This window comes from Malania oleifera, chromosome 2 (assembly GCF_029873635.1).
Source record: "Malania oleifera isolate guangnan ecotype guangnan chromosome 2, ASM2987363v1, whole genome shotgun sequence".
Classification (NCBI taxonomy): Eukaryota; Viridiplantae; Streptophyta; class Magnoliopsida; order Santalales; family Ximeniaceae; genus Malania; species Malania oleifera.
Genome location: NC_080418.1, coordinates 13863059 through 13935147, shown reverse-complemented (window position 1 = coordinate 13935147; position 72089 = coordinate 13863059). Strand labels below are relative to the sequence as shown.

General features: G+C 37.9%; 3 protein-coding genes across 11 annotated transcripts in view; all 3 read left to right on the top strand.

The window, feature by feature from the left end:
* Positions 1 to 3281, top strand: part of LOC131149699 (pentatricopeptide repeat-containing protein At4g11690) — a 24365-nt gene extending 21084 nt beyond the window's left edge. For 3 of the 5 annotated variants that reach the window (XR_009135282.1, XM_058100390.1, XM_058100389.1), the window contains one exon: positions 1914 to 2562. The gene's annotated coding sequence lies outside the window, so the exon portion shown is untranslated. Of the gene's footprint in view, positions 1 to 1913; positions 2563 to 2586 lie in introns of those variants that run through there. The other 2 variants (XM_058100391.1, XM_058100388.1) reach the window with 2 other exon arrangements.
* Positions 3282 to 26630: 23349 nt separating this feature from the next.
* LOC131147953 (protein WHAT'S THIS FACTOR 9, mitochondrial) lies at positions 26631 to 48150 on the top strand. Of its 4 annotated transcripts, none has more exons than XM_058097632.1 (4): positions 26631 to 26935; positions 33665 to 35163; positions 35282 to 35363; positions 43870 to 44170. In XM_058097632.1, the coding sequence occupies exon 2, from the start codon at positions 33713 to 33715 to the stop codon at positions 35045 to 35047; it is 1335 nt and encodes a 444-aa protein (XP_057953615.1). In that variant the 5' UTR covers positions 26631 to 26935; positions 33665 to 33712; the 3' UTR covers positions 35048 to 35163; positions 35282 to 35363; positions 43870 to 44170. The 4 variants fall into 4 exon arrangements, with proteins under 4 accessions (XP_057953615.1, XP_057953617.1, XP_057953616.1 ...); XM_058097634.1 differs by lacking the exon at positions 43870 to 44170 and adding an exon at positions 47935 to 48150 and having other exon boundaries at positions 26633 to 26935; XM_058097633.1 differs by having other exon boundaries at positions 26681 to 26935; positions 33759 to 35163.
* Positions 48151 to 58043: 9893 nt separating this feature from the next.
* LOC131147952 (triosephosphate isomerase, cytosolic) lies at positions 58044 to 70931 on the top strand. Of its 2 annotated transcripts, XM_058097630.1 has the most exons (9): positions 58044 to 58250; positions 59316 to 59391; positions 60105 to 60228; positions 67836 to 67920; positions 68043 to 68175; positions 68449 to 68543; positions 69255 to 69333; positions 70425 to 70507; positions 70607 to 70931. In XM_058097630.1, exons 1-9 carry the CDS (start codon positions 58212 to 58214, stop codon positions 70652 to 70654), a joined length of 762 nt encoding a protein of 253 aa, XP_057953613.1. In that variant the 5' UTR covers positions 58044 to 58211; the 3' UTR covers positions 70655 to 70931. The 2 variants fall into 2 exon arrangements, with proteins under 2 accessions (XP_057953613.1, XP_057953612.1); XM_058097629.1 differs by having other exon boundaries at positions 58050 to 58250; positions 70425 to 70897.
* The last annotated feature ends 1158 nt before the right edge of the window (positions 70932 to 72089 follow it).

Sequence of the window (72089 nt, the reverse complement as noted above, 5' to 3'; positions counted from 1 at the left end):
AAAGAAGAGTTGCGTGGCAAAGGTTCTCAGAGGGAAACCATATAACTGCCCATCATGTACCAAACTTAAACTGAGCCAATATTTTGTGAACAGGGATAGGAAGGCTGTTGCTGCTGACATCAGCTAGCAGAATTCATTCAACCTCATTGGGGCCAATGAGATTTTGGTTTTGAATGATTGCTTGGGCCAAATCAAAACTGTTTAAAAGCCATGGAACAACTTATGGACACACTACAGCCAACTGCATGGTGTTCAGACATTAGAGGACTGATTGAAGTTCCCAGAGAAGAAAAAGGCTCCTCTGCAGGTGGACAGAAGACCCTTTTTTTTTTTCACGGTGGGGGGTCAATGTGGCAAGGATCAATCTACAGTGACCAACAAGTCCACATTAACTGGCAGAAAAATGGAGATCGAGCAGCGTAGAAATCCTAGTTTTCAAAAGAAGATTGATCAAATTGTTGTGTGAAAGATTGATATGAAGTTTTAGATCACTATAAAGATCATAGCTTGCCAATCCAAGACATTTTGACCACGAAGAGTGTCTACTAATTAGTGGTTTCATCACATTTCCCTGGCAACCCCCAGGGATCAGTATTTGGACAATTGATCAAATTTAGGCCTAGGGATGGTAAAATAAAGAAAGCTGCGTCATAGACCCCCTTCACCACAATCTAACAAGTTGGCTTCAGTAAGAGGCAAATAGCAAGGGCTCTACAACAACAGCCTTGAGGCACCTCCTATTGGTGGAGATAGAAAAGGATGATGATCCCTGGCTAGAATTTTGGACCCATCAGAGTCTGGTTTTGGGACATATGTCCACGCAGATAAAAGCACTGCAATCACCTTGTAAGCTTCCTTTAGTGCCTTCCCAAGACAATTAGAGGTACTAGATGGGATGTAAGTATGTAATAGAAGTAGAATGCGCCATAACCCAATATGGTGTAGCCCTCTCACAGTCTCACCCATTATTGCAGAGCTAGAAAGGGTGGCAAAAATGGCTGCAGTGGTACTTCGCAAACCTCTTAGTAGGGTTGGGCACCTGTCGTTTGATAGTGAGAGTGCTATTCACATCCTTTAAACTAGGGCAGCCCAAGTGTCACATATTGGCTATGATCTGACTTGCACCTTGTGCCTCCACCATGCAATGTTGCTGCCACATTTTGGCCAACAATCTCCCCCCAGCTATTGCCAGTTCATGCTGGGAGTCCCAACCTGTGGCCTTAGTTCTGATACCAGTTGTATGATCAAGGTCTGGTTGACTCACCAAAAGCTATAGCTGACAGTAAGAGTGCTACTCAAATTCCTTAAACTAGGACAATCCAAGTGCCTTGTTCTGAATCTGACTTGACCTATGCCTAGGTCCTCTGTCACGCGGGTCAATTGCTGCCACATTTTTGGTCAACGCTCTTGAGAGCATGTGCCGACATCTCAGCCTTCGTGGCCCACTGAAAGGAAAGCCCATTCCAAGGCTGTTGTTGGGACTTTTAACTGATTTTATGGGGGATTAGAGAGCAAAGATTTGGCAGATTGAATTGAAGAGTGAAGGTTTGTCTAAGATAATTGCCCTGGTGCTACAACTGTGTGAGGCTGTGCTCGACCAACATGCTTTGAAGCAAGTCTACCATGATCAGCCAAAAATAGGTAGTTGGAAATAAAAAGTACAACTGGAAACAACTGTAAATTAGGACAAATCCTTTGTAAATGTATATCCATTGATCTGAACCTCTATCTTTGCGAAAAGTTTTTCTTAAACCTCAAATGGCTTAGGTGGATTTGAAATTTTTCTTCCTCGCATATCTCTGTTCTCTCTCTCTCTCTCTCTCTCTCTATATATATATATATATATATATATATGTGAGTGTGTGTGCAAAAGCTTATTGATCTAAACAGTAAGTCGTTCATGGATTGTACAGGACTAACTGCCAATGATTGCTGGGTCAAAATCTGGAGGCTGTATGAGGCTATGGGCTGCTTAAAGATTCCAGTTCAACTTGTCAACTCAAAGAAGCAGAGCACAGTGCCCATCCCGATGATTGCAATCTTAGTGCTCATTTCAACCTTCACTTAGAAGAGGGAACATGGAAGCACATGCATCAACGCCAGTTTACTGAATGGTGCAACATGGTGGCAAACCCTGACATGAATGTTGCTAAGGATGACCCAGAACCAAACCTGAGTCTGACCAACCCGAAGTGCTGCCTAGGCAGACCCACAGCAAAGCAGGATGAGTGACCTTCCTGGCTCCTGCAGGATTGGCATTAGTTCAGAAAACTGGCAAGGCTTGTTGAAGTGCAGGACAAGTCAATAAGGTAAGAGGCCAAAAAACCAAAAGAAGGCTAATGTTTTTGGGGTTATTTGGGTTGTTATGAGATGTGATTTTTGAGCACTGGATCAATCAGGGGGTCTACTTTGTTTTAAGTTTCCTGTCTTTTGCAGATTAAACAAAAAAATGATTTTTTTTTTCCTACTGGTAGGATCACAGTTATGTTATCTGCTAATCCACATGCATTTAATTTGACGGATGGGTTGTCTTCCAATAATGAAATTTCATGACTTTATTTACACCTTTTGCTTTGTTTTGCATAGGTTAGATCCTATAGATTTTGTTCAATTTGTTTCCTAGACCTTTTCTGCTGCACCAGCTTAATTAATTACCAAGCAGACAATGGGTTTAGATCAAAAGTTAATGACTTTCTTAAAAGCCCCTCAAGCGCATGTACAAGGCCTTCACGGGAACAGATTTATGACCACATTCAACCACATCAAAGGTCCCTCCAATCACTGCAATATGAAGAAATATATACAAATAGCACAGTAGCCTCAACAAAGACTCCAACGAGAAGCCCATCACCACAAAGAACAAGGGGGAGGTGAATCATGTGGCATAAGCCAGGGTTCCTTGCCACCCACTCTTATGAAGAAGCTTGAACTGAGTATTTGATGGTGTTCTCTGGTACTCTTGAGAGGCCATGGTTAAGATGTTGCATACAATTGATCATGGTTAATTGCTGGTCGAAATTGGATTGTTTATGATCCATGGCTTCCTGATGCGGAAGATTGCCTTGTTGCTTGGAAAATATATGTGAGATGTAACTTGACCCAATAATTTTGGTGACTCTTCACATAGTTTTTATCTGTTGGAAGGATCCTTAGCAATCGAACCTGCTCCCAAAATAGATTATATTAGAAATACTCATCTTATTGAGAAATGATGTTGTAACTTGCTACAAAATTATATTCATGTGTCATTCAATTAATGCTCGATAAATCTTGCTTTTTCATGAATACATTTTGTTCATTTGAAGCCAGACAGTTAATATTGCTCGTGAGGAGAATGTATTTTATTGCCACTTATTTGTAGGAAAGAGTATTTGGTTACCAACCAATACCTACTTTTTTCTTGGTTATCACAATTCCTAATATTGAGATCAAAATGTCGAGTATTGGTAAGGCTTTGTTCCAAGAATTTGTTTCTTTAGGTTTGGAACTCAAAAAATATTACGAAAAGGGTCAGGAAAATGTCAAGGAATTCTTATTTTTCATGTTTGGTTATTAAGGAAAATGAAAAATATATCAAATTTATAAACAAAAAATTGATTTTACACATCACTAATAGTTAGTTATTCATAATTTTTAGTCATATTAAAGTAAACATTCATTTTTGATAATATCTAATAGAGAAAGAAATTATTTTGAAAAATGAGTTTTCTCTTTATTTTTCCTTTCCTTACTTTCCCTCCATATAAGTTCCTTAATCCCAATTGACCCTTAAAGTACATAAATAAAAATAAAAAATTAAAATAATATCAAAACTCAAAGTGTTGGTTTTTTGAGTTCGATCTCTGTTTTGATGCTGACAAACCACTTGTATCTTATGTGTGCATTTAGTGTTTGAACAGATTATCATTTCAGCACGAACATAAGATACCGCAAAATGGAAGTCAGTAGGGACATAAAACTCACACATTCTTAGTGAATTCCATTGAAAATGAAGAGTAAGAGAAGAAAACATTTTGATTTTAATTTGTATTGCATTTATTTTTATTACTTGGTTTGTAATAATACATATATCTTGCATGATATGTTTTGAATGCTTAGATGACCGTAGATTGATCATAGGGAACCAAATGACCTTAGGGAGCCGATCAACGCCAAATTTTTGGCCTTAGATAGACCTTAGGTTCCCACACTTAAGTGCACAAAGCCCTAACATAGTTATCATATTATTAGGAAAATTTTAGTGCAAAGAAAATGACCTTAGGTAAAAATCAGATGACTTTCAGGCGACCGAACCTAGTAGTTCAAATTGCCTCGGGCGATCGAACTGTTGTTCAGTCAAAAGTTTGACTTGATTCGGGCGATCGAATCAAATTGAATTGAGCGTCCTTGGGTGACCGAACTCATGTCAGGTACCTTTTCACCAACCCGGGCGCCCGAATTCCACATTCAAATATGCCTCGGGCGACCGAACTTGCTGGTTCGGTTAACCGAACTCAGCTTCGAGCACCCAAATCACGAACAGAAAGTTTTTGTCTTTGGTTCAGCCAATCGACCCTGTCTTTGGGCACCCAAACCTTTAAAAATTAAATTTCTGACTGAGTCTATTCGAGCACTCGAACCTTAGATCGGGCAATCGAATCTCGCAGGTTACATTATTTTTTACCGGGGTTAAATTTAGTTAAAACCAGGTTAATTTCCTAAACTCATTTAAAATCTTTTTAATAATTTTCGGCGTATCCCCAACGGTCAAAAATTTCCCTAAGTCTATATATACCTCTTCATAAGTCAAGATTAGCAACTTTGATTAGCCCATTTTCTGTCTAATTTTTATCCTAATCAAAGTTACCCCAAAACTTGTTTTTATTGCAAAATCTTTTATGAGGTTATATTTTATGCTCTCCATTTTCTTCCACTCATTATTTTGAAAAACTTTTTGAAGAGAACATTTTAATTTGGGCATTCATTTTGATTTGCACATATAGTTTTAAAATGCTTGTATTTTGTTTTGTTGTGCAAAATTATTTGAAACTAAAACCCTAGGTTTTCTAGTTCGTTCTTGAAAAATATTATTTGGAGAAAATCTTTTGTAGGGATTAAATCTTTGAAACTCTTTATTGTATACATTCTTTTCGAAGATTGTAAAATATTATTTAGATAAACACTCTTACTCTACTGAGCATTATTGCATATCATATTAGAGTGCATTTATTTGAACTTAAATGTGTACATCTTAACTTGTATTTTCAAAAGCATTTTCATGTACAAAAATATTTTCCATGTATTGGTTAGGTTTAACCCATCAATTGAACTGGGAAGTCTCAGCTTCGTAAATGAGATCAGTTCGGTTTAGCTCGGAATTGAACTGGAGAGTCTCAGCCCCGCAAGTGAAACTAGTTCGGCTCAGCCTAGTAATTGAGTTGAGATTTTCCTCGCACCATAAGGAGATGATGTAAAAGACTTCTGCTCCGTTCAATTAAGCAAGCAGGAATAGTGAAATCCTTGGGGGGTATGCCCAAGGCGGAGACGTAGACAATATTAGCTGAACCTCGTTAACAAATATGTGTGTCATTCTCTCTCTATCTCAATTAAATTCCTGTACTTAAATTTTAGTATGTGTATGCTTGTATATGTTTTGTTATAACCATCTTGCATGTACACAAAACTAATTTAAATGAGATATGTAGCACACGTGTGTGTATGCACACACTGATAACTTAATCGTTGTACGTACGCATTTTCAATATTGAATGAGACATGAACTGTGATGAATCGACGTAATTGTTTAAATTAGTGAAAAATATTTTAAAACTCAATTCACCCCCCTCTTGGGATCACACCAATTCTAACAATTGGTATCAGAACCTGATTGCAATAAGTTTAACCGCTATTTACATAAAAATTGCAACTACTCATTTTTCGGTGTATCCTTGTTTTGAGGGTTATTGTTTTGCAAATCCTCCATGATTTTATTGCATAGATTTTACTGTATTAAATTTAAAAATATTTTTGTAAAAGCAAATGATTGGTGGATTTGGAAAGTATTTGTCAAAGTTATCATATCCCATTAAAAAATAATTTTAAAAAAAGCATAATTTCCCAAAAATTGAAAATGAATTTAATTTGCATGACGCGTGTTTTAATGTTTATCATCAGTGTGCCATGCATACTTTTTATATGCTTTAGTCACTAATGCTTTTGCAAGTTTATATCTTTCTATGTGCTAAGGATTTTGGGAATCATAAGGATTTTGAAAAATTGAGAGAGAAAAAGACACCACTCTGAGCATGAACTATTATGGAGTAAATTGTAAAGGTATATCTTGTGTTGTGTTAAATTTTTATGAATCATGATATATTGGATATTGCTAACATGTCATCTTATGAGAAATACTCCAAGAAAATTTCATATACTCATAGGATTTTAAAAATTGTTATACATAGGGTTAGAATACTTTAAATGCCTAAATAGTGTATAATGCTTAAAATTCTAAACCTTAATATACACTATTGTTATACTAAGAACCCTAAGGAAATCTAGCCAACATGTGAGTTTTAATGATCTTATCCAATCTAAGCTTAATATATATACATATAATTATGATTGATTAATATATGATAATTTTGGCTAATGCATGCTTATATCATTATCAGTCTTTAAATTAAACCTCATAAGCATGTTTAAATAAATCTCATTTAAATGGACAAAATGTTTTAATTATTATAAGAATTTTGATACTATATATGCCTAAATGTAAAAATCTTGAATATGACATGATTTGTCCATCACACAAATTTAGGGGTATAGGAAATTTATATTTTATACATTTTATAATCCTAAACTCTTTTTGAAAATTAACAGTTTAATCATCTTCAATTGGCTGCATAATTGAGGGGGAGCATCCTTGTTTTTCAAAATTCATCCAATATGCATTTTATTGTATTGTGCTTATATTTTTTGGATGATTTGTTGTTGAGCTGAATGCAAATATCCATTTATACTAAATGAATATATTATCTGATGGATGAATATTTTTTTAAATTTGATCTACTTTAAGCTGAATGCCACTATCCATCACTTGCCTAATGATTAGATCTTCATATGGATAGTTTATATTTTATTTGATATATTGATTGAACTATCTGATTGCATGCGTAGTCTGGAATGCCTCCTGCATGACGGATGCAGTTGATGAAAATTGCATGCTGGTAGTGGATATAAGTTCTCGCATGTTTAAATTGAATTATTATGAATTGTCTGCGTGAATCTATCAGGTTTCTGGTACATAAAAATTGGAAAAATATTAAATTTACAGACGAAATGCTGCTAAAATTTCGATAAATTTTATCCCATAAATGAAACCATGTATTAGGATAGATAGTTCAATACATGCTAAAATATTTTTGAAAGGATAAGTGAATCATAAAAGAATGCTATTTTTCATCCTTATTCATAGGTGCATGCTGAACTGTCTATTGGTGCATGTTGAATGTTTCAAATGTTATATGCTAAACTAAAGAACATGCACAGTCTTAGTGTTTATTTCCTAGGATGCTAGAAGACTAAATAGGTCAGTACATGTAAAATCCTAAATGCTATATATAAATTGAAAAACATGTACACATATTTTTTCGTGTCTTAGGATGAACTAGTTCATGGACACCATTTGGTCCTAACCTTGGGGTATGAATGTCATGAAGGACCCAAATGGTCAATCATCACGTTATAATATTCAAAGTCCATGTGACTAGGAATTTTGCATGACTCGGGGAAGAGCATTCACTCTACACACTCATTGAGCATTTTGAGTTGTGTCATTCCTTTTTAATCCCCTATTGCATTACCTTTGGAGTATAGCCTTGATTGGCTATTGTGTATTAAAACGAAATGCAATATGTCATGCTAGTATGTGCTAAATGCTATATTTGCTGCATGCTGAAAATATTTTGAAAGGATGAATTTTTTAGGAATGCTTTTAAATGACTATCATCCTAAACTTAATGCAAGTATGTATGCATGCAAATATACAGGGGGAGTTTAAGCCTCACGTTTAAGAAAAATAAACTTAATGCTTATAATTTTTTGCATGCTAAGTAATATTTAGAAGGATGAACATGTGTTGAGTATGCTTAAATGAAATCCATTCTTGAACGTTAATGCACTTTTGTATGCATGAGACTATATCGGGGAGGTTAAGCCCCATCCTTGAAAAAGGATTAGACTCACTTGACCCATGAACTCATATTATTTCTATTGTTTCTACTTTTTGAGTTTGAAGCCTTTCTAAATACCTTGAACATCATATCCTGTCTTGACCGAATATCTTTGATATGAATTGTTCCGGGTACATATGAACACCATGCTTGACTTACTGTTTGACTTTTAGCGCATGTGTGTTTACTGTTTAGGGACATTCTACTGGTGAAATTTATTCGTCTAACACATATCCAATAATTTGAAATTAATACTTATACTGTTTGGACTTTAATGAATTTTCACAAATTATATCAATATAAATAGTTGAAATGAATCTAAGCACGAATTCAAATTGATAGGGGGAGCATCTAAAATTAAATTTCTATCTTATTATGCTCACCAAATTTTTGGTTTAGATATGTTGTTGAATTCATTGTGGCTTGTGCCTAAATGAAATGATTTTATTGAAAATTTTGATTTAAAATATACTTCTTAGCCATATGTGTCTTTGGATTTTCCATATGATCCTTCCTTTAAATTTATTTAATTTCTCTGGATCTATATGGTTGTATTTATTTTTTATGGTCATACTTTGTGTCATGCTTAAATGCTTAACCAAGAAAATGATGCTTACTTAAGTTTGAATTAAAGTTTTTTTTTTTCAACAAGCATAAGCCCTTAGTATTTATTAAAAATTTGAAGGGGGATATATTTATATACATACATATATTTATATATATACATTTACAAATGCAAGAATTGAACTTATATAGAATATTTCTCTATCTTGCTTGTGTGCTTTATGCTTCATGACTTGTGCTATCTTGTTTTAAAATTATTTGTCATGAAATTTCTTTTAAGGGTGTTGCATAACTGGTTCTTGGATTATTCATGAATTATATGTGAACTAGTTTGACCATCTTCATGCTCAAACTTGTACCTGTTATCATATGTCATTTGCTTTAAACTTAAATCTTTTACAGGTCTTATGATACGATTTAAATTGCTATGGTTTAAGGATATTTCTGGTCTAATCCTGCTAATGTAACGACCTAAAGAATAATGGTATTTAAATAATAAAAGAAAGGGGAATGGAAACAGGAAACAGAAGGAGGCAACGCGATGCGTTTGTCGACGACGTTGCATTTCGGAAAGGATAATCCTAAGGAATTTTTTTTTAGCTCCTTGTCGACGAATATAGAGGACTCGTCGACGAGGGTATAACAGAAGCTCGTCGACGAGGATAGGATTCGTCGACAAGAAGATATCGATAGAGGATTTTTGGAAGCCTGAAATTTGTCGACGAACTTTCTACAGGACTCGTCGACGGGGTGACGTGGCTCCTCGATGAATCCCGCAGTATAAATAGGGTTAAACGTGATTTTCACTTCATTTTCCTGCGCCGAATCTCTCTTTCTCTCTCCTCACACAGTTTCTCCTCCTTCTCACTAAGATTTTGGGGCGGATTTCCGCCGATTCGACGATCTGAAGCCACCACGACGCTCCTGGAAAAGTTCTATGCAAGTTTGATAGAGCGGATCGTCGGTGGGGTTGAGTTGGAAACCATCTCAAATCCAGGGTAAGACTTTCTACTCAGTATTTGGTTAATTGAAAGTTGTAGGAAGTGATATACGCGTAGAAATATTGAACTTTAGTTCTAAGGAATGTTATTTTCAGGGTGTTGAGCGGGGAACCCTGTGAGTGCAGGAGTGTTTGATTTAGGGGCTTTTCAGGACACAGGTAAGGGGATAAACTAAGCTAGTATTTTATGAAAAATATGTATATTGTTATAGCATTTGATTTCAGGAAATAAATATATTTATATATGATTTGTATTTTAGAAAACACTGTTGAAAATGATGGTATATTGAATATGCGAAAAACCTGTTAGTGTGACATGAGTAGAAATTGTTATGAAATACTGTTTTTTGAGAATGTGTTAATGATACATATTTTTATAATGGAAAACCGGCATACGGGCCGAGATTTTTATATGATTTGCCGGTGTACGGGCTGAGTTATGGATATATTTTACCGGCGTACGGGCCGTGCTATGTGTATGATTCGCCAGCGTACGGGCTGAGCTATGGATATGTTTGCCAGTGTACGGGCCAAGCTATGGAAATGATTTGCTAGCGTACAGGTTGTGCTATGACTTGTCGGCGTACGGGCCGAGTTATGGTAAAATGTGAAATACCGACGTACGGGTCGATGATTTTTCATGATATACGTATATATGCAAAATGGTATGATTGATCTGATAATTAATGATATGAAATATCCATGTATCACAGTTTCAATATATATTATATGATATCAGAACCTGGTTGGCTTGGTCTAAGTTAGCACTTGCACGGTACCGTTGCTATGTGTCCATGGTCTTCATGATCATGATATCTGTGTTAACACTGCTGTACGGAGTGGTGTGAGATTGGATGGTCGATGTGGTTTTTAAGAAGTGTGTGAGCGCACTTGGTGTACGGACCAGGTCTGGCAGACCCATCAGACTTACAGACAGTACTTTTGACTTGGTAGTGGTCGGTCAACCATTGTCAGGTCCCGCCTTCGGGCCACACAACCCCATCACATGACAATAGCCAGCTAACCGACCAGGAATATTTTTGTATTATTATTATATGAGATGAAATATGTTTATGAAAATGCAGTATGTTTTGTTATGTTTTGATGATATATATGTTTTCCCAGATTTGACAAGACAGTTACTAAATATGTTCTGTATGATATATGTATAACATGGAATATTCATGTTGCCACACACTGGTATTAGTTTATTTTCCTTACTGAGAAGTGTCTCACCCCAAAATTCTATAAACTTTTCAGGAGCTTTAGATAGGAGGGCGGGAAAAGCCCTGTTGATCTAGTGTTGTTTGTCTATCCTCTTTGAAGGGTAAGTTTTAGTAAGAACAATTGGATTTTATGGGAAATGTCCCTAGATCTTGTTTTTGGGATGTATATACTAAAATACAGTGGATATAATGACTTTGGTATTTATGGTAATGTGATGGATATTTTCGCATCTATAATATTGTGATTGTATGTTTCCTGCTGCTTAGGCTTCCGTTATGTGTTCAGATGTATCCCTAGTATTCACAGGTCCAGGTGGATTATGATCTGCTGAGTTGAGGGTTGTGATTTTGTAATATGAAAAAAAAAATGTGGAAATTAAGTAGGTCGTTACGGCTAACATGTCATTTTAATATTTTAAATGACCAGTTATAATCTTTTAGTGTGCTTCATTGCTATAATATTAAAAATAGTTGTCAAATTTTTATGCCCAACTACAATATCATTTGAGGAGAGTTTTTCAAAAAAGGAGGAGTTCTCTTTACTAAGTTTGCTTTTAAATGATCAAACTTTTCTACTTAGTTTAGTCCTTTTTGCTAATTCCAAAAAGGGGAGAATTTTATGAGCAAAATTATTCTGACCAAAAAAGGGAAATGGAAAATGGAAATTTGTTAGGGATAAAAATCTGAGCATATGCTTTAACATTAAAACTAAATGCATAATCTTTTGTAATGTCTTCTTTTATGAATATGCTTGAGCTATTGTTGTTATTTTTACATTATGCATATTCCTAGGGGGGACTTTTCAGGCTATACTTATTTTGCTCTTGATTATTTGTCATCATAAAAAAAGGGGAGATTATTGGCTTTTTGAGTCTAATCTTTGTTTTGATGCTGACAAACCACTAGTATCTTATGTGTGCATCTAGTATTTGAGTCCGATCTCTGTTTTTGAGTCCGATCTCTGTTTTGATGCTGACAAACCACTATTATCTTATGTGTGCATTTAGTGTTTGAACATATTATCATTTTAGCACGAATATAAGATACCACAAAATGGAAGCCAGTAGGGACATAAAGCTCACACACTCCTGGTGAATTCCATTGAAAATGAAGAGTAAGAGAAGAAGACATTTTGATTTTAATTTGTATTGCATTTATTTTTATTACTTGGTCTGTAAGAATGCATACATCTTGCATGATATGTTTTGAATGCTCAAATGACCGTATAGTGATCATAGGGAACCAAATGACCTTAGGGACCCTTGGTCGACTGACGCCAGGCTTTTGGCCTTAGATAGACCTTATGTTCCCACACTTAAGTACACAAAGACCTAATATAGTTCTCATATTATTAGGAAAATTTTAGTGCAAAAAAAAAATGACCTTAGGTAAAAATCAGATGGCTTTCAGGCAATCGAACCTGGCAGCTCAAACTGCCTCGGGCGACTAAACTGTTGTCCCGTCAAAAGTTTGACTTGGTTCAAGCGACCGAACCAAATTGAACTGAGCGTCCCCGGGCAACCAAACTCATGTTAGGTACCTTTTCACCAACCCAGTTGCCCGGACTCCACGTTCAAATATGCCTCGGGTGACCGAATTTGCTGGTTAGTTAACCGAACTCAGCTTCGGGCACGCGAACCGTGGACATAAAGTTTCTGTCTTTGGTTCAGCCAATCGACCCTGCCTTCGGGCACTTGAACCTTTAACAATTAAATTTCTGGCTAAGTCTATTCGGGCACCTGAACCTCAGATTGGGCACCCAAATCTCGCAAGTTAAATTATTTTTTAACGGGGGTTAAATTTAGTTAACATCGGGTTTGTCATGCCCCGAACCTGGAAATGGGGTCCAAGGGTGAAAATGTAATCTACCAGCACCTGTATCAGACAAAACATCCAGAGATACAGTACAAAGGATGAGAGTCCGACCCCGTGGGGTTCCTAGGCACCCTATACACATCCAAACATAACAGAATATACGCAGCGGAAAAAGGTCATACTATATACATATGCAGTACCATACCAGATTCTATACAAGGATAGAATCAAGGTTTAATCAAACTACGTACAACAGGGTGCCCGACATAGCCCAAAATGGCAACCCACAAAATACAAGTCCTATCACTTACCCAAATGCTACCCGCAGTACACTGGCCACTATGATCCCTACACTAGGATGCTAGTTCCAGTTACTCGAAGGACCTGTAAAAATGTACGTACAGCAGAGGTGAGTCACCTCTCAGTAAGGAAGAACACATGTTATATTGGTGTGTGACATTTGAGTGTTCTCATGATACAACATACACGTAGTTAAATGCAGTCTAGTACTAATTTCACAACAGTGCCTACAAGCACACACACACACACACACACACACACACACATAATTAGCAATCTCGGTGTCATCACACCCATCGGCCCGAAGCTGGCCCGAGACATACGGCGTTGGCCCGTAGCCAACCAGCGAATACGGTGCCACCAGCACATGGCTAGTCCCCGACTCCCATGGCATCATACTGGCGCTCAACTGGTGGATCCACACCCTTCGGTCTAATCTACTGGAATAGGCTCACGCCATCGGATATAGAGTCAGATCTCTGCCAATTTATGGCCAACGATTTCATACACCCTTGGATATAGAGCCGGACACTCTCAGTACCTGGAACAATTTCGGAACCACGTTCCTACTAGCATTTCAACATATCACGCACATATGCATGCTCATATAACCAAACAAACTACACTCATTTGGTAATTTAAAATCATGGTTTTTCATACACATACAGTTTAAAACAAGTCAAGGCACGACCATACCTATAACATAGTATAAATCAACATATACACACGGTTTTTAACAAAACCAGGGATGCAGCTCGTCGCCCCCTTTTTTCCAAAACTGTAATCATGAAAAACCCATAGTTTTCCCTGTTAGATCCCCCCAAATGAGTAGCCAAAACACACACAGGACCGTGAACCACAGTTCCATCGAGTCCGATTTCAAAAATAACCGATATAAACTCAGTTCCCCTTACCTTTTCCCTGAATAGCAAATCCCGAACTCCAAGGCCCCTAAACAGCGAACCGAGTTCCAAAACCTACAAATCACAGTACAGAATATACTCATAAGACTGTTTCCTACAAAACTACTGGATCAGAATTGAAAATCGAGCCTTACCTTGATTTTACGTCGAAACCCAAAAATCTCCGAAATGGGATTTTGATCCGTAGAACTTGTAAAGAATCCTTCCACGATCCTCGTGGTAACTTCAGATTTACAATTCTCGCGACGAATGACGAAGAAATCTAGAGAGATAGAGAGTAGGGAGAGTTCTAGAGAGATAGAGAGAAAATATTTGAGTTTTTTAATGGTTAAGCAATGAAAAATGATATTTATAGCTCTTTGACTAGGGCAAACTCGTCGACGAGATGGTGTCCTCATCGACGAGGCTCTATAGTCCTCTCGTTGACGAGACGGAGGATTCGTCGACGAGTCTTGATATCACCGATTTCCCAAAACTCCTCGGCTTCTCCTTGTCGACGAGCCTCTGAACTTCATCGACAAGAGATGCATGGCCTTCATCGACGAACTCTGACTTCGTCGACGAAGCCTGTTCAAATTCAAATTTTACCCCTCTTTGATTTGTTTAAACCTATTTATCACGGTTCGGGTTCTTACAACCTCCCCTCCTTACAAAAATTTCGTCCTTGAAATTTTCTATCTCTCATTCACAAACTCATACACTGAATATATATACACGCATCTCTAAGAAGAACACTAGCGACTATTATAGCGCAGCCCCATTAAACACATACACATTTATACCCTCACTTATGTTGAAGGAATACCGTGGTTACATATATAACCGTCTCAGAAGTTCACAATACACACACTCCCGACGACTAACCACCTATCCCAACCCAAAGTAGGATAATATACAAGTGCTCAAAACAATTGTGGATACTTCCGGCGTATTTTCGTTTCCAATTCCCAAGAAGCTTCCTCAACCTCGTGGTTCCACCACAATACTTTCACTAATGATATTTCTTTAGTATGAAACTTCTGAACTTTACGGTCCAGAACCTAAATAGGTATCTCTTCATACGCTAAAGTATCCCCAATTTCCAACTCATTGTAGCTGATAATATGTGAAGGATCCAACATGTACCTTCTCAACATGGATACGTAAAACACATCGTGGACCCTTGAAAGTGTTAGAGGTAATGCAATCCTGTAGGCTATCGGATCCACTTGCTCAAGAATCTCGAATGGTTCGATATACCTCGGGCTCAACTTACCCTTCCTCCCAAATCTCATCACAATTTTCATCGGAGCGATATGTAGAAATACCTTACCTCCCACCTCGAACTCTAAATCACGGCGGTGAACATCTGCATAACTCTTCTGCCGACTCTGAGCTGATCTAATCCTCTCCCGGATCAAACCCACCTTCTCAGACGCCTGCTGCACAAGTTCAAGTCCTAACACCTGATGTTCACCAACCTCATCCCAACACAAGGGAGATCGACACCTCCGACCATATAAAGCCTCGAATGGTGCCATCCCGATACTAGACTAGAAGCTGTTATTATAAGCAAACTCTGCAAGTGGCATAAACTATATCCAGCTACCACCAAAGTCTAACACACAAGCTCGCAACATATCTTCCAATATCTGTATCGCCCTCTCTGACTATCCATCAGTTTGGGGGTGGAACGCTGTATTGAAAGTAAGCTTCGTCCCCAATACCTCCTGCAACCTTGTCCAGAATCGAGAAGTAAACCTCGGATCTCAATCTAATACAGTAGACACTGGTACTCCGTGCATTCTCACAATCTCATGCACGTACATATATGCTAACCTACTCAAACGATAGCCAACCTTCATTGGTATGAAATGAGCAGATTTCGTCAATCTATCTACAATTACCCAAATAGCATTTTGCCTGTGAAGTGCCGGTGGCAATCCGGTCACAAAATCCACGAAAATATGCTCCCATTTCCACAACGGAATAGGCAAAGGCTGCAACGGCCCTGCCGGTCTCTGATGTTCAGCTTTTACCTGCTGACACGTCAGACATTGCTCCATGAACTGAGCAATCTGCCTCTTCGTACTAGACCACCAAAAGGACTCGCGCAAATCCCGATACATCTTTGTACTACCTGGATGTACCATATACAAAGAACAATGCGCTTCTTCCAGAATCGTCCTTCTGATCTCATCATCATTCAGAACATATAGCCTGGTCCCAAATCTCAACACACCTCTGTCATAGATGTTAAACTCTGTAGCCAGTCCCTGCTGTACCTTTTCCATAACCTCTGCCAACTTTGCATCACTAGCTTGTGCAGCCTTAATACGCTCAAACAAAGTCGGTTGGACCACCAAACTAGCAAGATAAGCCTGATGATCACCTACCACCAACTCCACACCAAAGCTTCCCAGATCCCGTCTAATGTGACATTGAGTTACAACTGTAGATGTAGCCGTAGGTCCCAACTTTCGACTCAATGCATCGGCTACCACATTAGCCTTCCCCGGGTGATAACTGATCGTGCAATCGTAGTCTTTAATCAACTCAAGCCACAATCTCTGTCTCATATTCAACTCCTTCTGTGTGAAGAAATACCTGAGACTTTTATGGTCAGTGAAGATCTCACATTGCACACCATACAAATAGTGTCTCCAGATCTTCAGTGCATATACAACAGCAGCCAACTCTAGATCATGCGTAGGGTAATTCTTCTCGTACACTTTCAATTGCTGAGAAGCATAAGCTACTACCTTACCCTGCTACATAAGTACACATCCCAAACCCTTCAGAGACGCGTCGCTATAGATCACAAACCCACCATCCCTCGAAGGAATGGTCAACACGGGAGCAGTAACCAGCTGGTGCTTCAACTCCTAAAAACACTGCTCGCAATCACTGGTCCACTCAAACTGTACTCCTTTCCTAGTCAATCGAGTTAGAGGTCCAGAAAGTTTAGAGAATCCCTCCACGAATCGACGATAATAACCCGCTAGTCCTAGAAAACTCCAAATCTCCTGTACATTCTTTGGCCTCACCCAGTCAACCACAACTTCAATCTTGCTAGGATCAACTGATATACCATCCCCAGTAACCACATGGCCTAAGAATGCAATCTAACTCAACCATAATTCACACTTCTTCAGTTTAGCATACAACTTCTTTTTCCGCAGAATCTGCAATACTGACCTCAAATGGTTCTCGTGCTATTCCATACTCCTCGAGTATACCAGAATATCGTCAATGAACACTACCACGAACCGATCCAGGTACTCATGGAAAATCCTGTTCATCAAATCTATGAACACCACCGAAGCATTCGTCAACCCAAAAGGCATGACCAAGAATTCGTAGTGGCCATATCTAGTTCAGAAAGTCATCTTTGCTACATCCTATGATTTGTCCCTCACCTAATGATATTCTGACCGCATGTCGATCTTCAAAAAGACCCGCATCCCCTGCAACTGGTCAAAGAGATTATCTATACAAGGTAAAGGATAGCTATTCTTCACAGTTACCTTGTTAATATCATGGTAATCAATGCACATCCGCATTGACCCGTCCTTCTTCTTCACAAACAATACTAGAGCTCCTCAGGACGAAACACTAGGTCGAATGAAACCCCTGTCTAGTAATTCCTGTAACTACTCCTTCAACTCTCGAAGCTCCACTGGAGCCATCCGGTACGAAACTTTAGAGATCGGTGCCTTTCCAGGAAGCAACTCTATCGCAAACTCCACCTCACGATCCGGAGGTAAACCAGGTAAATCATCTGGAAACACATCTGGGAACTCGCTGACTGCCCCAATATCATCGAGCCTCCACTCATCCCGCGGCGGTTCCTTCATACAAGCTAGGTACCCCTGACATCCGTCCAAGAGTAGCCTCCTTGCCTGTAATGCCGATAGAATCTGTGGCGTCGAACGCACACACGATCCCACGAATTCATATTCCTGCTCCCCAAGAGGTCTAAACACTACTATCTTCCTACGACAGTCGATCACAGCGTAACTGGAGAACAACCAACCCATCCCTAGAATGATATCGAACCCCGACATGTCGTATACCACAAAATTCGAACAGCTTCCCTTGAATTATCACTGGGCAGTCTTCCAACATCTTCCTACAGAAAGATACACTCCCAGATGGTGTAGTAACAGATAACACCTCGTTCATGACTTGGGTCTCAACCCCACACCGTTCCACAAAACTAACAGATACAAAAGAATGAGTTGCACCCGAATTAAATAAAACAGAAGCCTTATTCAAAAGCAATAATAAGGTACCTGTCACCACGTTCCTTGCATACTCAGCGTCCGCTGAAGTAAGAGAATATACTCTGGCGCAGAGCTGTATTCATCTGAACAGTTCCCCGAGGTATCGGGTTGCCCCCTCGGTTCACACTAGATGCAGGCACATCTCGCTTTGGTGCACGACAATCACGAAACATGTGGCCTAGTTGGCCACAGTTGTAGCAGTTACCCCCAAATGACCGACACTCACCCTCATGCCACCTGTGGCATCTGGTACAATGACCACTAGTCTGGATCATCTGAGAATCTTGGCGCTCGGTTCCTGATCCACTTCATCCTCTTGGATACCGATCTCAATCACCGTGACCTTATCTACCAATACCGAGAACTCGCGAATCTGAAGCATACCCACTAGTCTGCGAATATCCTTCCTCAAACCCTTCTTGAACCTCTGAGTCTTCTCATACTCGCTTGATATCAAACACGGTGCAAACCGGGATAACTCTATATACCGAGCCGTATACCCCTGCACCGTCAACCTCCCCTGAGTCAGAGCAGAAAACTCATCTTCCTTCGTATCACGTACTGAAGCCGAGAAGTATCTATCGAAGAACACCTCCTTGAAACGGCTCCATGTCATCTCCTCAGGACCGCCCCTCTGCTTCTCCAGCAGGTTCACCACAGTCCACCATCGACCCGCCTCCCCAGATAGATGGAAGGTAGCATAGAGGACTCGTTGCCTATCCGTGCAATGCAGGACCTCCAAGATCCTCTCAATCTTATCCACCCAATCCTCTGCTATCATTGGGTCAGGCCCTCTAGAGAACGCCGAAGGATGCATGCGTGCGCAGCAGTAGGAGAGCACTCGCGTCTTCTCACACTCTGCCCGATCTCCCTTAACATCTGCCTCGTCAAACCTCGAGGCACAGACGGGGACTCATCACTCGCAGTCTCCTCGGAACCACTTCCCAGGTCATTATCCTTGGGTTCCCTTCTGTAGCACAATAGGAATCTATCAGTATCCCTACAACACATACAGTTAACATAATGATCAACACTAATCGTGTTAACTACTTCCTGCCAGGTCGAGGTCTATCCTATCACACCAACACGAAAGTCATCAACGATCGGCCCTGCTTTTACTAGAATCGTCATCTCAAGAAAAACACGGAATACCATCGACAAATCCCAGTCTAGCAACCAAACAACCCTCAACCAACTCAACCCATATCCAACATCCTATACTCTGATATGTACTCGTAGTTACGCCTAACCAAGTCTACGAGATCTAACAACCCGGTTAGCTCTGATGCCAAGCTGTCACGCCCCAAACCCAGAAATGGGGCCCAAGGGTGAAAATGTAATCTACCAGTACCTGTATTATACAAAACATCCAGAGATATAGTACAAAAGGATGAGGGTCCGACCCCGTGGGATTCCTAGGCACCCTATACACATCCAAACATAACAGAATATACGCAGCGGAAAAAGGTCATACTATATACATATGTAGTACCATACTAAAGTCTATACAAGGACAGAATCAAGGTTCCATCAAATTACGTACAATAGGGTGCCCGACATAGCCCAAAATGGCAACCCACAAAATATAAGTCCTAACACTTACCTAAGCGCTACCTGCAGTACACCGGCCACTACGCTCCTTACACTAGGACGCTAGTTTCGGTTACTTGAAGAACCTATAAAAATGTATGTACAGCAGGGGTGAGACCCCTCTTAGTAAGGAAGAGCACAAGTGATATCGGTGCGTGGCATTTGAGTGTTATCATGATACAACATATATGCAGTTAAATGCAGTCTAGTACTAATTTCACAACAGTGCCTACAAGCACGCGCACACACACACACACACATGATCAGCAATCTTGGTGTCGTCAAGCCCATCGGCCCGAAGCCGGCCCGTGACATACAGCGTTGGCTCGTAGCCAACCCGCGAACACGGCGCCACCGGCACATGGCTAGTCCCTGACTCCCATGGTATCGTACCGGCGCTCAACTAGTGGATCCACACCTTTCGACCTGATCTGGCGGAATAGGCTCACGCCCTCGGATATAGAGCCAGATCTCTGCCAATCTATGGCCAGAGATTTCATACGCCCTTGGATATAGAGCCGGACACTCTCAGTACCTGGAACAATTTTGAAACCACGTTCCTACTAACATTTCAACATATCACACACACATGCATGCTCATATAACCAAACAAACCACACCCATTTGGTAATCTAAAATCATGGCTTTTCAAACACATAGAGTTTAAAACAAGTCAAGGCACGACCATCCTTATAATATAGTATAAATCAACATATACGCGCGGTTTTCAACAAAACCAAGGATGCAACCTGTCGCCCCCTTTTTCCCAAAACTGTAATCATGAAAAACCCATAGTTTTCCCCGTTAGATCCCCTCAAATGAGTAGCCAAAACACACACAGGACTGTGAATCACAGTTCCACTGAGTCTGATTTCAAAAATAACTAATATAAACTCAGTTCCCTTTACCTTTTTCCCGAATAGCAAATCCCGAACTCCAAGGCCCCTAAACAATGATCCGAGTTCCAAAACCTACAAATCACAGTACAGAATATACTCACATGAATGATTCCTACAAAACTATTGGATCAAAATTGAAAACCGAGCCTTACCTCGATTTTACGCCAAAACCCGAAAAATCTCCGAAACGGGATTCCAATCCGTAGAACTTGTAGAGAATTCTTCCACGATCCTCGTGGTAACTTCAGGTTTACGATTCTCGCGACGAACGTCAAAGAAATATAGAGATATAGAGAGTAGGGAGAGTTTTAGAGAGATAGAGAGAAGATATTTGAGTTTCTTAATGGTTAAGCAATGAAAAATGATATTTATAACTCTTTGACTCGGGCACACTCGTTGACGAGATGGTGTCCTCGTCGACGAGGCTCTATAGTCCTCTCGTCGACGAGACGGAGGATTCGTCAACGAATCCTGATATCACTGGTTTCCTGAAACTCCTCGACTTCTCCTCGTCGACAAGCCTCTGAATTTCATCGAAGAGAGATGCATGGCCTTCGTCGACGAACTCTGGCTTTGTCGAGGAAGCCTGTTCAAATTCCAATTTGACCCCTCTCTGATTTATTTAAACCTATTTATCACGGTTCGGGTTCTTACAGGGTTAATTTCCTAAACTCATTTAAAATCTTTTTAATAATTTCCAGCGTGTCCCTAACGGTCAAAAATTTTCCTAAGTCTATATATACCCCTTCATAAGCCAAAATTAACAACTTTGATTAGCCCATTTTTTTTTCTAATTTTTATCCTAATCAAAGTGCCCCAAAAACTTGTTTTTATTGCAAAATCTTTTATGGGGTTATATTTTATGCTTTTCATTCTCTTCCACTTATTATTTTGAAAAACTTTTTGAAGAGAATTTGGGCATTCATTTTGATTTGCACATATAGTTTTAAAATGCTTGTATTTTGTTTTGTTGTGCAAAATTATTTGAAACTAAAACCCTAGGTTCTCCGGTTCGTTCTTGAAAAATATTATTTGGAGAAAATCTTTTGTAGGTTTTAAATCTTTGAAACTCTTTATTGTATACATTCTTTTCAAAGATTGCAAAATATTATTTAGATAAGTACCCTTACTCTACTGAACTTTATTGCATATCATATTAGAATGCATTTATTTGAGCTTAAAGTGTACATTTTAGCTTGTATTTTCAAAATTATTTTCATGTACAAAAATATTTTCCATGTACTGGTTGGGTTTAGCCTGCCAATTGGACTGGGGAGTCTCAGCCCTGTAAATGAGACCGGTTCGGTTCAGCTCGGAATTGAATTGGGAAGTCTCAGCTCCGTAAGTGAGACTAGTTCGGCTCAACCTAGTAATTGAGCTGTGGTTTTCATCGCCCCATAAAGAGATGATGTAAAAGGCTTCTGCTCCGACCGGTTAAGTGAGCAGAAATAGTGGAATCCTTGGGGCGTATGCCCAAGGCAGGGACGTAGACAGTATTGGCCGAACCTCATTAACAAATCTATGTGTCATTCTCTCTATCTTATTTAAATTCCTGCACTTAAATCTCAGTATGTGTATACTTATACATGTTTTGTTATAATTATCTTGCACACACACAAAACTAATTTAAATGAGATATGCAACACACGTGTATGTATGCACACACTAATAACTTAATCGTTGTATATACATGTTTTCAATATTGAATGGGATATAAACTGTGGTTAATCGGCATAATTGTTTAAATTAGCGAAAAAAATTTTAAAACCCAATTCACTCCCCTCTTGGGATTACACCAATTCCAACACAAGAGATGTTCAAAAAATTTTAAAACCTTAAGAGATGCTTGTTTGTATTTTTCTACAAACCTAAAGGTAAGTTAGTGTCTTTTGTACTAAAAATTTAGAAAGCCTATTAAAAAATATTCATTTTCTCCTTGAATTAAATAAAAAATTGAAAGTATGATTAAAAATAATGAAAATACAAAAGAATACAATTTCAAAATATACTATAATAAAAATAAAAATTAATAATTGGCGTTTTAATTAAGCATTATGTTTCAAAACTCACTTTTTAATCTTCTAAGAATAATCTAATTACAACAACAACAACAACAAAACCAAGCTTTAGTCCCACTAAGTGGGGTCGGTAAGAATAATCTAATTGTATATAACAATTAAAAAATCATAATTTTTTTTAAAATTTCTATTATCATGTTTAAATACTCAGGAAAATTTTGAATAATTTCAATTTAATTATATTTTAAATTTATGTGATCATTTTATCTTAATTTTCATTAAAAATAATATATAAAATAAATTATTTAATAAAAAAATTTACATATTAAATAGCAATAATAATATATTGTGAAAATAATAAAAAATTACAATTAAATTTAATTATATTTTAAATTTATGTGATCATTTTATCTTGATTTTCATTAAAAATAATATATTAAATTTATTATTTAATAAAAAAATTTACATATTAAAAGCAATAATAATATATTGTCAAAATAATAAAAAATTACAATTAGTTTTTTTTGTAAAAATAACTAAAATTTAATAGATATAATTAAAAAATAACAATATAAATAAATGTATCATCATAATGTATTTTCTTCATTACATAATAAGAACAAAAAGTGTATAGATACACATACACACACATATAAACATGTCACATAAGTTGCACATGATTACATATGAATACTATTGTATAAGATATTTTTTATAATTCTTCATAAATTTTATATATTTTAAATAAATTATAAAATATTACAATAATTTATAAATTTTGATTTTACCTTATATTCTATCACTATTTGTTTACTAAATTATCAATTAATGAGTTTTTGAAAGTTTAATAGAATTTTAAATTTATTTATAAATTATTTTCTATTTTTAATAAAATTATATGATTATTTAATTATCTAATCCGCATTAGACATTTTACAATAAATTTAGAAGGTATGAGAGAGATTTGCCTATTTTTTTTCAAGATGCACCCTTTATTTAATATTCATAATACCATTATATTGATTTTATTTTATTGTTAAAATGATTTTTTAAGGTTCAAATTTTAACCTATTTAAAATATAAATTTATCTAATTGTTCTCAAATTTTTTTTTAGAAATTCTTTGGTTGACTTTAAAAGATAGTAATATTTTCGTTAGAAATTAATTTACAATATTCATATTATTCTATAATATATGTATATATACAACTAGTTTTTTTTTAGCCAAATCAAGTTTCTTTTTAGGTTAAATTTTAACTTATCCAAATTAAATTTTTTGAGTGTAATTTTAGTTAGTTTTGGTTGAGTTTACTTTCTTCTAGTAATAATTTTTCTTTCTTTTAAAACATAAAGATATTTTTCTTCAAAAAACGATTTATCTTATTTGTACTTTCATTAATTTAATATATATATATATATATATATATATATATATATATATGCCCCTTGTTTGAAAGTATAAAATTTGAACCTTGGATTTTAATTTATATAAATTTGGACTAATTATAATATAAAATTATATTAACTTTTTGTGAATCTATGCAAATTTTAAAATTAAAATTCATATTAAAAAACATTATTGTCTTAATTTATTTTAATTTTTAACCAAATGAATTTTTTTTTATTTTATGTTCTAAAAATAACATAATAGGCATGAAAAATGTAATTTATTCAATTTTGGTTGAATTACATTATATAGCAGCTTATTTTTCTTAAGAGTTTTTTATCTTAATTTTAAAAGACAAATAATATTATTGTGCACAAAATGAATTATACTATTTACACTTCTATACATACACACACACACACACACACACACACACACACACACACACATATATATATATATATATATATTATAAAAAAATACTTACTTATAATTTTTGAAGAATATATTTTAGTTTATAAATTAATTTTTTATTATCTATATTTTTTCTATAGAGTAAGAAATTATTCTTTTAGAAATTTTTTTATCTTAATTTAAGGAAAATAAATTTTTGCACACAAAATGGTTTACCCCTCATTTGGAAGCACTTAAAAAAAAGTACTTATAACATTTATCACTTAAAATAAACATTTTTACAAAAAAAAAAAATAACGAGGCTTGTACTACAAAAAATACTTATTACAAAAAGTGCTTTTCCAAAATTGCTTTTTTGAGGATTTTTTAAGTTAGTTTTGAGAAGCAATTTAAGATTGTTTTTTGGTTACTTATAATTGGCACCGTTCATAGGCATGGTCAAATTTGTAAATATAAAAAAAATTTAGTGACTATTCTATAATTTGAAAAATACATTAGAAGAAAATCGTATAGTATTTTATCAAGTATTATAATATATTAATTATTAGTGAAACCTAATTCAATTATGCAATGAAGAAGAAAATCATCTATTAATTTGTAATAATATTAAAAATTAAAAATACTAATTTAATTAATACTTTTATTTTAATATAAATTAATATGATAATCATATGTTATAAATATAAATGATGAACGAGATTAGTGTTAATAAAAAAATAGCATTATATTATTTTCAATTAATAAAAATATTTTAATATTAATTAAAATTAATAGTTAACATAATTATTAATTAAATTGTTATTTAAAAATTTACCATATATTATTTTACTATGCATTATAGCCTTTTAATTATTAATAAGATATAATTAAATTGTGAAATGAATAAAAAAAATATTTATAAATTTAAATTAACATTAAATAAATTAAAATTTTAAATTTAGTTATTAATACTATTTTTAACATAACTTAATGTGATAATTATATGTTATAAATAGACATTAATAATAAGACTATTGTTAATTGATAATTAAAAATATTATATTATTTCAGTTAATAAAAAATATTTAATTTTTAAATAAAAAATTAATATTATTTTCCTTTAAATTTAGTTATAAAAAATATTATTATTTTAATTTGAAATATATTTAAAAAGAAATAAATATTATTTTACCTTGTATTATGGTATATTAGTTTTATAATTCTTGATTAAATAAGATCTATTTATTAATTTAAATTAATATTAAATAAATTAAAATTTTGAATTTAGTTAGTAATATTAATTTTTATCATAATTTAATATGATAGTAATATCTTATAAATAAACATTAATAACAAGATTATTGTTAATTAAAACTAACAATCCTATATTATTTTTTAATAAAAAATATTTAAATTTTAATCATACAAATTAAAATAATTATTAATTTAAAAATTTTAATATTTGTAATCTAAAATATGTTTAAAAATAATTATATAGATGCTATAATAAGTATCCAAATATCACTTATTTTAAATAAAATCAAACACTACTTATAATTTAAGTACTTTTACAGTTCAATACTTATTATCAGTACTTTTTGTGAAAAAACGCTAAAGCATAAGTAGTTCCAAATGAATCATATATATATATATATATGTTATAAAAAGTATAAAAATTAATGGTTGTCACCCCTTTATTTTCTATCATCATAAATTATGTATTATCCTTATTACCCTATAAAAGCATCCTCTCATTTTGAGACACAAAAAAAAGAAAAAAAAAAACTTGAAGTGTGCAAATCAATCCAAAGGATGAGAGAAGAGGAAAAAAAAAAAAAAAAAAAATTTTATACAAAGTCAGGTCCAAATCATTTTCTAATTTTTTCCAAAATAATAAAATTTTTTATCTTGTCCACCTATAAAGTAGGCATAACCGAATCAACTAAAATTTTTGTCTCATTTTTTTATTATTTTCTACATCTTTTACTTCATATATATATATATATATATATATATATACACACACACACGTACGCGTGTTGTATTTTTGTGTATTTTTTTTTTAAACCTCGAATGCACCACTCGGCACTCACCCTCGCCTCCCTAACCTTGCTCTCGTTCGCTTTTTTCTTTCTCCTCTGTTTGAAGTGGTTCTTTTCCTTTTTTCTTTTCTGATTTTTAGTGTTTGTTTTTGCCCAAACGGCACTGACCTGCGCCGTCTTCTCAGCCGAGGATCTGCACAGGGCACAGGGCACAGGGCACAGGGCGCAGGTCGTCTTCTCAGGCGATGATCTTCCAGATTTTTGTCTCCACGCCCGTCCATATGATCGACTTAATCGGCTACAGGTTAGTCCCCGTCCACACTGACTTCTGTTTTCTAAGATGAAATCTACATCAACACACCGACAAAGAGGAGCAAGTTGGGTGACACTAACTTACTTCCCATGCTATATAATGTCTTATAATAGAGTGGCTAATAAATTGCCCACTGCATTAATATGAATTCTGGAATTTGAATTCTGCCATGGTCTTTCTCAATGGTATGCTCTGTGTGGTAATCCAGTGTTGTGCATTTTGTTCGGACCCTGTGAACAACCCGAAAATTATGAACACCAGAAATTTACGTGGTTCGGTCAATATCGACCAACGTCCACGGAGTACAACACAAATTCACTAAAATCGCTGGAAAAATACAACTCTCTTCTTCCTCTCACTCTCTTCCTCCTCTCTTTCTTTTCTCTGCTCTCTGTGCCTCTCTTGTGTACATCTTACAACCCTCCACAGCTCTCTATTTATAGGGCTGATAATTAATCACAATTTAATACAAAAAATCAGAAATTGAGAGGTTACAATCATGGAGATAAATGGAGATAAATGACAGCTTGCACAGCTTGCAGAAAATAAGTTTCTAGCTCAACAATTGTTGTAGCTAGAGCCAGGAGACGTAGCTGGAGCTAGGAGCTGGAGATGCTGAGCAAGAACTGCGTTTTTTGCAAGCTGTGCAAGATGCCATTTATCTCCATGATTGTAATTTCTCAATTTCTGATTTATTGTATTAAATTGTGATTAATTATCAGCCCTATAAATAGAGAGCTGTGGAGGGTTGTAAGATGTACACAAGAGAGGCACAGAGAGCAGAGAAAAGAAAGAGAGGAGGAAGAGAGTGAGAGGAAGAAGAGAGTTGTATTTTTCCGGTGATTTTAGTGAATTTGTGGTGTGCTCCGTGGACGTAGGTCGATATTGACCGAACCACGTAAATTTTTGGTGTTCATAATTTTCTGGTTGCTCACAAGGTCCTAACACATTTGGATATGTTATGGAAGTTGCATCCGGGTGGATAGTGTATTGGCAACCAAGTGTAGTGTGTTTGGAGTTTTTGTGCATTGTTGTGTCTTGTGCATTATTTGGAATGAGCCGATTCTCTATTCTGATGACGTACTAAATGCTTCTATTTGAAGAAATAATGTCATTTCAAGTTCTTAACATCATTGGCAGCCTGTCTCAATATACTTCATTGGAGAAATACTTGCAAGGAATTGTTCCACTAAGATTTGAAATCCACCAATTATAAAATGCCATGTTTGCATTCGGACCACACACACCTGTCTCCTGTACCATTAAATCTAAACATTAACAGCTATGATTGATGGGTCCAAATTCTATGTGGAGGAGCTATCCCTTGCAAATCTTCTTTGTTTAATTGATTCAATCCAACATTTGGGTACTGCAGAACAGGTGCTACTAAAAGTGAAAAGGAATGATATTCTGGATGTTAGCCTTAGTTATAGGAGTAATTGTGGGGATTTGATTAGCCTTGATTATAGGAATGATTTGTGGGAATTTGACTAGATTGCATAGTGATTCTTTCTTTCTTTCTTTGTATAGCCTCCTTATGTATAATTACCCCTTCAACAGTGATAATATATCATCTAATTTTCTCTCATTCTTCTTGATCTAACATGGTATCAGAGCCCTAGTAATTTTTTTTTAGCCTCTTCCCTTCACGGCTTCCACTACCGCTGCCAGCTCAATCCAATCCAGGCTGTTTAAGACCTTCTGGCAACCTGACCAATCCACCAGCATCCCTGCCAACTTCGGCCTCACTATTGGCTCCGACAACTATAGCATCACTGTTGGCCTCAGAACCCCCAAGAAAAACCTCTCCCTCATATTCGACACCGGAAGTGGTCTCACCTGGACCCAACGCCAATCTTCGAATCCACCCAATCTTCGAACCCGCCCAATCCACTTCATATTCCAATGTTGCCTGTGACTCGGACCTGTGCTCCCAGTTTGCCAACTCCACCGTTATCTCATTGGCTTGCTCCGACTCCATCTACTCCTACGACATCCTATACTACGACCTCTCCGTTGAGTTCTCTAGATGTACAAAGATCTTTTTGAAGTTTAGGGGTTTACGGGCGTTGGATGTAAATTTGGCTTATTGTTGAAAAAATCGAAGGTCTACTCTTGATGTTGTTTTGGCCATTGCTCCTTAACCTCAGTACGGTGGTCAGTCTTCTATATCAGCATTTTTGTAGAAACTGCTCTAAAAAGGGCCATGTGCTTTCTAAATGTCCTACGGTCGAATGTCGATATTGCCATCGTATTGGTCATATTATCGACAATTGTCCTACTTGACCTCCTAAAAGAGATCAACCTCGACCACGGAATAACTCCAGGTCTTAAGTTTCATTTGTTGTTGCTGTTGCTGAATCTTCAAAATCCTCAAACTCCTAGTCCTTTTTTTCTTTAAAAGATTTAGAAAGTGTTCTCAAACAAGTTATGCTATCTAATAATTTTTCTGCTTTGGCTACCATCTCAGGTACTTCTTCATTCTTTGATTCTGCTTGCTGTGATCACATGACTTTTGATTCCTCTTTAGTTTCATCTTCGATCTCTCCCACTTCTGCACCTATCATTCACACAACAAATGGTTCTTCTATGAAAATTGATCGTATCTGTCATGTTTCCTCTTCCACACTTTCATTGCCTAATACATATTATGTGCCTAACCTAACCTTGAATCTTAATTCTATTGGTGAAATTTGTGAACTTGGTCTCGAAATAATATTTTCTATTGGTGGTTGCCTTGTGTAGGATCCACAGATAGGATAGATTCTTGGGACCGGCCATAAAGTTGGAAGGTTGTTTGAGCTCAATTATCTTCATGTTTCAGCTTCCCTATCTCTTCCATTTGCTTCATCTACAATTTCTTCTGAGTCTCTTTTTCATCTTTGGCATCTTCGGTTTGGTCATGTGTCAGCTAATGAACTTTGTTTTCATGTTTCTTCTAGGTTATTAGGCTCACTGAAAAACTGAATCTTTACATTGTTCCCATTGTAACCTTGCTAAAAAATTAGCTTTGTCATTTAATAAAAGTGATTCTATTTCTACTAATCCTTTTGATTTGATGTATTCTAATATTTGGGGACTGTCACCTACTCCTACTATGGGAGGTTCTTGCTACTATGTTTTGTTTGTTGATGACTATTCTTGGTTTACCTGGATATATCTTTTGAAAAATAGATCTGAGTTGCCCCAAGGTTATATTACTTTTGCCACTATGATTCAAAGTCAATTTTCCCAACCCATTAAAGTCTTGCAAATGGATAATGCCATGGAGTATAAGGATTCTTTTTTTCTCAATTTTCTTCAAAAACAAGGTACATTGTCCAACATTCTTGCCTGGGCACATTTCAACAAAATGGATGTGCCGAACATAAACACATGCATATTATTGATTCTGTTAGGGCAATGCTTTTATCTTTATCTTGTCTTGAACGTTTCTGGGGTGAAGCAGCTCTTACCACTGTTTTTACCATAAACTGTGTTCCTTCCTCTGTTCTTCACAATGAGTCACCATTTGAAAAATTGTATGGTTATCCACAAGATTATAAAGCCTTGAAAGTGTTTGGTTGTGTTTGCTTTTTTCTATTGCAACCTCATGAGTATACCAAACTTGAACCTTGAGCACGTCTTTGTTGCTTCTAAGGTTATGGTATTGAACATAAGGGATATCATTGTTGGGATCCAATTTCGAATCGACTTCGAATATCTCAACATGTTACTTTTTGGGAGCATAAAATGTTTTCTTCTCTCTCAAAATTTCAGGGTTGTGCCTCATAATCTTCTCTATTCTTTACTAATCCATCCATCGACTTGTTTCCTGTTAGTTCTCCTACAAACTCTACTGCCGAGCTCAGCACCTTTGTCCTGTCTTCTAGGACCTCGTCCTCCGAATCTGCACCATCTGCTGAACTTGTAACCACTCAATCTGATTCTTCTTCATCTGTTCCTCCTCTTCTTCATCGTTCTGGCAGAGTAAGTCATTTGCCTACTAAATTTCGTGACTATCATTGTTATTTTGCCATTGCATCTCTAAATGAACCTTGTTCTTACAAGAAAGCCAGCTCTAATCCTATGTGGCAGCTAGCAATGACTAATGAAATTCAGGCCTTGGAAAAGACACATACTTGGGACTTGGTTGATCTTCCTTATGGTAAAACTTTAGTGGGTTATAAGTGGGTTTACAAAATTAAGACTCACTCATATGGTTCTGCTGAGCGTTACAAGGCTCGATTAGTCGCCAAAGGTTTCACCCAAGAGTAGAATTGATTACGAAGAAACCTTTGCACCTGTGGCTCGAATTACATTTGTTAGAATTCTCTTAGCTATCGCCGCTGTTAAAAAATGGAAATTATATAAGATGGATATAAAAAATGCCTTCCTTAATGGTGATCTTTAGGAAGAGGTTTATATGAGGCCACCACCAAGCTATGCTCATGCTTCTTCAAAAGTTTGTCGTCTTCATCAAGCCCTTTATGGTATGAAACAAGCCCTTTGTGCTTGGTTTTCAAAGTTTAGTTCGACCATTGATTAGGTTGGGTTCTCCTCTAGTCCTCATGACTTTGCTCTCTTCATTCGTAAAGCTAACAATGGCATGGTTCTTCTTTAATATATATTGATGACATGATTATTACAGGTGATGATACTGAAGGCATATCTAGCCTTAAAAGTTATTTGCACCCACATTTTGAAATGAAGGATTTGGGAGCTTTGACGTACTTTCTTTGGCTAGAAGTATCTTCGTCATCTAATGGCCTTTACCTTATCTTTCTTAGTCTAAATATGCTTCTAACCTTATTTCCTGTTCTGGTTTGACTGATAACAAGACAATGTCTACTCCTCTTGAGCAAAATATTTGGTTCACTCCAATGGATGGAACGCCACTTGAAGATCCTACTCTATGTCGACAATTGGTTGGTATTCTGGTATACCTTATTGTCACACGCCCTAATATTTCATATGCTGTTCATTTGGTAAGCCAGTTTATGGTTGCTCCTTGTACTACCCATTATGCTGCTGTTCTTCGGATTATTTGCTATGTTAAGAGTACCATGCTCCATGAACTTCACTTTTTTTCTACTTCATCACTGGATTTTATGGGAAGGTATTCTGATGCTGATTGGGCTGGAGATCCTACTAATCGTTGGTCTACTACTGGTTACTATTTCTTCCTTGGAACCTCTCTAATTTCTTGGGGAAGTGAGAAACAAATGGTTGTAGTTCGGTCTCGTGCAGAAGCTGAGTATTGGGCTCTTGCAGATGCTGCTTCCGAGCTTTTATGGCTTCAATGGTTGTTCGAAGATATGGGTCTTGTTCACAATTCTGCCTCCCCTCTTTATTGTGATAATAGGAATGACATTGAGATTGCTCACAATGATGTTTTCCATGAGCGAAATAAGCATATTGAGATTGACTACCATTTTGTTCGTCAGCATCTTGTTCACGGTCTGTTGAAGCTTATCTCTGTTCATTCTATTGATCAGACTGCTGACATTTTTACCAAGTCTCACCTTCCTGGACGTTTTCATGACATGCTATCCAAACTCAAGTTGGTTTCCTCGTCACCATCTTGAGTTTGAGGGGGGATGTTAGCCTTAATTGTAGGAGTAATTATGGGGATTTGATTAGCTTTGATTATATGAATGATTGTGGGGATTTGATTAGATTGGGATTTGATTAGCCTTGATTATAGGAATGTTTGTGGGGATTTGATTAGATTGTACAGTGATTCTTTCTTTCTTTGTATAACCTCCTTATGTATAAATTCCCCTTCAACAATTTTCTCTTATTCTTCTTGATCTAACACTGGACTTGCAGCAAACTTGCTTAAGAAGGCCCAACTTAGACTTTCTTCCTGTTTATGTTTTTAGTGTTTTAGATTCCTTATTATCACATCTTTTATGAACTTCTCCAAACTTATATTGGTGTCTTATATATTTCATTTTGGGATTATATGTTTGTTGGTCTTTGTCTTTTGAATATTTTTTCTAGAGTTTGATTCAAATGAATATGCATCTTTTTCCATAGATGGGATTTTGGGCCATTTGGTGAATTATTGAATATGGGAGGGGACTTTTGATTCACTAGTTAATTAATCTTATCCTCGTTCATCTTAAACTTGCCATTGCACACACACACATAGAGGCGTGCGCACATTCACATGCACACACATACACACATACTCACATATTAGGAGTGGTTTGTTAGGTGATAGAATAAAGAAGTATGTTTATTATGTTAATTTTAGTAAGAGAACAATGTTGAGATTCAAAATAGTTTTTCTTGTATTTTGTTTAGTTGCAGAGATTTTGAAGTTCTGCAATATACTTTTATTGTATATTGTTTGAGTTGTGTGGGTGGACAGTTGTGCATTGATTATGGTGCTTCATGTTAGTTCGTCTAAATTAGATAGGGAATCAGGGATCTTGGGGTGCTGTTGTAGCATCCAGCTCTTACAATAAATTAGGTCGAAAGACTTGAACCGTTTGTCTCCCATTCTGGATCATTAATGCAAGAACCAAGCATAGAGATGATCCTCATATACCTGCTTGATGGCAATTACGTTTCCTGCTGAAATGTGCTTTACTTCTTTGGTATATAGTGTTATTGCCCTTGAATATAAAATGTAACTACCTAACTAATAACGGCCTCTTACAAAGGCTAACAGATAATTGGTTGTGCTTCCCGTGCTTTTTCTAATGGAACTGCTGCGTTGGCTCTGTGCAGTTCTTTTGGTAGGGTGTTGACACTGGGTTGCTAGCACACTCCTGTGTTATGTATGGGGTATGTTCATTGATTCATCATCATCGTTATTATGCAGAGAAGATGTTTCAGCGGTTGTTAGGTGGGTCGGAAGGATTTCTCTACGGACGTCAGGTGGGATTCAATTACCAGCAGAAATGTAGTCTTGTTAATGTAAAGTTGAAATGGGTGAAAGACAGAGCACTTGATGCCACTGTGGTTGGTGGGAGGGATCTCAGAGCAGCCTGCATCCTTGTATCAATCATATCCTCTGATCTCCATGGCTGCCTCCCCATTTATCGCCTTGCCCGCCACCGAAGACTACTCAGTCTTCCACATGATCTCAAGCTCTCCACTTTTATCAGGAGATATCCCACTCTTTTTCATGAATTTCATGTTCATGACAGTGGGGGAACTCGTGTTCCCTGGTTCCACTTGACAGACGAAGCCGCTAATCTCCACCAGAAAGAACTTAGTTTCATCCTACAGAATCATATGGATATCCTTACTAGGCTTCGCAAACTGCTCATGCTCACTAGAGAGGGGACTCTTCCTTTACAAACCATTGATCAACTAAAATGGGACCTAGGCTTGCCATACGAATACCATCAGTCATTGATTTCATGTCACCCTGAATTATTCTCTTTAGTCCGCCTTCCTGATGATCGTGTTGGTCTGAAACTTACCTGCTGGGATGATGGCCTAGCCATTTCCCAATTGCAAACGAATGCTAGTTTACAACAAACAGAAGAAGATTTGAAAAGTGGTACCTTAGCCTTTCCAATTCGATTCACGAGGGGCTTTGGACTGAAGAGAAAATGCATGGAGTGGTTAAAAGAGTGGCAGAAGCTCCCTTATACCTCTCCTTACTCGGATGCAGCCCATTTGGATCCACGCACAGATGTTTCTGAGAAAAGAATTGTTGGGGTCTTTCATGAACTTCTCCACCTCACCATACAAAAGAGAACTGAGCGTAAGAATGTTAGCAACCTTCGTAAACCACTGGCCCTGCCCCAGAAGTTTACTAAGGTGTTTGAGCGCCATCCTGGCATTTTCTACATTTCCAAGAAGTCTGACACCCAAACAGTTGTCCTTAGGGAAGCCTATGATGGTCCGCAACTCCGACAGAAACATCCTCTTGTAGAAATTAGGGAAAGATTTATGACCTTAATGAGAAATGGGCTACTCGATCGGAGCAGGGGCTTATACAAGAAAACAACAGACATTGCTCTAGAGGAGTATCCATCAGAGGATAAATGTTGGGGTGAACTCAATAATGATAGCTCTAAATCCGGAGGAGAATCAGAATCAGAGTGTATATATTTTTCTGAATATGATTCAGATGAACCAATGCACGATCATTGTTAAATGCAGTGATGCTGATAACGAGAATGAAATATTTTAACAAAAGGGAATCTTAATGCACTGTCACCATAAAGGGTGGTCATTCTGAAAGATGGCTTCTATTAAATGAATCAAATGAGGTAAGATATATTTCAGTGGTAAAAACATACCTTCTCATATATGCATATGCCACTGTGTTCTTTTCTCCAGTATTTTTCCATCTGTTTCTAGAACTCTGATCTCTATGCGTAAATGCAGTTTGTTGGGGGATAAAGTTGCATTACTTGCATATACACTTTCTCAAGGCCCAAAAATGATGGCTTGTGTTGAGCAATTGCAGGTGTGTATCGCCTTCCACTTACAAGAAAATCCTGTATTTCAAAAAATGCTTGTCTGTGTATTTGGGTTGAGGAGCATATTTCTATGGATGGTCTTTCTTCTCTTAGTTCATTCACTTCATTGATTATAAGTTTCCACGAACTTCTTGGATTATTGATTTCCCATGCACTGTGAAAAATGTTGAAAATTATTATCCTATCATCAGTTTTAAAACACTAGAAAAACTGAATACCCAAGCTAAAGTAGGTTGGCACTATCATATTTAGGTTGCCAATATGCACTAATTGTAAACAAATATGATTTCTAAATTTATTAATTATTTAAACACTTTTTAGAATTTAATGACACCATAATTAAAGACCTGTCTTAGTTGACCTAAATTCTAATAAAGATTTTGGTAGTGCAAGAGTATTCATAATTAAGGAATTTAATGTCAATATTCAATAAGAGGTCAAAAACAAATAAATATCAAACTAAAATGGTGCTGTGGCTGCTGCCCACATCATTGCCTATGTGGACAAGGCCATTGTGTTGTTTGTCTCTGTGTGCATGTGTGTGGGCGCGCGTGTGAGAGAGGGGCAATTTACATAGACGCTTCTGACTTTTGGCACTTCTACAACTCCTGGCCTCCACCTATGCTCTTGCTCCCGTGATGGGTACATTGACTGATGTACTGCCATGCTGCTTTGATCTCTGATATCTTTTAATTGTGATGCACATGTGTACACACCTATCGCACTCCTTAACTTTTTAAAACTATGTCTAGCCATATCTATGACTTGATGAACACTCATCTCCTGTCAACAATGAACACTTAATGATATGGCCTACTGTGTGTTGATGTTTAACATGCTGTTATATTTTTTTTATTATTGCAACATTATTTTTCACTTGACCATGGAATGATATTCATCGCAACTCGCTTCAGCCTTTCCTTCCCCACAGACATGCGAAAACTAAACACAAATAAATGCATTTGCTTGTTGGATACTTTGTAGTTGCTATATTTTCATGCTTGACCATGCTATGGACACTGTGTCTAATATATTTGTTTGCTTACTTTTGGAAGTTGCATGATTATTGTTTAATTAAACAATATATCTTAAAATTTTTACCAATTATAGTGAATTTCATGGGACCTTGTGGTCACTTTTGGGGATGCATATGCTTTTCATTATTTTTGGTATTTCAAGATTGATTGCAGACATCATACATACTTCACCTTACTATCTTAATTTAATCATAAGGATTTAAGAAACTAAGTTGGACCAGCATTGTAATAGTCAAGTGCTGCGTAGTGAGACTGTGACTGCTTGAACATTTTCTTATATTTTAAATGGATGGGGAAGTTCAATTTTAATCCTGTGATAGTATTCTAGGCGCATTTTTAAGTTCAGCTTCTATGAATCTATAAATGTGTGGTCGATATGTTAATTGTTGTTATACTAGTTATGAACATTATGTTTTGTGCTTATCTTAGGTTTGTGAACTTCGGTTTCTTACGGACTTCTAAGGGAGTGATTGACCTGGTATAGTCTTGGTGCATACACAGTGTAAGTCAGAATCATGATTAGGGACCTAAGACAAGCAAGTGCATTAGGCCAGAATTTTGACAATTTGTTGTTAGATTGCTCCCAAGTTTAGTCTTTTGGCCCTTCACTAAGCAGCTATGGCCCAAGTAAGTGTACATGGCGTCAGTATTGAGTGCTAACTAATCCAGCAAATATTAAACTTGAGTTTCCAACATTAATACCCTTCCCCCCTCTCTTGTTGCTCTCAATCCTTAGTGCTTAGCAATTCTGTCATTTCATCTCATTTGTTTTTACTCTGTTCATTTGCATGGAGCTTTTGGTACATTTTTTGGACTACTTGAAGTGTGGTTTTGTCCAAAGTTGGTGGAGGAGCTCTTGACTATTTCCTTTACATGTCAAGATATTAAGGAGGGGTGCTCTTCCAGCTGTGCTATGGGAGCTTGGCAGGAAAGGGATTCAAGATTTTTATTTTTATTTATTTATTTTTTTCTGTGGAAAGAAGTAGCAATGGGGCTTCTTTGGGACTGGGTGCAGTATTTGCTATCTTCCATGAAGCTTCTTTTACTATCCAAAAAACTCTTGTCAAGGCTTTTTCCATTCATTGTCTTCTCATGGAAGTGAATATTTATGCCAGGTCCATTTTGAATTAAGGAAATGGTTTAAAGACAATGCAGGCACTGAAGCTGCTGCATCAACCAGAATTATCCATGGAGTTATATTTCTATTGTTGCCCATTTTTTCACAATCACATACTCAGCTGAAGTTTGCAGTCCTTTTTAGCTTTTCTATAATAGTAGTAATAACAATAATAATAATAATACTAAAAATAAATCCTAGAATGACAAGGTAAATATTGTGCCTACGTGTCACGGTCCGACTATTTTCACACCGTTGTGAAGGGCCGTGCGGCGCTAGCTAAAGCACTCTTGCTTAACTAGCCAGCCTATCGTTTATCAATATTCATTCACGAAGCACTTTCATTAACATTCATTCGTATAGCAGCGGAAACAATAATCAATTCATGAAAGTCGTGACAAGCAAGCACTAAACATTGAAGTAAACGTAATTCATTAACAAATCCTCCGTTGACATGTTGTACTTAGCGAGGGAGGCAAGTAGGTTAAGCACGTTGACAATTGCTAGTGAGTTTTACAATGACTGATGAACACTCACCCTCCCCTAAAGAGGTTTTTATGTAATTATCATCCTGACACTAGGAAACATCAAAGTGACCGAGGAGTCATACTGCCTTATTTGGCTTACAAAGACTCTACTAGCAGAAAGTAACCCTACACTAGTATTTACATGATGGAAATCCATCCCAAGCACATGAGATAAGCGGTCACAGGCAAGCATAATGCCCTGAACAAGCTTAGCTCGTGACATTCTCCCCCACTTATGCGGTCGACGTCCTCGTAGACTTTTGGCGGTAGGTACACTTCAAATTTGTCCATAAACGGTTGAATATCTTCCGCAGAAATCCAGCTGATTTCTTAGTCATCAAGGCACTTCCACTTCACTAGGAACTTCTGCTGCTTCTTCCTTGAGGATATGAACTTTCTATCTGTAAGGATCTCTTCAACTTCATGTCTGTCAAGTTGCATTGTCTTCAACTCTGCGCTGTTTGACTGACTTCTGCTCAGGTCGTTGGTGTTGGCGTTGAATGGCTTGAGGCATCTGACATGAAACTGCGGTCTTCTCCCCTTATCTGCCCACTTCTTCATCTGCTTAGAAGCTTTCTCCAGATAGGCTTGGGCAAACTCTGCATTCAGTCTCCATTCTCTGGTGAAGATGCACACCTTGGGACTCTTTCGTCTGTACGGCTCGCCCACTGTGTGAGGTAACAGCGGTAGCTGATCTGTAACAAGCTCGATGGGGCTCTTGTTGGTAGTTGAGCAACGACCTTTGGGCGTTGCCACAGAACAGAGCCACATCAAGTAGTTGCACGCCATTCTTCTGGTTGTCGTTGACACAATGGCACAAGTACTCATCTAGTAGCTCTTTGAATCTCTTCATCTGTCCGTCTGTTTGTCGATGATAACTTGAAGAGATGTCAAGGTGTGACCAGAATATCCTGAAAAACTCTGTCAAGAAGTTGTCAGTGAACATTAAATCTTGGTCACAAATAATAACTTGGGGAACACCCCAATGTTTCACAATAATCACGAGGAACAATTGTGTTGTCCCCTCTGCCGAACAGTACTTTGGTGCGGCCATGAAAGTACCATACTTCTTCCACTCCCCCTTGTCTTGTTGGCAAGTGAGACAAGTTTTGGTATAATCAACCACATCATCCCGCGTGTGCGGCCAATAATACCTCCCCAGTAGTTCTGTCATTGGAGCCATTCTTCGCGAATACCCCTCAACGAACTTCCGGTAGTATCCAGTAAGGCCAAGAAAGGAACGCAACTCCTTCACTATCGTGGGGATCTTCCGTTCTTGAATCATCCTTACCTTCTCCATACCCCTCCGGATACGACCTTGTTCAACGACTTGACCAAGGAATTTGTTGCTCCGCCGAGCGAAAGAGAAATTCTCCTTCTTCAAATCCAGACTGTTTCCCCTCAGCCTGTCGAACACCTTCCGTAGATGCTCTTCATGTTTCCTCTGAAACGACACCGATGCTCCCAACGGTGTTTTGGAAGGGCGAATACATCCCGCTTCCACTTCATCAAGCTGTTTCCCCAACTCTACTATCTCAAGAGGCGCAATCCGACATGGGCCTTTAGCAGGTGGTTTCACTTCTGATAACAACTCGATCTCTTGCTGCACAGTCCGTCGTGAAGGCAAATTTTGAGGCAGCTTATCCGCCAACACCTCCTTATCCTCATCCAACACCGCTTGGATGGTCGTAGGCTCTAGCTCTTGGCCTACTTCTTTGTCTACCACCACCGTGGCTAGACGTGTCTGCTTACCCTGACCCAATCCTTCATTGAGTTGTATGCCTGAAAGGGACTTCCTGTCGTCTCCTTTCGTTGCAACAACTTGCACCATGCACGAGTGATCTCCCATTAGACACAGGGAACTAGCCGAAGGCATCAGCATTGCCTTGTCCCCATTAGGAACTCCATTCCTAGAATGACTGGATAGTCATCCAATGGCACCGTTGTGAAATTCGCATGACCTTTTCACTGTCTAAGCTTTATAGCCACTTGGTTGGCTACTCCCAAAGTAGGTTGGGCTACAGAGTTAACTGCTTTCATGCGTCCTGTATCCTTCTCTAAGGATAAGTTGAGTCTCCCTGCTTCCAACTGCGAAACAAAATTATGAGTAGCCCCTGTATCCACCATAGCGCGAGTACTCGTCCCATTTATCCTCAAGTCCACAAACATTAACCCTTTTGCTCGTGTAACTTTTGGTGTTTTTGCCTGCTTTTCCAATGCGTTTACCAACCGCACTGAACCCACTCTTGGGGCATCATCTTCTTCCCCATCGTCTTCCACTGCCTGCTCTACAATGGAAGCCTGTAAAACATTAAGTGATGCTTTGTGAGGGCACTCAAAAACTCTATGAGGACCTTGACACAAGAAACACTCAAGTTTACTTTTCCCCTTTTCATTGGGTGTGTTGAACCCTTGAGACGACGAAGCTTCCTATGAGGTTTATGATTTAGAGTCGGCTCCCCCACTCTTGGGTTTGCCATTCCTGAAAGACTTTCTACTGTTTCCCTCTCCGCCAAATCGTTTGGATGAAGCGGTCTCATCACCAGCGTAGTTTGTCAAGCGTTCTACAGTCGCTTGTGCAGTTGACAAGTCTTGAACCCTTTGTCTATGGAGTTCAGTTCTTGCCCATGGTTTCATCCCCTCAAGAAAATAGAACAACTTGTCCTTCTTCGACATATCCCGAATATCCAACATTAAAGCAGAAAATTGTTTCACATATTCACTGATCGACCCCGTATGCTTGAGATCTCTTAGTTTTCTCCTTGCATTATACTCAACATTTTCATGAAAGAATTGGGCCTTGAGCTCTCTCCTCAAGTTTGCCCAACTATCAATTATACAACTTCCATTTTCAATTTCTCTGTACTTGGTACGCCACTACAGTTTGACATCACCAACCAAGTACATGGTTGCAGTATCTACCTTTGCCTGTTCTGAGGCCATCCTCACAACGCGAAAGTACTGCTCCACATCAAACAAGAAGTTCTCTAACTCCTTGGCATCTTGGGCACCCCCATACGTCCTGGGTTCTGGCACCTTGGTCTTGCTAACTCCCGGAGTGTTGGAGTTCCCCATAGCAAGAACCATCACATTCATCTTTGCATCCAGATCTGCCATCCGGGCCTGCAAAGTTTCAATTGTGTGGCGAAAGTCCTTTGACATGTCGCCTATCAAACCTGCTTAACGTTTTTGTGATCCCATCACTTCATCAACAAGTTCTTTCATTTGGGCCACCTCCGCAGCCATAGTGTTGGTTGTTTCCTCAACCTGTGCTTCCAGCACGCTGATCCTCTCAGTAGTGTTTGGTGCCATGGTCACTTACCAAAGCTTCCCAAATCCAACAACGAAGGCAATCGAATTCACGTAGCAAGTCAACCTTGGGCTCTCACCAAGTGTCATCAACTTGGCTTTGATACCAAATGTCACGGTCCGACTATTTTCACACCATTGCGAAGGGCTGTGCGGCGCTAGCTAAAGCACTTTTGCTTAACTAGCCAGCCTATCGTTTACCAACATTCATTCACGAAGCACTTTCATTAACATTCATTCGTATAGCAGCGAAAACAATAATCAATTCATGAAAGTCGTGACAAGTAAGCAGTAAACATTGAAGCAAACGTAATTCATTAACAAATCCTCCGTTGACATGTTGTGCTTAGCGAGGGAGGCAAGTAGGCTAAGCACGTTGACAATTGCTAGTGAGTTTTACAATGACTGATGAACACTCACCCTCCCCTAAAGAGGTTTTTATGTAATTATCATCCTGGCACTAGGAAACATCAAAGTGACCGAGGAGTCATACTACCTTATTTGGCTTACAAAGACTCTACTAGCAGAAAATAACCCTACACTAGTATTTACATGATGGAAATCCATCCCAAGCACACGAGATAAGCGGTCACAGGCAAGCATAATGCCCTGAACAAGCTTAGCTCGTGACACTACGCAAGGGTCTACACGTCAAAAATGGCTATTTTGGGCATTGAACAGAATTCCTTAATGAGGAGCTTAAGTGCAACGGTAAGGTTGTCACCGTGTGACTTGGTAGTCACGGGTTCGAGGCGTGGAAACAGCCTCTTGCAAAAATGTAAGGTAAGACTATGTACTATAGACCCATTGTGGTCTGCCCCTTCCCCGGACCCTGCATATGCGGGAGCTTTGTGCACCGGGCTGCCCTTTTTTTTTTTTTTTTTTAACAGAATTCCTTCACGAGGAATGCAGAATCAGGGTTATGATTATGTGTGTAGTAATTTTGACTAGATACAATTTGGTGATTTTTTGAGACTTTTGGATTGATCTTGGGTTCATCAGAATATGAAAATCCATCTCTTTCAGTTCAGTGGTGAAATAGTGCACATTCAAAATGCTCATCGAATGATTGCACACCCCAAATACATGTACTTTTGTAGACAATATTTCTAAAGGAAAAATTAGCCATTTATGATGAAATAATAAAGCCATTTTTATGCTACTACAATAGTGTAAGAATGGTAGTCATAATATACTATATCATTGTGATTTAACAGTTGAATTTAATAACAATCACAACAACAACCACAATTATAATTAGTTGTGAAAATTTTATAGCTTTATAGATGCATCCTTATAGTTTTCTAATGTCCTTCAGTAGTGCTCGACCGAACCAGCCAAACTGAGTGCTGTTCCACAATATGTGCGCGTTTGTGTGCATGAGAGAGTGAGAGAGGAGGGGGGTGGGGTGGGGTGGGGTGGGGAGGAAGAGAGAGCATAGGAAATAACCAACAAAATGGATTTTAGGTAATAGAAATATATAGCACACCATGTTGAGCATAGATTTGCCCAGTACAAGAAATAGATAATCTGAATTTGAGGGGGCTGGAATCCTGAGTTGGAGGATAATCAGGAGCAGTAGCCTTTCTATTACCTGCCATATCTTATCATTATCTATTATGTTTCTGAATTTGAGATACCTTAGACATCTCTTGATAGGAATTCATTTAAAATCTGCTTACTATTTGTAGGGGGGTATTTTTGGCATGAAAAATATGAATTACCTTGGCCAATTCACTTTATACTTGGAGCTGTTTTCTCCTGCTACAAATAAATGAATTGACACTCAGTTGAGAGGTTATATGAGCCACTAACCAGGAGTTTTGGAAACATTTACTACACTTCTAGTACGTAGGAATGGAATGGAATTTGAGGGGAATGGAATCAAATTTATCGCTTGATTTCATTATGCTTCCTATTAAATTTCCATTACATTCCTTTCTTATTCCCATTTTACCTGCAAGTCAAACATGACATTAATCTAAAGATCAGATCATTCTTCCCTCAGAGTTGACCTCGTCAAGGTTGGACCAGAACCATTTTGCCTTGAGTTGGACTATTTTGGTGTCAGAACTTCTTTTGTCCCTTCTATTTTGGAAGTTGTACAATAACACAATAAAGATGCATTGGGTTTTCCCCAGTGTTGTGCACATAATATTAAAGAGCAGCTCGTTTCAATGCTCATCTCGAGTCACATACTAAATCCTGTGTAATTTACGAGAGCCTAATTCCCATAATTTGGGATTAGACAAGGTGATGTGATTTATCTATAGAATAGAACAATTATATTATAGAAGAATTTGATTACTTACAAAAGAAGATATATTTTAATCACAAAGTGAACTTCCCACACCCGTCTTCTTCCATACAAGTGGAGAACCACCTGGCCTAAGCCTTGTTTCCTAAATTATTTATCTCTTTACACTCTTTGTTACAATGTCATCTCCTAAGTTTAAAAGTTTCATGACCTAACTGGTAATTATTGATGTTTGTGGTTATGCAGATCTAGCATACACAACAACTCATTGGAAAAAGGAAATAGCAATGGCAAAGCAGAAATTTACCTCCTTCCTCCCCTTCTTCTTTTGCTTGTGAATTTGTAGTGTATAAAGCCTGTTAGCTTCTGTGGTGATGTGTCCTTCTGTCTCTATGTGGTATATTCCTTGTTTGAATTAGCCTTGGGCCAGTTTAATTGCTGATCTGCCTAAATGGAACTGTGGGATGCAAAAATGGAAGTGTGCTCATGCCTATTTCATGTTTTAACGCTCAAGCAACCAATTATGGAATGTCCTCCTCTCGTTCTTTCACCTATTTGTGTTTGTCATGTATGTGTTTGCATGCATCTCAAATTTAGAACTCGAAGATAAATATACGAGGCCACATTTTATGTACAAGGATCACATCACAAGAATATTGTGAGTTTGGTGTCTAAGAAGTTATATATTGGGATCATCTTTAATAGATTTCACAACTAAATTGGTATTTTTATTCAGAGTCTTGAGTAAAAAAGTCTTTTATGCTTTAAATAGGAATATATATATATATCCTATAAAGGCTCATGCCTCTTTAGCCTTTAGGGTGTTCAAAAGGTACCCAAAAGTTTAGGAAACGTTTGTTTGATTCAAATGACCTCTGAATAGAGGTCGTGTTTGAATTAATCTATTGAAATTAAGTGAATCAATTAGATGTCATAGTGTATGCTGATAATTTTAAATTTTCTTAAATTTTCTTTGTTGGAACTAGATATGGAAATATGTCCGATTCAGATTCAAAAGTTTCTTTTTCAATTTTATCCCTTGTATAAAATGGAAATGACAAAAAACTTATACCCAAGTGATTAAAATTAAAATGACAAATTTTATATTTATACAATAATCAATTATATTATTTTTACTTGTAGTCATTAGTTAAATATATATACTTATTGTTAAAATCAAAACTTTAACTTATGTAATTGCTTATTAATTTTTCAAATATTTATTCTCCTAAGTATTGAGAAGGTTAATTTGAAAAATAATGCGTATTTGGATATTATATACCAAATAATTAAAATAATTTAAATTTTAGATAGAGTGACCGGTTTAAGTTCAATTCAAAATTAGTTCATAATCACATATTTGAATTTAGTGTTGAGAACTTAAAAGTTAATTTTACCAAGCACCCTCTTAGCATGGTTGCTTTGCACCAAAATACTAGGGTAGAAGCTAATATATAGTGTGGTATAAATAAATACTAAGGTAATAGATATTAATCTTTCACAAATTTAGTAAGAAAAAAAATAGACCTATCCTAAGATTTTAAAAAAATTCTTAAAGCGCCTCTTAAGTTTTTTTTTTATTAATGCAAATATTTTAAAGATTCAAAAGTGTTACAAACATTGTGTAAGAACCCGAACCGTGATATATGGTTTTATTATGTAAAAGAAGGGTAAAAAGGGTAATTGTTCAGAATTCGTCGGCGAGGCCAAGGTTTGTCGACGAAGGTGGAAGGTTTCTCGTTGACGAAATTCAGAGGCTCGTCGACGAGGGAATGCCGAGAGGTTCAGAGCAAAATTGAAATATCTGGCTCGTTGACGAAGCCACCAACTCATCGACGAAGCTAGTGGCGGATTCGTCGACGAGGACGCCAATTTGTTGACGAAGCCACTTGGGTCAAAGGTGTTATAAATGATATTTTCGGGTTGCTTTGGGACTAAGTTTCCCTAAACTCTCTAGAACTCTCCCTACACACTCTCTCTCTAGTTTTCTTTGCCGTTTGTTGCCGGATTCGTAAATCCAACGTCATTGCGAGGATTAGGAAAGGATTCTCTATGTTTCTAGCGAATCGGAATCTCGTTTTGAGGGATTTTGGGTTTCAGGCAAAAATTGAGGTAAGACTCGGTTTTCATTTCTCATTCAGTATATGTGTAGTAGTACGAGTTGTAAGCATGTATTGTACTGTGGTATGTAGGTTTTGGAGTCTCGGTTCGTAGTTTTGGGGACCGTAGAGTTCGTAGTTGGAATTTGGGTTATGGTAAGGGGATTCTGTTTATATCAGTTTATTTTGGAAATCGGGATCGATAAGCTTGTAGGCTATAGTTGTAGTAATCGGGAAAAAATTTTTTTTTTTTAAAATATAAAATAATAAAATAATAAAATAAAATTAATTAATTAAATTAACAAGTAAAATGAATAGTATGATAAGGAATATATATATATATATATATGTGTGTGTGTGTGTGTGTGTATATATATAAGTAAGTTATTATGATATACATTTAATATATAGGTTAAAGGTATATATATATATAAGTGTGAAAACTTCTTCAAGAAGTTTTACTTTAATTAATGATTATTATGATATTAATATATATATATATATATATACAAAATGGTGTCTAAGCTTCTTCAAGAAGCTTGCTTAGATCTTTTTTTTTGGAAGTGCTCTCTCTCTCTCCTCTCTCTCTCTCTCTCTCTCTCTCTCTCTCTCCTACGACTCTCTCTCTCTTCGATTCAGGGTTAGTTTTACGCCGGATCGACAAACCAAAGCCACCACGACGCTCCTGGCAAAGTTCTCTACAAGTCTGCTGGAGCGGATCGTCAGGAAAACGAAGTTAGATTTCATCCTAAATCCAAGGTAAGGCTTTATATTTAATATTTGAATTTTTGATAGTTGAAGAAAGTGATATACGCGTAAAAATATTGAACTTTAATACTGGGAATTTTTAGTTCCAAGGTGTTGATTGGGAACGTTGGGAATCATCCCTAAGTTGAGGTAAGACTTTTTAAGTCGAATTTGACTTAGTGGTAGTTATAAAAAATGTTGTACGTACGAAAATACTAAACTTTAATTCTGTGAGTTTTCATTTTCAGGGTGTTGAGTTGAGAACCTTGTGGGTACGGGGAAGATTTTCTTAGGGGCTTTTCAGGAATCAGGTAAGAGGATAAACTAAGCTAGTTTTATTTTGAGAAAATGCATGTATATACATGTAACATATGGTTTCAGGAAAAAAATAAATATATTTATATATATGATTTATATTTGAAAAATACTGTTTAAATGATGATATGTTGAATACGTAGAAAATTTATTTAGTGTGGCATGAGTATAAAAATGTTGTGAAATACTGTTTTCTGGGAATGGGGATAATATGGATTTCTATGATGGAAAACCGGCGTACGGGCCGAGATATTTTTATATGTATATGTGATTTGTCGGCGTATGGGCCGTGCTATGTGATTTGCCAGCGTACGGGCTATGCTATGTGATTTACCGGTGTACGGGCCGTACTATGTGATTTGCCAGTGTACAGGCTGTGCTATGTGATTTGCCGGTGTACGGGCCGTGCTATGTGGTTTGCCAACGTACGAGCTGTACTATGTGATTTGCCGGCGTACAGGCCAATCTATGATAAAATGTGTAATACCGGCGTACAGGCCGATGATTTTCATAATACACGTATATATGTGAAATGATATGATTGATGTGAAAATAAATGATACGAGATATTTATGTATCACGATTTTAGTATATGTATATGATATCAGAACCTGGTTGGCTTGGTCTAGGCTAGCACTTGCACGATACCGTTGCTATGTGTCCATGGTCCTCGTGATCATGATATCTGTGTTAACGCCGCTGTATGGAGTGGTGTGAGATTGGATGGTCGATGTGGTTATTTTCAAAAAGTGTGCTGTTATTGCCCCTGGTGTACGGACCATTTTGGGTAGACCCATCGGACCTACAGACTACTGTTTGACTTGGCAGTGGTCGGCCAACCATTGTCAGGTCCCGCCTTCGGGCCACACAACCCAGTCATGTGGGGGTAATACATGACAACAGCCAGCTAACCTATCAGGATTGTTTTTATATTATTATTATTATTATATGAGATGAGAAATGTTTATGAAAATGCAGTATGTTCTGCCATGTTTTGATATGCATATGTTTTCCCAGATTTGATAAACAATATTGAATATATTATGTATGGTATATGTAGAACACAGAATACTCATGTTGCCACACACTGGTATTAGTTTATTTCCCTTACTGAGAGGTGTCTCACCCCTAAATCTTATACATTTTTCAGGAGCCCCTAATAGGAGAGCGGGAAAAGCCCCGCTAATCTAGATCAGTTGTTGCCCTCTTTGGAAGGGTAAGTTTTTGGTAGGGACAGTTAGGTTTTGTGGGGATTGTCCCTAGATTTCATTTTTGAGATGTATATACTGTGAGATAGTAATTGTAGTGATTCTGGTATGTGTTATGCACATTATGATGAGATAAATATGATTTTATACTTTCTGCTGCGTAGGCTTCTGCTGTATGTTTTGTTATATCCCTGGTGCCCACGAGTCCAGGTGGATTGTGACCTGCTGAGTTGGAATGTATGATGTGATGATAATTTATTTATATATATATATATATATATAAATATATGTGAAAAAGGAGCAGGTCGTTACAATAGTCGTATGTATGATTTGACTACTTGTTTGGGGAAATCTATAGGGTAAAAATGCGGGATTTTCGGTTTACAATTTTTGGAAAAAATTAGGGATTTCGGGTATCATCTTTACTTTATTTGGAAAACTGTTGATTATGTTAAAATTGTATTATTGAGGTGACCGTAATCCATATTTGCATAAACTGTATACTTGAATTTGTAAACGATATGATTTGCCATAAACCAAATAAGTGTGGTATGTATGTTTGTATGTAATTGTTCCAGGTACGTTGTAAAATAGCTATGTGGCGGCTTATTACCGTACGCTGATATGTATAGGAGTATGAGCTCCAAAATGATTCCAGGTTTTTGTGAAATCGGCTAGGGGCGGCTAATTACCATACGCCGAAACAGCTATGTGGCGGCTAATTACCGTACACTGCGCCATGTATCGGTTAACTACCATGAGCGAGAGTGGCCGGCTCTATGTCCAGGGTGTGAAATATCACCAGTATATTCCGGCTGGTCACCGAAGGGTTTGTTCTACACCGTATGGAGCAACGTAATCACTGTGGGCCTCGGTCGTCACATTGTAGTTGCATATGTAGCAATGTAATCGTTGTGAGACTTGGGTGACCTTGTGTAGTTGCGTATGGAGCAATGTAATCATTGTGGGCCTCGATCGTCACAACATAGTTGCGTATGTAGCAATGTAATCGCTATGAGACTAGGTGACCTTGTGTAGTTGCGTACTAGTGTGACGACACTGACCGTATGTTTTGGGTATCGTATGCATTGGAATGGTTTTGTGAAAACGCCGGAACTGTATATAATTGTATGAAACTGTATGGAAATGTTTCAAACTGTATTGTATTTTATATTGTTATGAAGTATGTAAATTAACACTGATATGTCACACACTGATATAACCTGTTTTCTTCCTTACTGAGAGGTGTCTCACCCCGAATGTACGTACAATGTTTTTTAGGTCCTTCAGGTAGTCATAATTAGCATCCTAGCATCTGAAAGCGGGGGTGTCGTTAGCTACTTCTAGTACCTGTTAGGTACGAGTTTTGGTATCTAGGTTGTCGGGATGGTTTTTGTAGACACCTGGGGTATGCTTGGTATTATGGGAATGTATATCCTAGCTTGTATAGACTCTGATATGATACTGTATACGTGTAAAAGACCGTACTCCGCTGCGCATTTTGGATGTTTATGTGTATATATATAAGCATCCGTTCACCCCATGGGGTCGGACCCTCTTTTTGTATTGGATCATGTATGTTTTAAATTGATACAGAGACAGGTTAGGTTACTAAATTCACACTTAGGACCCACCTGCGGGTTCGGGGCGTGACGGCTTGGTATCAGAGCTAACCAGGTTGTTAGGTCTTGTAGACTTGGTTAGGAGTGTTGATATGTACATACCAGAGTATAGGATGTAGGGAATGGGTAGTGTTGGTTGAGGGCTGTTCTATTGCTAGACCAAGATTTGTCGGCGGTATTCCGTGTTTTTCCTGGAATGACGATTCCAGTAAAGGCAGGGCAGACCATTGATGACTTTCGTGTCGATGTGATAGGACTGACCTAGACCTATAGGAGTAGTAGTTGACATGATTAGGTTCATGATTGTGTTAACTGTGTACGATATAGGAATTCTAATCGATTCCTCTTCTGTTTTCAGAATGGAGCCCAAGGATGATAACTTGGAAAGTGGCTCCGAGGAGACGGCAAGCGATGAGTCTCCTTTTGTATCTCGTGGTTTAGCGAGACATGTGATCCGAGAGATTGGGCGGAGTGTTAGGAGACGCGAGAGCTTTCCTATTGATGCGGGGTGTACCATCGAGAGGTTCACACGCATACACCCTCCGACATTTATGGGAGGACCTGATCAGGTAGTGGCGGAGGATTGGGTCAAGAAAATCGAGAGGATTTTGGAAGTCCTCTACTGCACTGAGAAGCATAACGTTTTGTATGCTACCTTCCAGCTGACTGGGGAGGCAGGGCGATGGTGGACGGTAGTGAGCTTGTTGGTGAGGCAAAGAGCTGATCCATCTGGTATGACATGGGGCCGTTTCAAGGAGGTATTTTTCGAAAGATACTTTCCGGTCTCCACTCGGGATGTGAAGGCCGATGAGTTTTCGGGCCTGATACAGGAAACTTTGACAGTGCAGAAGTATGCTGCTAGATTTATTGAGTTGTCTCGATTCGCGCCGTACTTGGTTCCGAATGAGCAGGATAAGTCTCGGAGGTTCGAGAGGGGTCTGAGGAAAGACATCCGCTGTCTTGTGGGGATACTGCAGATTTGTGAATTCTCTGTCTTGGTGGATAAAGCCACCATAGTTGAGATTGACCTTCGGGGAGATGAGGTGGTACATGATCAGGGGAAGAGGCCAGTATCTTCTGGTTCTCAGAGTGGTCCTCAGCAGGGTCAGTGGAAGAAGAAGAAGAACTACAGCTCGGGTTATCAGCAGGACACCGAGCGGCCAAATGCTCAAGAGGATCCATCCTCCGCACCATGCACCAAGTGCTCTAAATGGCACGATGGCAAATGTCAGCCATTCTGGGGTGTCTGCTACAACTGTGGCAAGTCGGGCCACATGGCAAAGAGCTGTTAGGAACAGAGGAGGGTTATGCCTACACAGAGCCAAAACCGTGGAAGTAATCAGGTGTCTCGGGAAAATTACCAGGCAACCATGACTCCAACGAGAGTATATTCACTTACTCCAGCAGATGCAGAACACGCTGGGAATGTGGTGACAGGTACTATGTTACTACTTTCGAATAAAGCTACTATGTTATTTGATTCGGGGGCAACCTATTCGTTCATATCAGCTAGTTTTGTGAAATTGTGTGGGGTTGAAACCGGTGTGATGAATGAGATGCTGTCTGTAACTACACCGACTGGGAGTGTAACGATTTGTAGTAAGATGTTAGGAAACTGCCCAGTTGCGATTCAGCAGAGACTGCTGCCGGTGAATCTTGTAGTATACGACATGTCGGGTTTCGATGTCATACTGGGAATGGATTGGTTGTTCTCCAGTTATGCGGTGATTGACTGTCGGAAGAAGGTAGTAGTGTTTAGACCTCCTGGGAAGCAGGAGTATGAGTTCGTGGGATCGTGTGTGCGTTTGATGCCACATATTCTATCGGCTTTGCAGGCGAGGAGGTTACTTTTGGATGGTTGTTAGGGGTGCCTAGCTTGCGTGAAGGAATCGCCGCGGGATGAGTTGAGACTCGAGGATATTTGGGTGGTTAACGAGTTTTCGGATGTGTTTCCTGAAGAATTACCCGGTTTACCTTTGGATCGTGAGGTGGAGTTTGCGATAGAGTTGCTGCCTGGCAAGACACCGATCTCTAAAGCTCCGTACCGGATGGCTCCAACAGAACTTTGAGAGTTGAAGGAGCAGTTGCAAGAACTACTGGACCAAGGTTTTATTCGACTGAGTGTTTCACCCTAGGGAGCTCCAATATTATTTGTGAAGAAGAAGGATGGGTCGATGCGTATGTGCATTGACTACCATAAGATCAACAAAGTGACGGTGAAGAACCGTTACCCTTTGCCTCGTATAGATGATCTTTTTGACCAGTTGGAGGGAACGCATGTCTTTTCAAAGATCGACCTACGGTCAAGGTATCATCAGGTGAGAGTTAGGTCTGAGGATATAGCGAAGACTGCTTTCCGAACTAGATACGACCACTATGAATTCTTGGTTATGCCGTTTGGGCTAACCAATGCGCCGACAGTGTTCATGGATCTGATGAACATGGTATTTCATGAGTACCTGGATCAGTTCGTAGTGGTGTTCATTGACGATATCCTAGTATATTCGAAGAGTTTGGAAGAACATAAGTACCATTTGAGGTTGGTACTACAGATTCTGCGGGAGAAGAAGCTGTATGCTAAGCTGAAAAAGTGTGAGTTCTGGTTGAATCAGGTCGCATTCTTAGGCCATGTGGTGTCTAAGAGCGGTATTTCCGTTGATCCTAGTAAGATTGAAGCTGTGGTCGACTTGGCTAGATTGAAGAGTGTGCAGGAGGTTTAGAGTTTTATGGGACTTGAGGGTTACTATCGTCGATTCGTGGAGGGTTTCTCTAAATTGTCTGGACCTTTGACACGATTGACTAAGAAGGGGGTGAAGTTTGACTGGACTAGTGATTGTGAGCAGTGCTTCCTCAATTTGAAGCACCGACTGGTTACTGCTCTAGTATTAACCATTTCTTCTGGGGATGGGGATTTTGTGATCTATAGCGACGCATCCCTGAAGGGTTTGGGTTGTGTGCTTATGCAATAGGGTAATGTGGTAGCTTATGCTTCTCGGCAACTTAAGGAGTATGAGAAGAATTACCCTACGCATGACCTAGAGTTAGCTGCTGTTGTCTATGCCTTGAAGATCTAGCGACACTATCTGTATGCTGTTCAGTGTGAGATTTTCACTGACCACAAAAGCCTCGGATACTTTTTCACGCAGAAGGAGCTAAATATGAAGCAGAGGCGGTGGCTAGAGTTGATTAAGGACTACGATTGCACGATCAGTTATCACCCAGGAAAGACTAATGTGGTTGCAGATGCGTTGAGTCGGAAGTCAGAGCATGCAGCAGTAACTGTAGTTGTGGCTCAGCATCACGTCAGACAGGATCTGGAAAACCTTGGCGTAGAGTTGGTGTCGGGTGATCATCAAGCTTTCATTGCTAGCTTGGTGATCCAACCGACCTTGTTTGAGCATATTTAAGTTGCGCAGGCTAGTGATGCGGAGTTAGCTGAGATTGTGGAGAAAGTGCAGCAGGGTTTGGCTGCGGATTTTAACATCTCTGACAGAGGTGTGTTGAGATTTGGGACCAGGTTGTTGTTCCAAGCGATGATGGGATCAGAAGGACGATTATGGAGGAAGCACATCGTTCTCTATATACGGTACATCCGGGTAGTACAAAGATGTATCGGGATTTACGCGAGTCCTTCTGGTGGAGTTGTATGAAGAGGGATATTGCCCGATTTGTGGAGCAGTGTCTGACATAGCAGCAGGTAAAGGCTGAACATCAGAGGCCGGCAGGGCCATTACAGCCTTTGCCTATTCCGATATGGAAATGGGAGCATATTTCCATGGACTTTGTTACCGGATTGCCACCAACGCTTCACGGGCAGAATGCTATTTGGGTAATTGTGGACAGGTTGATGAAATCTGCTCACTTTGTACCGACAAAGGTTAGCTACCCTTTGAGTAGGCTGGCGGACCTGTATGTGCATGAGATAGTGAGAATGCACGGAGTGCCGGTGTCCATTGTTTCCGATCGAGATCCGAGGTTTACTTCTTAATTTTGGAAGAGCTTGCAGGAAGTATGGGGGACGAAACTTACTTTTAGTACAACGTTCCACCCCCACATTGATGGACTGTCGGAGAGGACAATACAAATTTTGGAGGACATGTTATGGGCTTGTGTATTGGACTTCAATGGTAGTTGGATTCAGTTTCTACCACTAGTAGAGTTTGCCTATAACAATAGCTTCCAGGCTAGTATAGGGATGGCACCGTTCGAGGCTTTGTATGGTCGGAGGCGTCGATCTCCTTTGTATTGGGATGAGGTTGGTGAACGTCAGGTTTTACGACCTGAACTCGTGCAGCAGGCATCTGAGAAGGTAGGTTTGATCCGGGAGAGGATTATATCGGCTCAGAGTCGGTAGAAGAGTTACGCGGATGTTCGCCGCCGTGAGTTGGAGTTCGAGGTAGGGGGTAAAGTATTCCTTAGAATCGCTGCGATGAAGGGAGTGATGAGATTCGGAAGGAAAGGCAAGTTGAGCCCGAGGTATATCAGGCCATTCAAGGTTATTGAGCGAGTGGGTCTAGTAGCCTACAAAGTTGCACTACCCCCAGCACTCTCGAGGGTCAACAATGTGTTTCATGTATCCATGCTGAGAAGGTACATGTTGGATCCATCTCATGTTATCAGTTATGATGAATTGGAAATTGAGAATACTTTAGCGTATGAGGAAATACCTGTTCAGGTTTTGGACCGTAAAGTTCAGAAGCTTCGTACCAAAGAAATACCGTTGGTAAAGGTATTGTGGCGAAACCACGAGGTTGAGGAAGTTTCTTGAGAACTAAAAACGGAAATACGCCGGAAGTATCCGTAGTTGTTCTGAGTAGTAATTGGATAGTAGAGTTGGTATGAGTATGTATGTATGTATGTAATACTCTGTTATCGTATTGTATTTGATGGTTAGTCTCAAGGAGAGTCCTGTTGTATTGTAAATTCCCGAGGCCACGTATGTATGTAACCACGGTATTCCTCCACCATAAGTGAGGGAGAGTATGTATGTATGTATTGTAACAGGGCTGCGTATAAATGGCCGCCGTATTCTCTAGAGCATGTGTGTATGTATCGTAGAGGGACTGTGTATAAATGGCCGCCATTTCACTTTAGAGTATGTATTTAGGTAGTAGTATGAATGTGTTTGTAATGAGAGATTTCAAATTTCGAGGACGAAATTTTTGTAAGGAGGGGAGGTTGTAAGAACCCGAACCGTGATATATGGTTTTATTATGTAAAAGAAGGGTAAAAAGGGTAATTGTTCATAATTCGTCGACGAGGCCAGGGTTCATCGACGAAGGTTGAAGGCTTCTCGTCGATGAAATTCAGAGGCTCGTCGACGAGGGAATGCCAAGAGGATCGGAGGAAAATTGAAATATCTGGCTCGTCGACGAAGCCACCAACTCATCAACGAAGCTAGTGGCGGATTCGTAGACGAGGACGCCAATTTGTTGACGAAGCCACTTGGGTCAAAGGTGCTATAATTGATATTTTCGGGTTGCTTTGGGACTAAGTTTCCCTAAACTCTCTCTTTCTCTCTCTCTCTCTATAGAACTCTCCCTACACACTCTCTCTCTAGTTTTCTTTGCCGTTCGTTGCCGGATTCGTAAATCTAACGTTACTACTAGGATCAGGAAAGGATTCTCTATGTTTCTAGCGAATCAGAATCTCGTTTTGAGGGATTTTGGGTTTCGGGCAAAAATTGAGGTAAGGCTCGGTTTTCATTTCTCATTCAGTATATGTGTAGTAGTACGAGTTGTAAGCATGTATTGTACTGTGGTATGTAGGTTTTGGAGTCTCGGTTCGTAGTTTTGGGGACCGTAGAGTTCGTAGTTGGAATTTGGGTTATAGTAAGGGGATTCTGTTTATATCAGTTTATTTTGGAAATCGGGATCGGTAAGCTTGTAGGCTATAGTCATATGTATGATTTGACTACCTGTTTGGGGAAATCTATAGGGTAAAAATGCGGGATTTTTGGGTTACAGTTTTTGAAAAAAATTGGGAATTTTAGGTATCATCTCTACTTTGTTTAGAAAACTGTTGATTATGTTAAAACTATATTATTAAGGTGACCATAATCCATATTTGCATAAACTGTATACTTGAATTTGTAAACGATATGATTTTCCGTAAACCAAATAAGTGTGGTATGTATGGTTGTATATAATTGTTCCAGGTATGTTGTAAAATAGTTATGTGGTGGCTTATTACCGTACGCTGATATGTATAGGAATATGAGCTCCAAAATGATTCCAGGTTTTGTGAAATCGGCTAGGGGCGGCTAATTACCGTACGCCGAAACAATTATGTGGCGGCTAATTACCGTACGCTGCGCCATGTATCGGTTAACTACAGTGGACGAGAGTGGCTAGCTCTATATCCGGGGTGTGAAATATCACCAGTATGTTCCGACTGGTCACCGAAGGGTGTGTTCTACACTGTATGGAACAATGTAATCACTGTGGGCCTCGGTCGTCACAACATAGTTGCGTATGTAGCAATGTAATCGTTGTGAGACTAGGTGACCTTGTGTAGTTGCTTACTAGTGTGATGACACTGACCGTATGTTTTGGGTATCGTATGCATTGGAATGGTTTTATGAAAATACCGGAACTGTATCTAATTGTATGAAACTGTATGGAAATGTTTCAAACTGTATTGTATTTTATATTGTTATGAAGTATGTAAATTAATACTGGTATGTCACACACTGATATAACATGTTTTCTTCCTTACTGAGAGGTGTCTCATCCCGAATGTACGTACAATGTTTTTTAGGTCCTTCAGGTAGCCGTAATTAGCATCCTAGCATCTGAAAGCGGGGGTGTCGTTAGCTACTTCTAGTACTTGTTAGGTACGAGTTTTGGTATCCAGGTTGTCGGGATGGTTTTTGTAGACACCTGGGGTATGCTTGGTATTATGGGAATGTATATCCTAACTTATATAGAGTCTGGTATGAAACTGTATACATGTAAAAAACCGTATTTCGTTGCGTATTTTGGATGTTTATGTGTATATATATGGGCATCCGTTCACCCCATGGGGTCGGACCCTCTTTTTGTATTGGATCATGTATGTTTAAAATTGATACATAAACAAGTTAAGTTACTAAATTCACACCTAAGACCCACCTACGGGTTCCCTCTTTTTGTATTGGATCATGTATGTTTAAAATTGATACATAGACAAGTTAAGTTACTAAATTCACACCTAGGACCCACCTACGAGTTCGGGGCTTGACACATTGTCTAAAGGTTGTTAAAAATTAAAGGGGAGTTAAGGTGTTTCTTCAGAACATAAAAATTATTCCTATGCAAAGTCTAGGAATTTCACTTTAGAAAAAGGGAGGCTGTTTCAAGGGAATATTTTTATTTGGTTCACATTATAAGAATTTTAATATTGACGGGGCTTCCATATCTATGCTTGGTTCAACATGGAAATTTGAGTCATCATTATTATTATTATTATTATTAAAATGATCATTATACCCTTGACACATAGTTGATCAATATCAGAAGAATTATAATTATTGTGTTATTAAAATATAATAATATTATTATTACTTTTATTTCATTAATAATGTATTGTACTAAATATAATAATAGAGTATAGTATAGGGGTATTGTTGTTCAACTTGCCCAAATAATGACGTCAATTTCATCCAAAAAATAGAGTTTTCATGCAAATAGAATTCACAAAAAAATTATTAAAGAAATAACTAGAAATGAAATTTTCATGTTTCTGTGAAAATTTTTACATTCATAGATATATGAACATTTTAGCATGTCAAATTCACATGTTCAAACAATAGTAGAAGTATAATGTTACTAACTAAATTCCCTAAATCAAATATGTGATAGTTTCGAAATTTTCTAAACGACAGATCCACTTTTTAAAATTTGAAAGGATGGTGAAAGTTTTCTGTGAGTTAGCAGGGATCGTGAATGGTAATGGAGATGTGTTTCGGGGGTCGGGTTGGCTGAACGTCCAACTGATGCACGGAAACCGTGTCTGCATTCCAGACTTTATCTGATCAGCGAGACCTAGGGGGAGGACACTGATCCGTAGGTTTGGTGTCGCACCCGCGGGTCCGAAGGGCTTGTTGGTGGTTGGAGTTCCTATGTAATAAAAAAAATAAAAAATAAGTGGCGCAAGTTAGTATGATTCAATAATGCGAATGAAATACCCCAGGGTATGGTTTAGGTGGTAGTGTGGGCTGTGGGAGTGCCTCTCATGAGGTCAGGTGTTCAAACCCTCCCGGGTTTGTTTCCGCTCCTGGATTCCTGAAATTTACCTCCCTTTGGAGTTGTGGGATCGACTTCAAGGGGCGTGGGATTAGTCACATGGACCGTAAAATGGATACGTGAAAACCCAATACGAAATCCAAAAAAAAATAAAAATGCGAATGAAATAATATAAACCTAATATCACTCTTAAATTACTTTAATGTCTCCAACTATTAATGTTTTTACGTCCCTTGCAACTATTCCATTTGTCCTAAATACTTTCTACGAGTCTAACTATTCGTCTTCGTCTCCCCGCATCTGCTAGCTTTGTTCTTGTTTCTTCCTTTCTTCTACGTCGCATGTATTGAACCGTCGAACAAAACAGGGAAAATGAGCAGACAATTCTTCGTCGGCGGCAACTGGAAATGCGTATGTGATAATAGTTTTAATTTTGTTTGCGTCGCACTTTCATTGTTTTTACCTTTAGATTTGTTTGATGGTCGAGAGAATGGAAGAGAAAAGAGGGCAAGAATAATTGGCGTATTATTTTTTCGAGTTTGTGTATGCTGAGTTGAGTGGTGCCTTCTATTTCATGATATACTAAATAATTGAAAATTTTGACTCAGAATTTGATTGCTCTTCTTCCTACAAATCCTTGGTAGCCAATTGAACTTTTCATATCTTGATTCTAATAAAGTTATGAAGATTCGATTGCTGAATGGATTTTGTCTCAGTTCCCAATCTGCATGCACTCGTACTTACCTCAGATTTAGTTCTTGATTTTTTTTCACTTTTTTAGAATATTCGTTGCTTTGCTAGATCATTCAGTGATGATTTCAGTTTTGTTTGTGATTTGCATTTTCTAGAGCAACTTAGGTACTGCTTGGTTAGTCTTTTGAATTACATTTTACGGAATTATGCTTGCCAATATTTCTCTTTAGAAGGAATAAAAGTGCTCCTGAAAGGCGAAGGAAAATGTTCAAAAGATGCCTTGATGTTTAATGTTTTTTGAGCTTTTGCGGCCTGAACTGCCCAAGGATAGGATTTTACTTTTAATCTTTGATACTGCAATTGTTTTAAGATTGGTTGTGCCTATGTGTGCAGTTTCTCACTGGCGATCGGTATGAATGGCTATGAAGTTTGAGGATTTTAATTTAGAATGGAAAGTTGTGAATTTTAGTAACCAGTTAATTATCTATAAGGTGTGGATTAATTTATTTGCAAGTTGCAGATTGGGCCGATTGGCACCCCAAATTTTTGGGGCCTCCTAATAGTTCCTTGAGCACATGAAGTTTTTCTTTCTTTCTTCCTAATTGTATGATTTAATCATGTGATCATGTCAAATTATAAATTTTATCATGAAGCCATTCTGGGCCTGCATTTGTGTAGGACTATGCACCGGTATCCAGCACTTTGAGTTTGGGACAGAATTTAGAAGATAACCTCTTTTTTATCTTTGCATAAAATGACATGCTTAACTTAATATTTATGCAGAATGGAACAAAAGAGGAGGTAAAAAAGATTGTTACATCATTGAACGAAGCCGAAGTTCCTTCGGAAGATGTTGTGGGTGAGTTTGAAGAGCTTCAGTCAAGTTCTATCTATGATATCTAAGTTTGTTCAATTAAAACTTTCTCAGTGATCTACAGCTGACTTGGCATAATTTTGGGAAGTATGTTAAGTGAACTGTTCAAAAAATGCGCCTGTAATCATTACACTCAAAAATATGGAGAAGATAGGAGTTGTTGAGACAGACTCAATAGCAAGAACTTCGTCACATATTTAAACTTTTAGGATGTCAAAATAGAATCATTTGATCTAAATCTAGCATACATAACTAGGTCCATCTAGCAACTTGTTTATGAGTAGCATTATCCTGTCATGCCTAGTTTGTGCATTTTACAATATGAGATTGTTTTAATAACTTATCTATTGTATGCTTCTCCATGAAAATGTCTTTGTCTTTCTCAAATTCCTCCCATAACAGAAGATCATGTTTTAAATTTAGAGGTAAGGTTGCATATGTTATGACATGTGAACCTTGTGCACTGGGTGTTGCATTTTCTTTTAATTAGTTCTAGTCAAGTTTATACATTTCAGAAATAAAGAGAACATGACCATAAGTGTATAAATGTATATTTTTTAATTTCTTTAGTAAAAAGTGGTTAAATTACATTCCTTCCCCCAAGGTTTTCTTATAAAAATAGTATAGATTATGTTGCATTCTAGACTGGCTAGTACATCTATAAGTTTTTTAAGAGGTTAAAATGCCCCTTTTTGCAGAGGTTGTAGTAAGCCCTCCATTTGTTTTTCTTCCTTTTGTCAAAAGTTTATTGCGGTCTGATTTTTACATTGCGGCACAAAACTGCTGGGTTCGGAAAGGAGGTGCTTTCACTGGTGAAGTTAGGTAAGTTTTGTTTTCTTGTTTTCTTTGTTTTATTGTGATCTTTGGCCTACGGATGTTACATTGATCTTATGCCAACTTGATTTTGATCTTGTTTTATAGCTTCTTACATTAAAGAACCTACTTCTTGTTGTTTGAATTTTTTTTTTCTCTCTACAATCATTATGGAGGTTTGGTTTTTATTGACTTAGAAAAGACATATGATAGAGTACCTAGGGAAGTGCTTTGGTGGGTTTTTAGTGAAGAGGGGAGCATGTCGTAGACACACTAATGTCATTAAGGATATGCATAATAGAGTAATGACTAGTGTTAGTAATGTAGATGGAGAATCTAGAGACTTTCCAATCACAATAGTTATACATCAAAGTTCTACGTTGAGTCGTTATTTAATTTGCTTTAGTGATTGATGAACTCACTAGGATATTCAAATTGAGATCCCATGGTGTATATTGTTCTCATATGATTTTGTTCTGATTGATGAAAGTAGGAGCGGGGTAGAATCTAAGTTAGAACTTTGGAGAACAACTTTAAGGTCTAAAGGTTTTAGGATAAGTAGAAACAAGATTGAATATATGAAATGTAATTTTAGCCATACAAGGAGGAATATCAAAGATAAGATTATACTTGATAATCAAGAGATAAACAACGTTAGTAGATTTCAATATCTTGGATTTATTATGCAAGCGGAAGGAGAAACTGAAGAGGTCGCAGTACATAAAGTTAAAGTAGGCTAGATAAAATGCATGAGTGCTTTGAGCATGCTATGTGTCATGGGTTGAGCAATCCATACCTCGTGAAGGGATGTGTGACACTAGCTAAAGCACTCATTAACTAAGTAGCCTATGATTACCACGGTTTACCAACATAACACATTCACAGCAGTTGAATGAAATGTAAGCGGAAGCAGTAAACAATTCATGAAAGTAAATGACAAGCAAATGGTAAACATTGAAGCAATGTAATTCATTAAGCAACACCTTCGTAAGCATTGTGTGTTTAGTGAGGGAGGCAAGTAGGCTAAACACATTTACGATGACTAGTGAATTTTACAAGATTCATGAAAACTTGCCCTCCCTTAAAGAGATTTATATGCTATTTTAGCTTTGACACTAGGAAACATCAAATTGTCCGAGGAGTCATACTCCCATTTTTACACTAGGATAGAAATACCCTTAAAACAATAAACCTATACTAGTTTTTACGTGATAGTAACCCATCCCATGCACACGAGACAAGTAGTCAAAGGCAAGCATAATGCCTCGAACAAGCTTGGCTTGTGACGTTTCCCTATTTATGCAGTCGATGTCCTTGTAGACTTTGATGCTAGGTACTCTTCAAGTTTGTCCATGGACGTTTGCATGTCTTGCGCAAAATCTAGCTAATTTCTTCATCTTCAAAGTTTTTCCACCTCTCTAAGAACTTGTGCCGCTTCTTCCTTGATTATGTGAGCTTTCTATCTGCAAGGATGGCTTCAACTTTTCTTCTATCAAGTTGCATTGTCTTCATTGGTGCTTTGGTTGATTGATTTCTGCTTGGATCTTCAGTTTCAGTGTTGAATGGCTTAAGGCAACTGACATGAAACACAAGATGCATTTTCATCCAAGTCGGAGGATCAACTTTGTAAGAGACTTCCCTAATTTAGCCAAAATGGGGATTTGTCTTTCATATTTGTAAAGCAATCCCCTATCTCAACCTCGTAGTAACTTGAACTATTCAAGATTGAGCTTAACAAGCACCAAGTCACCCACATTGAAGTGCAGTGGTCGTCTCCCTTAATTGGCCCACTTCTTCATCCGCTTGGAAGCTTTCTTCAGGTAGGCTTGGGTGATTTCTGCATTATGTCTTCATTCTTTGGTGAAGATGTATTCTCTAGCACTCTTTCCTTTATATGGATTGTCCATTGTGTGAGGTAATGACTAGTGGCCTGTAACGAGCTTAAAATGACTTTTGTTGGTTGTTGAGCTCCTTTGAGCATTGAAGGAGAACTAAGTCTCATTAAATAGTTGCACCCAATTCTTTTGATTGGAATTAACGAAATGACGCAAGTACTCTTCTAGTAGCCCGTTGAATCTCTCCGTCTATTCATCTGTCTGCAGGTGGTTACTCGAACAGATGTCAAGTTATGAACTGAGAATTTTGTAAAGTTTTTTCTACAAGTTGCTTGTGAATCTTGAGTCTCAGTCACTTAATATATGTTGGGGAACACCCCAATATTTCACAATATGTTGAAAAACAGTTGTGCTGTCTTCTTTGCCAAATAGTATTTTGGTGCGGGTATGAGGGTACCATACTTTTAAAACCTGTCTGTAACCACAAGTATAGACCTCATATCTCCCACTCTAGGTAGGCTAGTGATGAAGACACCCTCTATGGTCTAGTTGCTATTAGTAGGGGCTCCTTCAACCCTGTGAACTTCTTCCACTCCACCTTGTCTTGTTAGCAGGTGATGCAAGTTTGGGTATAATCAACCACATCATCAAGCATGTGCAACCAATAATACCTTTGCTTCAACAATGCCAAAGTGTGATACCATCCTCGTTGTCTTGCCCACATGGTGTCATGACACTTTCTTAGCAGTAGTGCCTTCCTCAGATCTCCAGTTCATGACACAAAGAGTTGACTATCATGTGCCATTAACAATTTATCTTAGAATTGGCACGCGTTGCCGTCTTTTGCTAGCTACTAGATCTTTGGCAAGGTTGATGTGCTTTTGCGTCATCTTGGTAATTGTACTTATTGTTAGTTTGTTAAAAATATGTAAGGCCACTAGTTTGACCTTCCTACTCAGTGCATCTACAACTCGGTTCATCTGCCTTGTCTTATTCTAAAATAAGAAATCAAACTCCATCAGAAATTCTTATTTCTTGCCAATGGCCCTATTTGGGTGATAACTTTGGCTGTGTAAAGAAGTCACTAACAGCTGAGTTATCTAGTTTTCACCACAAATTTCAACCCATGTGGGTAACGTAGTCACATGTAGAGACAATGTATCATCGCTATCATCTTCTTCCCATGAGCTTTGCACCTCTGTTTAGCTTCACTAAGCTTACGACTCTTATACGCTATGCTCCTCCTGTAACAAGACTCCTCCAAGGGCATAGTTCGATGCATCTATCTGTACCTCGAAGGGTTTCATGATGTCCAAAAAAGCAAGTATTAGATCTCTCATCATGCCATCATTTAAGTTTTTGAAGGTTCCTTGGCACTTCTCTCTCCAACTCCACCTCTAACCCTTTTTCAGTATCTATTAATAGAGTAGTTCTCCTCGAATACCTCTCCACTTTCTATAGTCATTGGAAGTCCAAGAAAGGAATGCAATTCCTTCATTGTCGTTGGGATCTTCTAATCTTAAATAACTCATCTTCGCCATATCCATTTTGGTATGACCTTGCTCAATCACATGACCAAGGAATTTGTTGCTCCATTGAGCAAAATAGCACTTCTCTTCCTTCACATATAGACTATTCTCCTTCAGCCAAATGAACACCTTCTCTAGATGCTCTTTATGTTCTTCTAGAGTGAAATTGTAGACAACTATGTCATTTAGGTACGTCATGACAAACTTGTTGAGATACTCATGAAATACCTGGTTCATCAAGGTGTAGAATGTCATGGGCACATTCTTTAGCTCAAATGACATCACCAAGAACTCATATGCCCCATACCATGTCACACAAGTCGTCTTTGGTACATCCCCATCCCTATCCTCATCTAGCCTGACCTCAAGTCAAGTTTAGTGAAGTACTTTGCATGACTTAGTTGATTAGACAAATCAATAATTAGTGGGATAGGGTATTTGTTGTGCATTGTCACCTTGTTGAGCGTGCAGTAGTTCACACTCATCTTCATGCTCCCATCATGTTCATCTAAAACAACACCGATGCTCTGAACGGTGCTTTAGAAGGATGTATATATCCCGCTTCCTATAATTCATCAAGTTGTTACCTTAGCTCTACTAACTCTAGAGGCACCATCTGATATGGCCCTTTAGCAGACAGTTTCACTCTTGGGAAAAATTCAATCTCGTGCTCCACATCCTGTCGTGGGGCAAGTTATGAGGTAGCTTCTCTGGCATCACAACTTTATACTCATCCAACACAGCTTGGATGGTCTTAGGCTCTTGATTTTGGCTTGCTTCTTTGTCTACCACCAACATAACTAGATATATCTATTCACTCCTCCAATCCGTTCTTGAGATGCATGATAGAAAGGAACTTCTTAGCGTCTCCTTTCTTCTCAATGACTTGCATTATGCAAGGGTGGTCTCTATTAGACAAATGAAACCAACAAATGATATCAAAATTGCCAGTGTCGGCTTCCCACTTTTGGGTTTGCCTTTCTTGAAAGACTTTCCATCATTTCCACCCATGCCACTCTCTTTGGACATTGGGGAAATCTTTCTAGCATAATTAGTCAAGTGTTCCACGACAGTTTGTGTGGTAGACAAGTCTTGAACTTTTTGTTGATGAAGTTCTGTTCTTGCTCATAGTTTCAACCCCTCAAGAAAATAAAACAACTTGTCTTTCTCCAACATGTATCAGATGTCCAACATCAAAGCAAACAACTATTTCACATACTCCTTGATTGACCCATTGTGCTTAAGATCTCTCAGTTTGCATCGAGCATCATACTCAACATTTTTAGGAAAGAATTGGGCATTTCTAGTTTGCCCAAATAATCAATGACACATCATCCATTCTCAATTTCATCGTACTTGGTACGCCACCATAGCTTAACCTCACCAACCAAATACATTGTTGCAATAGTTACTTTTACCTGATCTAAGTTCGTCGTCATCGCATAAAAGTATGGCTCCATATTAAACAAGAAATTCTCCAATTCTTTGGCATCATGGGCACTCACAAACGTTTGGGCTCTGGCACCTTGGTTCCTCTAAACTTCGAAACATTGGAGTTCTTATAGCAAGAACCATCAAGTTCTCCTTTGCAGTCAGATCCGCCATTTGAGCTTTCAAGGTTTCTACCTTATGGTGGAGGTCCCCTAAAATTTCCACCATGGAACTCTATTGATGTTTTTGTGATCACTCTAAATCATCAACACATGTTCAGCAAGTCTGGCCATCTTTACGGCCAGATTGTTGGTTGTCTCAGCCTGTGCCTCTAGTGTTTCAATTCTTTTAGTATTAGTCGGCATGGACTCTTACCAATTCGTAACACAATCCCCAACAAAGGCAACTGAATTCACGTAGCAATTAACTGAGCTTTGATATCAACCATTACGGGTTGAGTATTCCACACCTTGTGAAGGCTTGTGTGGCACTAGATAAAGCACTTCTACTTAAACTAGTTTTCCAATGATTACCTGCGGTTTAAGAACATTACACATTCACAATAGTTGAATGAAATGTAAGCGGAAGCAGTAAACAATTCATGAAAGTAAGCAAGCAAGCAATAAAATAAAATAAATAAATAAAGAAGCAAGCAAGCAATAAACATTGAAGCAACGTAATTTATTAAGCAACACCTTTGCAAGCAATGTGTGTCTAACAAAGGAGGCAACATGTTTACAATGAGTAGTGAGTTTTACAAGATTGATAAACACTCACCCTCCTCTTAAGAGCTTTATATGTTATTTTAGCTCCGACACGAGGAAACATCAAACTGTTTGAGGAGTCATACTCTCATTTTTACACTAGGACAGAATTACCCAAGCAATAAAACTATTCTAGTATTTACATGATGGTAACCCATCCATGCACACAAGATAAGTGGCCATAGGCAAGTATAATGCCCTGAACAAGATTCTACTTATAATCATTATCTATTTGCTTTAGTGATTGATGAACTCACTAGGATATTCAAACCAAGATCCCATGGCGTATATTGTTCGCAGATGATATTGTTCTAATTTATGAAAGTAGAAGCGGGGTGGAATCTAAGTTAGAACTTCAGAGAACAAATTTAGAGTCTAAAGGTTTTAGGATAAGTAGAAACAAGATTGAATATATGAAATGTAATTTCAGCCACATAAGGAGGAATATCAAAGGTAAGATTATGCTTGATAATCAACAAATAAACAACACTAGTAGATATCTATATTTTGGATCTCTCATGCAAGTGGAAAGAGGAACTGAAGAGGATGTAGGACATAAAGTTAAAGTAGGTTGGATAAAATGTAGGAGTACTTCGAGCTTGCTATACAATTGTAGGATACCTTAAAATTAGAAGGGAAATTCTATAGGACCAAAAGACCAGCCATGCTTTATGGATCAAAATGCTGGACAAATAAAATATAACTTAAAAAAGTTAAAGCTTCCAAAATGCAATACTAAGGTGGATGAGTGGAAAAGTACTAAATGATAAATTAAGAAATGAAAATTTGCAACAAGTTAGGAATAGAACTAGTAGAAGATAAGATAGGGAGGGGTGCTTTAGATGGTTTGTGCATTTGGAATGAAGGCCAAATAGTGGGCTAGTGAGGAGGAGCGATTCAGTTGTTGTTAATGGTATTAGAAGAGGAATGAGTGGACCTAAAATAATTTGGAATGAGGTTGTGAGGAAGGATCAAGAAACTCATAAATTAGTTGAGGAAAATGCCCTTGATTGTGTGAATTGGCAGAGAAAAGGATTCACGTAGACCTCACTTAGTGGGACTTAAGGCTTGTTGTTGTTGTTGTTGTAATCATTATTGAGGTTGTCATTGTTACCAGCAGAATTCATGGAGGTTTGTCTCAAATGTGGGTTATGGGCTGAGTTTGTTTCTTTTTATTTCCGTTTGTTTATCTGTTTCTTATTTCCTATACCATTTAAAGGAAATCAGATTGGTGGAGGAAAGTGATCTTTTCTGTTAACTGAACTTAAGGTTTAACAGTTTTGCTTGAAGTCTTTGTTAAGCAACCACTTAACCTAAAAGATTAACCTTTTAGGCTGTGGGTCAACAATCATATCAAGCCTTAAGATTCCTTATGCGCTCCGATTGCATGTGGAAAGATAAAAAAACAATGAAAGTCCAACATGGGGAACAACATAATTTTTTTACAAGCAAACAATAAATGTGGGCAACAAGAATAGAACCCATGACCTCTTGGTAACCTGGTTCTTATACCATGTTAAGCAACCATTTAACCTAAAATCTTAAGTTAGACTCTAGGCAAATGATGTATATCAACCCTTGTCTCCTTCCCCCTCCCCTGCATGTGTTGTTTTCCTCAATTGAAAAAAAAAAAAAAAAAAAATTTATGAGAGAGACATCAAACAGTAATAAATCTAGGATAGGCTGCGACAAGATCATGTCTGAGGTGGAGCTCATTTTTAAGCATTTACTATTTTCCTAGAAGAGTGTAGTCAACTTTATTGTTTAACATTGTCTGGAAAAAAAACACACATTGTTGGTGTCTGTGTCTACCTTGATTGTTGGAGCATAATCTTTACAAATGTTGCCCAGTAAATTCATAAAATGTGCATTTCTGGCAAATCTGTTTTGAATTTTACATTATAAATATTCAGAGATTCTGTTTTTTTCTGAGAGATTCTTGTCTTTCAAGTTTGTGATCTGTTTATTTTCAGTATTATACATATTATCCATTGTTCTCATAAAATTGGGAAAAAAAAAATGCTTTATATTTTGAAAACTGATCCTTCTGTTTACAGTGCCGAGATGCTCCTCAACTTGGGCATCCCTTGGGTCATTCTTGGTCATTCTGAAAGACGACTTCTGATGAACGAATCGAATGAGGTAAAATATATTGCAGTGGAAAAATTATGGCTTCTCAGCTATGCATGTGCTGTTGTCTTCTTCTCTTGTTCAGTAATTTTCTTCTGTTTCTAACTCTCTGATCTATATGCATGTAAATTCAGTTTGTTGGGGATAAAGTTGCGTATGCACTTTCCCAAGGCTTGAAAGTGATTGCTTGTGTTGGGGAGACTCTTGAGCAGCGAGAATCAGGATCTACAATGGCTATTGTCGCTGCACAAACAAAAGCAATTGCAGGTGCATGTTGCCTTTCGACTCACAAGGAAATCTTGCATTTGAAGTAGTTTTGACTGTATATTTTGTTTCAGGAGTATGTTTCTATGGATGGTGTTTTCTTCTCTTAGTTCATAGTCATTATAATTTTCCATGAATTTCCTGGATTAATAATTGCCCATGCACTGTTAGAACTGTAGTTTTTGTGCGTGGGTGGCTGTGCTTTTTTTCCTGCTAGTACTATTTATCTTTATCAATATGTGTTGGAGAATAATTTCTTGTTCTTTTTTTGCACAGATCGAGTCGAAAACTGGGCTAATGTTGTCTTGGCTTATGAACCAGTTTGGGCCATTGGAACTGGGAAGGTTGCAACCCCTGCTCAGGCTCAGGAAGTAAGTTCAGAACCATGTAGGTTATTGTATCTGTTACCCATTCATGAGGACAGACTCCAAAGAGAGTGATCATCCTGGTATTGTCTTAGTGCATACTATGAGTCATGAATCCTGATAAATGGCCTAGACACGTGCAAGTGCATGCTTAGGCGAAAATTTTGACAACTTGTTGCTAGATTACTCCAAGTTTAGTCTTTTGGCCCCTCACTCAACAGCTCTGGCTTAAGGAAGTCAGCATGGAATAGGTGTTCACTTTTCCAACAAACATAATAGGATAAAAGACATAGACCTCCCTTGGGGTTTGGGGAAAAGACACGGACCTCCTCTGAGGTTTCAAAATTTCCATAGACCTCCTTGAGGTTTGCCAAAAAGACATTGAACACCCTGTATATTTGGCAAAAAGGCAAACTTTTTGAAGGGTATAAGTGTCTCAAAAATCAAATGTTAATGGAGGTCTGTGGAATGTTTGAAACATCAAGTGGGGTCTGTGAGATTTTTGAAACCTCGGAGGAGGTCCGGGTCTTTTGCCCAACATAATAAAACTTATTTTTCCAACAGTGGTAGACACCCCTGCACTGTTGTTGCTCTCCATCCTTAGCGATTCTGACATTTCATCCTTCTTCAATCTCTTTTTAAAGTTATGACAAGATAACATCTTGTCAAGGCTTTTCTCGGTCGTAATCTTTTCATGACAGTGAATATTTATCCCAGGTCCATTTGGAATTGAGGAAATGGCTTAAAGACAATGCAGGTGCTGAAGTTGCTGCATCAACCAGGATTATCTATGGAGGTGTCTTTCTACTGTTTCCTGTTCTTCCACAATTGCACACCCAACTAAAGCTTAAAGTCCCTTTGCTTTTTATAGTAACTGTAATAACAGTAACATTATACTAATAAAAATATGAGAACCCAATTTCTTCTAGTTTAGCGGTGAACTAGTGCACATCCCGAGTTTTGATTGAATTGGTGTGTATCCCGATTAAACATGCTTTTATCGAAATTATTTTTACATAAAAAAATTAGTCATTTATGATGAAATAATAAAACCATTTTTATAGTGTGATAGTGTAATAGTAAATATTATATGTTAATATTTTGATTCAATAGTTGAATTTTAATAATAATAATAAATTTTAAATGCATAGCTTTAAATATGACAAACTTTGTCTTTCAGGAGTGCTCAAGAGGGCAGCTGAACTAAGTGTTCCACAACCCATGTGCTTGTGCGCATTTGTGAGAGAAAGAGAGAGAGAAAATAACGATAGGAAATGAATTTTTTTAGGCATGTCACACGTTTCGAGACTATAATTTTTTATAGTAGAAAGATATACATAGCATGATGAGTATACATTTGCCCAGTACAAATACATAAATCTGAGTCTGAAAGAGCTGGAATCCTGAGTTGGAGTATAATCAGGAGCCAAAGCCTTTCTACTACTTCATGCCATATTTTTTCATAATCTACTGTTTTTCATCTTGAGGTACCTTCGACATCTCTTGACAGGCATTCATGTAAAATCTTATTACCGTTATGGGGGTTCTTTTGGCATGAAATGTATGAAATACCTTGGTAAGACAAACATTCTTCCCTAAGAATTGAGATGATCAAGAATCAGACCAGAATCATTTTATATCAAGTCTCAGTTGGAGTTTTTTTTTTTTGGTGTTAAAACTTCTTTTGCCCTTGTTATTAGGGAACTTGTGTAATAAGGATGCTTTGGGCTTACTGTGTCTATGCCTAATATAAAAGACCAGCTAGCTTCAGTAGTCATCATGAGTTGATTACTTTACCTATTTTAGCAACTTGAAAGTGAGTTTGCTGAGAGAATGCATGGATTCTCTGTATTACATTCCATTTGCTCAAGGAAATGCAAATTGCAGGTTCTGTAAATGGAGCGAACTGCAAAGAATTAGCAACACAGTCAGATGTGGATGGATTTTTGGTTGGCGGAGCATCCCTGAAGGTGGTGGTTCTATGTTCTTTGTCTCATCATTACAGTTATAATTTTTCTATGCTATAAAACTTGGTGGCTGAATGTCTTATCCATTTTTTTGTGAATCAGCCTGAGTTCATTGACATTATCAAGTCTGCCACAGTGAAGAATGCCTAAAAAGAGTTTGGAACCAGCAGCAGGGCAGAATCGTTCCTCTTAACGCCTTCCCATAATGCTTTTTGAGCAAGTTAAATTTTGGCACCCTGCTGTAGTGACTATACCTGGACTAGGCCTTTCAAGGTTTTCATGAAAATAAATTAGGGATTTTCTCACTACTTTAAATGAGGGGATGCTTGTTTTGAAATTTATGAGATTTTTTTTTTTTATATATTTCAATATGAATTTCTTGTTTCATATGAATACCTTTGGTGCAATTGGAAATTTTTTATGGTAATCAGTCGTCGTTGGCATTACTTTGTATCATATTAACTGAAACCCTGTCGCATAGAAGAGGAATTAAAGAAACATATGCCAGCGTCCATGTGAAACACACACACACACAGATCGATGAATATGAAAAGAGCCTAGAATTGAAGGCAACCAATTATTTCCATATGATCTTTGTGCCTGCTCTGAAGAGTAAAGACAGAATGACCAAATTAGAGAGCAGGTGGTTGACTTCTACAAGAATTTGTGTCAGTCCTCTTCACCTCACCGGATGGAGGAGTTTGTTTCTTCCGTTAAAGAGTCTATTAATGACGAGGCTGATGAAGGATTTCTCTTTTGAGGAGATCAAAGTGGCTGCTTTTCAGATCGGAGGATCCAAAGCTCCTGGACCAAATGGGTTTTCAGGTAGCTTTTATCATAAATTCTGAGATTTTATTGGCAACGGCATTTTTGCTGTGTGCAAACATTTCTTTGTAAACGGTTTTATGCTTAAGGAGTGGAATAAAACAAACATCACTCTCATCCCTAAGTCAAAGAATTCTCAGTGCTTAAAAGACTGGGGACCTATTAGTCTGTATAATGTTATATATATATATATATAAGTTTATTACAAAAGCATTGGTAAATTTTGAAATATCGGAGTGCTTTCTTAAGGGAACACTCATCTAAGATAAGATCCCCCTAACTCAAGTAATTTTCCATTTCATTTGTAAACGTAATAAAGGAGGCAAAAGATGGGCAGCCATGAAAATTGATATGGCAAGGCATACGATTCTATTGAATGGAGCTCTGTTGAAAATTCTTGAGAGAATGGGTTTTCCTGCCAGATGGATTCAATGGGTTGATCAATGTGTTCCACAGTTCGCACAGTTTGCTATTGGATCTTATCTAATGGGCAACTCTCAAGAGGCTTCCTCACACTTGAGGGGCCTTCCTCTTTCTCACATTTGAAAAGTCATGAAAAGTTGGGTGCTGATATTTTTTACCGACAGGTGTGTAGGAATTAGACATATTATTAATCCTGAAGCAATGTCTCCTGTCCCCTGTGTGGCTGTCATTCTTACAGTGATTTGCTTCAGCTTTCTCTAATTGATGGATTAGGGTTACAGCCTTCAATTAATTAGGCTGGCTGGTCACTGGTGTGGTGTGTGGAAGCACAGCAGCA

Excerpts from the sequence above, each read along its gene's own strand:
- LOC131147952 (XM_058097629.1), top strand. The coding sequence starts at position 58,212 with ATGAGCAGACAATTCTTCGTCGGCGGCAACTGGAAATGC. Across the intron at positions 58,251-59,315 it reads TCGGCGGCAACTGGAAATGC|AATGGAACAAAAGAGGAGGT; the intron begins GTATGTGATAAT and ends ATATTTATGCAG. Across the intron at positions 69,334-70,424 it reads AACCAGGATTATCTATGGAG|GTTCTGTAAATGGAGCGAAC; the intron begins GTGTCTTTCTAC and ends TGCAAATTGCAG.
- LOC131147953 (XM_058097634.1), top strand. The coding sequence starts at position 33,713 with ATGTATGGGGTATGTTCATTGATTCATCATCATCGTTATTATGCAGAG.